The sequence below is a fragment of the Brienomyrus brachyistius genome, chromosome 1 (genome assembly GCF_023856365.1).
Source record: "Brienomyrus brachyistius isolate T26 chromosome 1, BBRACH_0.4, whole genome shotgun sequence".
Lineage (NCBI taxonomy): Eukaryota > Metazoa > Chordata > Actinopteri > Osteoglossiformes > Mormyridae > Brienomyrus > Brienomyrus brachyistius.
Genome location: NC_064533.1, coordinates 28218427 through 28270126, shown reverse-complemented (window position 1 = coordinate 28270126; position 51700 = coordinate 28218427). Strand labels below are relative to the sequence as shown.

General features: G+C 41.4%; 1 protein-coding gene and 1 pseudogene across 1 annotated transcript; both read right to left on the bottom strand.

Moving 5' to 3' along the window:
• LOC125750206 (G-protein coupled receptor family C group 5 member B-like) overlaps positions 1 to 63 on the bottom strand; it is a 7063-nt pseudogene extending 7000 nt beyond the window's left edge.
• Positions 64 to 20238: 20175 nt separating this feature from the next.
• LOC125748709 (brain acid soluble protein 1 homolog) lies at positions 20239 to 51018 on the bottom strand. The gene is made up of 2 exons (XM_049025207.1): positions 50818 to 51018; positions 20239 to 22533 (listed from the first exon to the last, which is right to left on the bottom strand). The coding sequence occupies exon 2, from the start codon at positions 22528 to 22530 to the stop codon at positions 21850 to 21852; it is 681 nt and encodes a 226-aa protein (XP_048881164.1). The 5' UTR covers positions 22531 to 22533; positions 50818 to 51018; the 3' UTR covers positions 20239 to 21849.
• Between the last annotated feature and the right edge of the window lie 682 nt (positions 51019 to 51700).

Genomic DNA, 51700 nt, shown 5'->3' with positions numbered 1-51700 from the left:
CGCAAAGGTGCTCCCGACCAGGGAGATGATTAGGACAATCGGAAATTCAGAAAGGAATACCATCACTAACAAAGAGAGAGAACATAATCATTTTACAGGTTGAAGAAGTACTGCTGTGCAAGACATCACATGTTGGAGTGCATAAGACTATTCTTTTGCGGTTTATGCATATGTTTTTATTTCCACAATTTAGAATTATTATAATAAGTGATCCACTTGAACTGAAGAACTCCTAGCAGATTATTTGAGACCTGTTATATAAATGAAGTTCACATTTGGGCATTACCTTTGTGTGTGTCTCTGCGCCACCAGCTCTTCAAACAAGATGTGCTCATAAATCAGCTGTTTTATATAGCTCTGTGTTGATACGTCATTACTTTTACATTCTAGAACGCGGAACGTTTTAAACGTCATGCTTTCATGTTTGTTTTGAAAAACTCACGTGTTACTTTAAGAAAAAAATCCTCGCATGTATCGGTTTTCATTAAATTATTTATATGTAATTTCTTTGTCAGTGTAGTTACACAGAATCCCAGAATTCACAGCTGAAATGAACAACCTGCGTGAAGTTGACTCCCAATGTTTCGGATTTCAACCAAACTGGTCTCAATTGTGTGTGCTGCGTTTGTGTTGGTCTGTGTTGTTAAGACTGTCATTTGTGCTGCTTTAGTTTCTGTGATGTTAATGTTTGTAAGGTTGCCCACCACCTCCCATTTGCATCTGATTTTGACCAAACCGATCGCAATTGTTTGTGCCATTAAAACTGTTATTTGTGCTGCTTCAGTGCAGATATTACTTATTTACATGGTCACGTGACTCCGCTGTTAAGTTAGCCCCCCATTTGTCTCCGAACCGGTCTCAAGAGTTTGTGCCGTTTAAAAATTGACTATTATTTTTCTGCGTTATACCTCTTACTTTATGCCTTTACATGATCGTCGTATAGTGCTCAGACTCGTGTTTCTCATGTTAACAGGTGGAGCGTTTAATGACTGCAACAAAGCCGGACGTGTAAATGCTAACAGAGGTTCGCGTTTGCTTAGCGAAGGCATATACAGTTATCTTTACTGTTATTTAATGTTTATATTTCATTTGAATTTCAGTATTTGTTAGCTAATATCGCAAGTAAATTCGCATGGAGTTGTGCTTCTTTTAAATGAATGTAATAAGTGGACCAATTGCTCAACGTTAATTTCCATTGATTTGCATAACTTTGTGTAGCCTTAACGGCAAATGTTTAACGGCAAGTTTAAATAAGGAACAAACGGATGTATAGATTTATATTTTATTTCCCTCTATTTAGTTGTCACGTGGGGGTGGCATGGTGGTGCAGTGGTTAGCACTGTTGCCTCACACTGTTGCCTCACACAGGTTCAAGTCTCCACCTGGGTTACATGTGTGTGGAGTTTGCATGTTCTCCCCATATCGTCGTGGGGTTTCCTCCGGGTACTCCGGTTTCCCCCCACAGTCTAAAAACATGCTGAGGCTAATTGGAGTTGCTAAATTGCCCGTAGGAATGCATGTGTGAATGAATGGTGTGTGTGTGCCCTGCGGTGGGCTAGCCCCCCACCCTGGGTTGTTCCTTGCCTCGTGCCCATTGCTTCCGGGATAGGCTCCGGACCCCCCGCGACCCAGTAGGATAAGCGGTTTGGAAAATGGATTAATGGATAGTTGTCACGTGTGCCATTGATGGTGATAATGACTAAGGTGATCCTACTTAAGTCAGTCGGTTAAGTTAAACCCAAAGAACTCTTGTGCTCCTGTCTTACTTTAGGGAGCCACAGCGTTAGTCCAGGAGCATCTACTGGCCGAATGTTCGTTTCTATGATCTGATTCGCCTGACCTGGATGGTGGGTGGTCAATAATGAAAACTGACAATGACACACGCACGTTTTTTTTTTCCTGTCTCACCCAGAATACTGGCGACTTGGAGGAGCGTTTCAGTGGTTGCTGTATTGCCCACAGCTCAGAGTTGCCAACTAGGTACCAGGGCCACAACGGCACGCTAATTCTCTTTTCTTTTCCCTCTCCTTCTTGCTGTTTAACTGTGTTGTGATTGTCTTTATACCCTCATACCTCTTAATTTGCTTGCTCCCACTATTACACAGCTGGAATATCTGATAGTGGGTTGTTAGGGGTTTAGCCTGCTAGGTTAATATTTGTACGGTAGGCTGCAGCCAGATAGTTTTAGAATTTTCATTCCCCACTTTCTTTGATCTTTATTATCATTCTTGCTGCTAATTAATTAATAATTTGGTGTTTACCCTAGGTTTACAGCTTTCTTTTTCGGGGGGGGGGGGGGCGGTCGGACACCGACAGGATTCACGGTGTTCATGTGTTTCTTTTAATGACAGTTGTCATAAGAACACAGACATTTTTGTCTGCTTTTTAGGTGGTTGATGCATGCTCGCTGTCCGCTGGTGGGAGTGCGCTAACCTGTGAGGGGTTGTGGGAGGTGCCCCCCCCCCTAATGTAATGGTAGGGGAAACACTGTAACATATACTTATATTTCATTATACCCCTAGTGTATTGACAGCTTATTTCACACACAGCATTATATCTAAAACTTCTGCATTTTAAATTGGTGTGCATTGGTAAGCTACACTACAGGACCAGCTTTGCACTCACCACTCGTACACATTTTACATTTTGCACAGTTACATTCTGGGAGATACACTTGTGCACTTGCCCCAAGGCAAGTGTTGTATTTCCACAGTGGAGACACCGTGCAACTAAATTTAGAATTATCTCATTTACTATTTCCACACTTATTAATATTATTGTTAGTAGTATAACAAAAACGAATACTAGGTAGTGTCCTATTCACACCTCGGTGTTTACGGACAAAGAGTGCAAATGGGGGTAATAAGGGTAAAGAGGAGGTCAATATGAGCTAACGTCTAGTGATGTTAATTAGTTTCATAATTAGTTTATATTCTGTAACTCTAACTCTCTGTGTAATTCTAATTGAGGGAGATGAACTGATGTGAAGAAACACTTTTTCATTCAAGTGATGTTTACAAATACGGCACATAACCATCCAGATACTTTAACCGTGTTTGGGTCAGTAACGACCCAGAATTTTTTATTAAACGAATGACCAGCCTCGGTCAGGGTTGTCAAATTGCACACATCTAGCGAGAGACTGCCTTAAACTAAAATTAGCTTCATCAAAAGTGTTGGGGAAAATTGCAAACACACAATGAACCAGTTAAGCGCCTGCAAAACTGCAGACACCGATCCGTCTGTCCAGCTCTCGAGCTCCTCTACCCTCACTCGTGAACGAGACCCTGAGATATTTGCACAGTACTCCACTTGAGGAAGTACCTCCTCCCAGACATGAAGAGTGCAATCCACCCATTTCCGACTGTGACCCATGGTCTCGGGCTTGGAGGTGCTAATTCTCCTTCTCGGCATTTCGCACACGGTTCTGAACCCCTCTAGAGCACACTGGAGGCCCTCAGCAGATGAATCCGCAAAAAGCTGCGACGTACTCCTGAGGCCACCAAACTGGACACCCTCAACACCCTGGCTGCAACTAGAAATCTTGTCTATAAGTATTATAAATAAGACCAGTAACAAAGGGCAGCCCTGGCAGAGCCTAACACGCATTGGGAACTCGTCCAACTTATTATCGGCAATGCGGACCAAGTTTCTTCTCCATTCATATAGGGACCGAATCGCCCGCAGTAGTGGGCCCCAAATCCCATACTCCCGAAGCACCCCCATCAGAGCACCTCAGGGGAACCCAGTCATAAGCCTTATCGAAGTCCACAAAACAGATTTTGACTGGATAAGCAAACTTCCAGGCCCCTCGGGCCCCGTACCCTCAGATGTGCCGAAGGCGGTGTGTGTAGAGGTCCTCAAAATATTCCTTCCACCTCTGGATGATGTCGCTAAGTGAGGTTCACAGCCTCCCCTCCCCACTGTAAACGATAGGAAACAGGAGCTGCTTCCCCTTCCTGATATTCCGGATGAATTGCCTAGAACCTTTTTGAAGCCACCTAAAAGTTATTTTCCATCGTCTCACCAAATTCCTCCCACGTCCGACTTTTTGCTTCTGCAACTGCCCAAGCTGCGTTCCGCCTGGCTTGCCAGTACCTGTCAGCTGCCTCCGGAGACCCCCAGGCTAATAATTCCCGGTAGGCCTCCTTCAGCTTGACAATCCCACCACCAGGTGCGGGGGTTACCGCCACGACTGGCACCAACCACCCTGCAGCCACAGCACCGTACGGCTGCTTCCACAATGGAGGTCCGGAACAGTGTCAATTCAGACTCAATGTCCCCAACTTCCCCCGGTATGCAGATGGAGTGCCAGACGTTCCTGGCAGACCCTCACTATGCACTTGCCCCCCCCAGGTCAGACCGGCTTCCTCCCCCGCTACCTGAGCCAACTCACTACCAGGTGGTGATCAGTTGGCAGCTCTGCCCCACTCTTCACCCGAGAGTCCAAGACAGAAGGCCACAGATCAGCTGATACGATTGTAAAATCAATCATCGACCAGCAGCCCCAGGCATGTTTTTCATAACCTTACAATTTTATATAATTCTTTATATCTTTCATCATTACTTTTTTAATTCGAAACATTTTATGAATGCGCTAATCCCACCGGAGCTACACTATTCTTGTTTGGGACGGTAACTAGTAAATATGAGGTTAGCCAAATATAGTATTAATTTTAATCAGGGGGGTGTTCCACGAAGTAGGATTAAGGGAAAGTCTTATTTCGACAAGTCTGGCTCATTTAAGTAGGAGTTCCATTCCAACAACGTGTCTTAAGTGAATCCCCACTGAACTACCATGGTAACTTAGGTGAGTGAACAAGTCTGCTCCAGACCAGGTTAACTGCCTGGCTTAGTTAAGCGTTGTCTCAAAAAACGTCTGACGTGTGGGAACAGATTCCCAAAAGATCGTTTCGTCAGATGAAATTCCGCACTCTGACTACTCATGTCATGTAATAAATATGATAAAGCCTATAAAAATCATGTCTCAGCATTCCAATTAGTTCCAAAATACAGTGATTCCTGCGGTTCACGAACACATTGGCCTATGAACAATGTGGTTTGGTGAAAAAAATGCATTGGTTCACATACAAAATTTGGTCAACGAGCAGATTCCTTCATATTTCTTTTTTTATGCTAGTGTAGCACCGGCGGGTATTATTGTTGTTATTGTTAATGGTTGCATTTCCCTATTGTCAAATGTATGTTTGTCGTGTGTGTACCCGGTCCGATCCTCATGTGTATTTAGCATATGTCTTCCACTGTGTGTGCATCTTGCAATTCTGCATCTGACAACCTTGCGTTGCCCATCTGTGTATTTGGTTCACTGCTCATTGGGTGCATGTTTTTACTGTAAAAACCAGGAAATTAACAAAAATTATTTGGTAAGCTTGTGAACAGATTAATCGAATTTCAATGGCTTTTTATGGGAAAAGATTGTCTTGGTCCGCGTACAAATTAGTTCGTGACCACTTTCCTGGAACGGATTATGTTCGTGAACCGCAGGCACCACTGTAATTCAAATAAGTGTACCCATATTACAAAGGTCAAACGTGAAATGCAATGACTGAAACTGAAAAAACAAAATCTGTTAAAATAATATGAACTGGAATATTTTTTTAGTTACAGTCTACTTTAAAAAATAGTAAAAAGCAAAGACAGCATTTCACATGGATACAATTGGAAGTATTTTATGGAGGTCAAATAATACAGAATAACATTATACAGTAAGAATGACACATGAACTTAAGCCAGAAGGTTCCCTGTTGGCTATGGGGATTGAACCAGGAACTTTTGCGGTGTAAACCACTCTACTACAATGCCACTGTGTTAGGCACTTGTAACATTTACATAACTTGCACATTTAGTCTGTCTGAAATTCTTTGTCAAGCCAACACAGTATTCTTGGCCACAGTATTGCTTTTTTTAGTGATTACATCTTTGTATTCTTCATACTGTTCCATCAGCAGCATTTGTTCTGCAGCAGAAAAAGAAACACCACTCGCTTTTTTACACGCTTTCAGACTCATTTGATCGATCTATCATTCATCCATTCATTTGGGCTTCATAAATACCTTGGGTGTGTGCACTAAGTGAGACTATGCAAGTCTGTCTTGTATGAGCCTCGATTAGTTAAAGCTGAACTGCATAAGTGAAACGACATTAGGCTAAGTTTATAGATGGCGATAGTTTGTCTGACGTTTTCAGGAAAGTCTGGCTTTCTTTAGCCACTTTCATGGAATACCCCCCAGGTGTATTAGCATGGTAGCAATTCAGTTAATTATAATAATGAACATGTAATCAAACGAGAAACAGGATCGGGCAGAGGTAACTAGTAAATATTAAACAAATTTACTGTCAATATTATTTGTAAAGAATATCCCTTTTTTTGTTTTACAGATAAGCAGGTAACAATCGTGGTTCTTGTTAAGAAGCACGATCATTTGCACTTTTTCAGGTGACAGCAGGCTACATCGCTCATTAATTAGCTCCGGCCAGTCAGTGCAGTGGCCCAGCCCCCCCCATCAGACTTGTATGTGGGCCATACAACAAGCTTGCAATGAGCGCAGGCTTCAGATAATGGAAACTAGCTGCAACTGCATGCCAGCCAGAACTGCCACAAACAACAGTCTGCTTACTTGTTACTACTCAAATCTACACCAATAGCAATCACAAATAAGTTGTAGGTCATTTTAACCATTCGCCACTTGCATATAGTCTCTCGGAAGATATTGTAATTGAACTGCAAATTCCACAAAAATGCTTATAACAAGATGTACAAACGAGGTGAAACTTTACATTATGTACATTTACAATTGACTAATTACAGATTTTTTTACTTACATTTTTATTCATTTGTATTTACTAGTTTAAAATATTAATATAAATTAAGTATAAATATAATATCTTACAACCAAATCAGCAACACCTTTTGGTTTTCCAGATTTCTTCACGGGCGAATTTTAATATTTCAATGTTTACAGTTGCACTTCACACTCAATAGCTGTCTTGCCTACAGTCACTGGAGATGATTAGACACAGTGCAATTATGAATAAATACGTATAAATACATAATCTGATAATTAAATGATGTGCACTGTACTGTGTCCGTTCAAAGCACAAATGGGTAAAATTAATGGACTAATAATAAAACTAAATAGCTGTCACTCACTTCCAGTCATTGGGAGTGAATGGACACAGTGTAATTATTAATAAAAACATCAGGTTTGGTCCCACTGGGTACCAAAAATAATGACTACAGCGTGTTGCCCACATGACAGTTTCAGGTGGGCACACAAAAGTTTGTGGCAGTGGGCATGAATAAGTAAGTGGTGAGCATGTGGAAGTGTGAGACTTTTAATTTGTGGCACAGATCCCATAAGGGGCTCCATACTGTAGATTTATGCTGTCAATTTGTTTTAACTCTATATGTGCCTGGACATTATTTTTTAACCCAAATGTTTAACAGTGACCAACTTTAACTTCTATACAAACATGCGCCCATCACAACCAACAAACAAATCAGGTAATTCTGAAAGTCCCTAAAACAAACTGGCAGTCTCAAAATTCTAGATATTCCAGAACAAGACACAGTCTATTGTGGCTCAATGGTTCCGGTAACCTGCACAGCCTCTGTGCTACCAGTGACCAGTGACTCCTCAGCCCTGCAGTCCCCCTCTGATGACCACAAAAGGGAGAAGGCTGGGAGATATCCGAAAAACCAGAATACATCAGCAATATGTAGTCTTCCATATGGAGGAGTAGGGTCAGCTGATGTGATGGGATGGGACAGGGTGGGGTGGGAGGCTTGTCCTTGCCATCCAATTATGTTGGGCCAAAAACAAAAAGCTGAAGCAGAAGTGATGGTATGTTCGGTGCTTGGCTGAGCTGTCGGTTGTGTGTGGAGGCTGGAGTTGGTAAGCCGTGGCTTTTATTGAAATAATGTGATATTTAAATGTCTCGTTTTTAATCAGTAAACAGAGTGGCTAATGGTTTATTCAGATGTATTAGTGTTGACCAGATGAATAATAATAATAATGATGCATTTTATTTATATAGCACTTTTCAAGATCTCAAAGATGCTTACATGGAATAGAGTAAATAAAAGAAAATGACAAATCATATTATGGGTAGGGAAGGTTATACATGTATGGTTGAGCAAACAAGGTTTTTAGTTTGATTTTGAATCCTGAGACCGAGATCAACTGAGGAATAGCAGTAAGGAGGGAGATCCAAAGTTGGGGAGCTAAACGGGAAAATGCGCAGTCACCATAGCCATGGAGTTTGGAGGGGGGGATGAGGAGAGAGCAAGAAGAGGAGGATCTAAGACTGTAGGGAGCCCGGTAGGGGAGAAACAGTTCAGAAAGGTATGATGGGGTTTGGTTATTATGAGCTTTAAATATCAGGAGAAGTACTTTAAAGTGGAAAAAAGTCCCTTTTGTAGAGAGCCAGGGAAGGCTCTATAGTATGGGCGTGATGTTCTGGTAAGAGAGTGTGTGGGTGAGGAGGCGGACAGCAGAGATCTGAACTGTTTGGAGTTTATGGAGAGATTTACCAGTAATAGGTGAGTTGCAGTAGTCAAGAAGGCTAGAGATAAAAGCGTGAATGTGGTTGGCCACATTCGTTGTGTAACTTGAGGCCTCTGAATTGATTATTTAATTTTAAACAAAATTTGTTATTTCTAAATGCAGTATGCTGTTACCACAGCCTGTAGCACTGGCGCAAGCAGGGGTGGCGATGTCATGCTCGACGCTATACAGTCGGCTTATTCACAGCTGGCGAGTGAGATTACAGACAGACTGGGCACTATTGCTGGTCAGCCCTAATAGAGAATATCCCTTTTTTTAATTTATAGGTAAGCAGGTAACGATTCAGACTGTTGGTTCTTTTTTACATGTAATGACCAGTATAATAACCATGTTTCATACACAAGTTTTGGTTATTAATTAATTATGCAACTGCGTTTAAGTAGCTCGTGTACACACAGCTAAACCTGAATTACTTTATTGTTGTTAAAGAAAAGTGAATACATTTCATTTTGCGTTTTGTCAAAGGAAGCTGGGTTGTTTATATTATGTCCATGTATACTGCTGCGAAACCAAAGAGCGTAAGCATGCACCGGTGAACTGTAACGCCAGTCCCAGTAATAAAGAAAAGCCCATTTTACAGCAACTCCATTCAGTTAAACGTTGTGGCTCCAAAATCTGGGTCTGCATGGGTGCAATGTGAACAGCTTATTTTCTCAATAAAAACATACTATCCTTATCCTCTTGTGACTCATTGTTCCATATTGTAATGCAATGTGACTTACAATGCTGTATTCAAACCTGCCTTGAGTGAATTTAAAATGATTGGCTGCATTTTGTAAGATTACTAGATTTGAATGTGGACAGATGGAGGGATGGATGGATGGACAATCGGTACCATAGGACATTATGATTAATGTTGATGAAGCTTTGTTCCATTAGTGTAATAGGCTACATGCACAGAGCGGTGCTGACGTAGTTCCAGTAAAAGTTTAGCCGGCTAAATCATTTCCATACCCTTTTGTTTGCTGCGTTTAGCTCGTATTTTCACTGTTACCAGCATGTCTCTAAAGAAAACGTTTAAATTTCAGCGAACCAATAGCACAACATCTGAACACTGTTGAGTGCCTTTGTGTCAGGCATCCAGTAAGTACTTATTTGAAACTGTAATGTTACATACTATTGTTGGGGACTGCTGGAATTTCAAGCAATACTCATTAAAATTAAGTATTTATCAATTCACAGAAACTTAACTTAATGAACAGGTACCTGGTGCATGGATGCTCAGGTCTGATGATATGTCTCATAAAGCTAGAACCAGCCTGCACTGAACCTACAGCTTAACTCTTCCTTACACTCAACTTATGAGGCTTTTGGCTTTTCTTCATCGATCTGTAGCACTCAGCCCTCACTGTTCCCTCTCTGCTCTCTGAATCCTTGTTAGAAACTGACATTGAAATTAGGGAATTTGAGATGCTGGTTAATTGACAGATTGTGAGGGACCAAGCAGTAAGGCGACAAACACAGGAACTTTAATTAAAGAAATAGGGCTTTATTGACACCCCAAATGCAAACAATAACTCAAAACCTTAATAACTGGGCCCTTAAAAGAGGTCAACAAAACATAACATTACAAAGCAAAACAGTAACTGAAGCCAACTGACCTTTTTCAATAAGGAAACGAGGGAACATATATAGCGGTTTGGCCAAACCAATTCACACATAAAAGGGATAAACCAAATAAGCACTACATACAACTAAACAAAGCAAAACAGAGCTAAACCCCAATTCCTCCTCTTGCCAAGGCAGCACATGGTTCGCGCCTACTCCAGGGGTTGTCCTTTGAGGCACCTCCGCCCTCAGCCACACCTTTATGCTGAAAAGACCATCTCCCACAACCAAAATAATTACAAACCAAAAGATTAAACAATTCACTACACACAACCCTACAATATCAAAATATATACACACATATACTACACCTAGCATTTCACAATAGTAGCATCACACTCTTATTATCAGGCACAAAACAGCAGAGCAGGAATCTTAGAAGCAGCAGCATAGCAGGTTTTTGTAGGTCAAGCCCCTCCCACTTAATAAGGAAGAGGCGGAGCAAAGTCCCAAGCACCCCTAGCTGGATCCGATGAGGCACTCATACACAAAAACCCCAACGTGTGCGTTTATGTAACACATTCCAACCTACATTTTTGTTCTTGTATGCATATATGTCTCAGAGGAGAGCAAGATGGGATGTGTAAAAACAAAACAATCACTATATACCTGTCCTGATGCAAATTACAAATAAAGTCTCTTGTCAAAAAGAGTGTTTGCACTGTGTGTACTCTTTGCCCTTTGTTTGGCACTGAATCTTTGCTCATTTATCCACTATGTTCTCGCTGCTGTGTGCACCAGAATTTCCCCCTGGGATCAATAAAATCCATCTTAATCTTAAGAGGCATGACCACACTTTAACCCAAATGCATTGCATATACCATAAACCTGTTGGCTCTGCCCCATTTTGCGTACTTGCCTTCAACACATAACCACATCCTCTATGGGCAGGATCAATTTAGACGCCGAACAGCAGCAGAGCTCTGCTGGAAATCCACGGGTTGCTATGGCAATGAAACGCAGTAATCAAGCTCAGAGCAAGCCCAGATATATGTGCAGTAGCTTATGCTGGCTGCTGAAATAGACTTCAGACAAAAAAAAAAACGTAATTAAATCTGACTATTCTTATCCAGACAAAAAACTTCTATTTTCACATTGGCAGCTGAAAGAAAAGGAAAATGGGCTTCAAAACTGGAGGGAAGATACAGGGCAGGGAAATGGATTTTCACCTGAAATGTTAACAGAATATTTTGTTTACAAATTATTATACTACTAAAAATATTCACAGAATTGCATAGATGGGTAGTGCAAGAGAGTCTGACAGTACACAACACAAAGAGGAATGGAGAGGCTGCTGCTATCAGTGTCATGAGGCATTTTGCAGCATCATCTCCCAGCATTTCTCTCAGGGGAAATGCCAAAAGCAGGAGACACAACTTATTTCATTCCTGCAAAACAGCAAAGTCTACTGCAGCATATTTTCAAAATGTCAAGCCAGCCTACATGTGGACTTGCAGGAAGGTCCACACCCCAACCCCTCCAGTGTGAAAGAGGACACAAGCGAGGGAGAATGTTTTTGCTATCTGAGCGAGTCGTGTTGGCTTTTGTTTATACAGTAAATTTAATTGTAAGAATTCCAGATAGGGGTGTACCCCAGCTGTATAGGATAGGCTTCACGCTCCCCACAAGCCAGTTGTAAGGTGCATAGATGGATATATTCCCATCAGTCTGATGGTGTAAGCTCTTGCATTAATGATTATAATCTGGCATTCAATAGTTAATTTACTTCCTCATGTTTTAAAACAATGATTTTCATCGTTGTACCACTGAAACTTTATTCAGTGTGTTCAGTTGAGTATGACTGTTGGAGAAAGCGCCAGGCTTTCCACCCCAACTCTGCACACACTATGAATTACGAGACAACACACTTTAAAGTTTTACTTGCGCAAGGGTAACCACACTCTCTGCAGAATGAGCTACAAAGGGTGGTTCCCCTTATCTCCTTTATTTATAGTCAGTGGGAGGCGCAGAGGTCTCGCAAAATAGGGGGGTGAGAGCAAGAAGAAAAAGTTCTGGTTTTGAATGCTATTATTAATATAATCTAAAGTCTTAACTTTGTATACACAGGTTAGTTACACAATCATATGAGGTTAGAGGAAAACAAAATAATGCATATACATGGTTACACTCATTGCTGATTATACGGAAATGATAACAAATGATTAATAACAGTTTCTTCAACCTAACAATGACGTCTGCCAAAAAAAATGTACAGAGCTCGTGCAGCAAATTTGACCAGTAACAAGCAAAACAAAATCACGCTGAAGCTCTTTACCCAAAGATTTCTCAGCACTGAGTATCCTTGGGAATATACCCAGGGGGCTTTACTTATCCTGTTAGAGAAAGCCGGACATCATTACCCGAGATCGTGAAATCCATTCCCTGGCTGCCACCCCATTCAAAACCTCCTCCCCCTACATATTCTGTAACTGCACAGTTTTGAATGACTGCAAGCAAACCAGCTACTGCCAGGAGCTAGTTCCCCAAACTCACCACCCCAGGAATCATCTCTATGCTGTTGTCCTTTATGCTGTTATCCTGCTCTTGGATCTGATAGCAACAGCATTTATAACTGAAAATGATCAGATCTTGTTTTTGTCACTAGCCAGGCTGTGTGAAAGACAAAGTGCTTTTAGTGGCATGTTGTCCTTTCCTCTTAGAACAGACTGTCCTTGTAAGATTCTCTCCACACCATGCAGTCCCATGACTGTTAGTGTTATTTTCTCCATGTTAACCCTCTTAAGAGCCTGTAATTAGCTCCCGTTGCTTCTCACATCACAGCTTCATGACTGATACCACTCTATGTACCCTGGATGTTCTTCATATTTCACTTTCTGCTGACTGGATAGTTGTCTTATTAGCTCTGTTTGCAGGATGTTGTGTAGCCCTTGCTGTTATACCCCTCCCACTTGTACCTGCACATTCACTGGCAGCTCCGTCTAGCTGCACTTATACCAAGGTAGGCTCCCTGACTGCTGTATGTTTATAATGTGTTGCGTACTTCTGATGTACATCCCTCTGAGAAAAGCATCCGCTAAAAAGATGTAAATAGTAGGTGTGGAGGTGAGAGGCAGTCCCTGCTTCGTGCTGCATGGATCCTGGTGGAGAGAATGCTCTTATGAAAGAGGGGGCCTGCATAGTCACTGCTTCTCAGTTGTGGTGGGGGAGGTTGGTAGGTCACTAGTAATATGGACCCCAGCCATCCCGGCCAAACACCAGTCCTGCCATCAGGCAAATTGTACTGAAGCATCGGCTCACAAACGAACAGACTCCATAACTGCTTCTATCCTCAGGCAGTAAGGCCACTCAAAAGCTGATCAGGCTCTCAGTATGGAGAATTTGCACATTTTTTTACTTTATTCTTTTTTACTATTTTATGTATTTCTTTTATTATCCTTAACCTTACTTGTTACCTTAGTAACGTATGTCGTGCTGCTATGCATTGATACATAAACTGTGTTTTGATTTGATTTCTTCTTTAGATTCAGTCGCTCCTCTTTGATTTACACTCCCAAAACTCTTCTGGTCCTTCAGAGATGGTCTGGTTCATAATTGCTTCATATATAATTAGAGCATCATCTTCCATTCATATCTGTTCTTTTAAGCCTGTTCATTCTCCGCCCCAACATAATTCTTCAGCTTACAGCTCAGCAACATTGTCAGAGAAGGGTGATTAATTTAAAACTCCAAACATGAAAATACTCAGAGAAATGGGAGGTCGTTTTATGTTTCATGTTTATTTTGTAGTTATTTCAGGCAGAGCTGGCCAGGAGTGCAGAGGTTTCCTTTGAAATTATTGTTTATCTGGCAACTTCATTCAAAGGATAGCTAAACTTGGTAAAGCTCTATACTTCCAGCGATGTTGAATATTAATATTTAGACTTTTTTTTTTTTTTTGGGGGGGGGGGGGGGAGTGCTTGAGCTGTTTGTACTTGCTCTGCCAGTTATGCAAAGCATTTGTCATTATACTGCATAAACAGAGGCTTTGATGATTTATTTCAGAATTTAAATTGCCAAACTTGCTGACCTTAGAAAGATGATGATGAAGTAAACAATATGTTTAAAGCTGTTCAGATTCATGGAATCTGTGTACATCCAGTTAATACTGGTGGCAGGACAGATGACATTTCTGGGTAGGGAACACCCTGGGATGGGGTGCCAGTCCACTGTAAGTCGCAGTGAATTAGAGACCCTTGAAACTGTGTGTCTTACTCTGGCGGAGGAAATCAGAGTATCCTGGGGAAAGTCAAGCAGATGCAAAGAGGACATGCAAACTGCACACAAACGCATGGCCAGAACTGGGGTGGAAATCATACCCCTAACATTACTACCCACTGAACCCCCCCTTGCCTTTGAATGTTGCACTGCATGTACTGACTGATATGAGCAGTAAACCAATTATCTTCACGAATATCTCATTCTTTGTCCATAACTGTATAATTTGTATTCTCCGCCCCAACGGCATGTGCTCGGATTCATTATCTGATTTTACTTCTCTGATTGAGTTTATCAGTTTAACTACAGGAACATCGAGAGAATAACTATTGATTACGATTTCAGGAAAACATGCAGGCTCTTAATGACCAGCATTCTGAGTCTATATTTTTAAAAAGTCTGAGGAAGATTTGGTAATGGTGTGAGACAATCTGTCTCAGTCATTTTAATATAAGGCAGTTATATCTAATCTTTTTAGCCAATAGCAGAACCACAGTATTTTGTTATTCAATATGACCAACACAATTTTCATTGGATTAGATTATATATTTCATTAGATTGACCTTATTGACCCCAGGGGGGAATTTCTGTGCATATAACAGCAAGGAACATAGAACACAGACAAACATACATTCAGTGCGCAAGAGCAAAAGTACAAAGACAGTACAGGTAATGCAGACAAGTAAACATAGTGCAAACAAATTAAAAAGTACAAATGAAAGTCCGAAACAGCATTTTATGGAATGCTGAGTAAATAAATACTTGTTAAGAAAAAGTAAAACAATAATAAAAATTGACTAGCTGATGTCCAATTAAAACTGGTACAGACTTTCACTGTGCCAAAGATGGGATGCTGTCCTGACAGGTTATGGCTAACGGGTGGAGGTGGCATTTCAGGAGGAGCTGTTGTAGTGCCTGATGGCAGTAGGTCTGAAGGATCCCACACAAGCTCTTTTTTAGCACACTAAGGTGGAATGAGCTGGGGGCTAAAGGTCCTCCGAGATAATGCCCCCTGGAGTAGATGGGCGGAATTGTTCATAACGCTGCATAATTTTGCCAACATTCTCTTCTGGAATACTGCCTCCAGTAGAAGTACAGTAGAAAATAACAGTGCCAAATATATCCATGCAGCACAGGATCCCAGTGAGCCTATTGGTGGGGTTCCACCCAACTTGAAAATCAACATGAAGGCCCAGCATGGAAGTTCCTAAAATATCTTGACCATGTACATTGACAGGGTGAGCCAGCTCTGGAGTCCCTCACATGCAGAGCTCAATGAGAGGCGCAGGAAGCTTCATACAGGAGAGAAGTTATTCAGTCATGTTACAGAGATAACACTGGTCAACGGTCATTTTGATACTGGAAGTCTGTCACCTGTACCTTGTAAAATTCGACATGCTGATTCTAAATCTGAAAACCGTTTTTGTCTATCACGTCACGTTTTTAAGTTATGCGCCGGTTTGTGTTTATACCATTTTCGTCGTTAACGCTGTCGTGAAGCGTCGGTACTTTACTGTGTGTGTAATATTATATTCCATTTTTGGACATCTCATTGATTAAATATACTACTAATACTACTGGTTTACAAATGTACGTGATTGTGCTTACTTTTTACCTTTGCTTACGTTTTGATAGACAATATGAATAGGCGAGGTTGTGTGAACCATCCCGATAACTTCTGTTATGTCTGCGGACAATTTACTGCGCAAGATCAGCGAAAGAATATGTCCAGCAGATTTAGAAGTGCATACTACCCTTACTTTGGCTGCAAAGTTGGCGATCAGAATAAAGCATGGGCACCTCATGTATGCTACACTGTCTGCTATTCCGGTTTAACACAGTGGCTGAATGGCAAACGACAGAAAATGCCATTCGCTGTGCCAATGGTGTGGCGTGAACCAACATACCATCACTCAGACTGTTATGTTTGTATGGCAAACATTGCTGGATTTACAAAGAAGAATAAATCAAGGATTGTGCGCTGGTGGAGAACATGTAGACAGCATATCAGGCAATGGGTGCCAGAATGTCACTGAAGATGCACTTCCTGCATCCGCACCTCGACTTCTTTCCATCCAATCTTGGCGATGTAAGCGATGAGCATGGGGAAAGATTTCTTCAAGATATGAAGACAATGGAAAGCAGATATCAGGGAAAGTTCAATCCCAGTATGATGGGAGACTACTGTTGGTTCTTGCAAAGAGAGACTAATGCACAGTACAAGCATAAAAGCAAGTGTCTCAAACATTTCGAACATGCTGACATCACTTTTTGTGAGTTAAGAGAGCTATAAATGTATGCTGTAGCATCTGTCTGTATGCGTGTTCATGACTGTTTTCACAGTAACCCCTTAACACAAGTTTGGTATGACATAGTTCATACTCGTAATATTGTGCCGATATGGCAATTTGTCTAAAACATCAGCAATGTGTATCTCTGCAATCTGACGTACTAGCTGAATTTCAATTACAAATCTGAAATCAGCGTCAAAAAATTAACTAGGAACAATTAAGCTCTCAGTAGCAAAAAAAAAAATTTTTTTCTTGTAGACCAGTGTAATTGGTGTTTGCCTGTGATGTCATTTGTCTTTTTGCCTCAAAATGCAGCTCTCTGGTCCCATTGTGGCCTGTCAACAAGGGTCTGTGCTATACCAGCTGAGGTGTCCTCAACAGAACTTAGTGGAGTGTGGCTGACAGACAGAGTATCTGTTGATTCCCCTAAGGAGAAGACTGAAGTGTCAATCAGATGGCCATGCTCAGAACATCTCCAGTGTGACCATAATTGATGTGAATGATGACGTTGGGACCAGTGTTGCCTGGAGACACATGGTTTTGGAATTGTAAGTGATCACATGCTTCATCATAAGCTATTGCTGGTAAGATACCTGTGCCTCAAATTACACCCAAGGGGATGTATTATAGCATGCCATTGGATGAGAAAGGAAAGACTTGTGATTTGTGGCTAAATAGGGACATAAAGCACCTCTAAAGAAGTAAAATTTCTTGTATAGACAAATAAAGTATTTTTGCAGAACATGGTCCAAAGTCATGTTTTGCTCGCTGTGAAAAAAAGATCAGGAAATTATTGGTACAGAAGGTGAAAGCATCAGTGTACAGTGTTGCTATGGAAACCTTCACGGTCAGAAGAAATGGTGCAATATCAGGGACTCCTGGGAGTTTGGATGTCATGCTAGTGATGACAGAAACAATAACGTGTTCAAAGTGACAGTGAGGGGATTTGCCTTCGTAGGACACAGGCTGGTACTGGTGGGAGGTTTCAGACTCGCAGATCCCAATTCAGATTATTGTCAGTCAGCTGACATCAACAACAAGCAATGACACTGTTAGCACAGGTAGAGAGTTCATTTAAGTATAATAAGATGCCTTCACATGTTATTTTATACAATAAGAAAACGGTTATTAAAATATGTAGCCCAGCAAATCAACCTATCCCAGTATCTCCTGCATTAATCAATGGAATATGTTTTTTTCCCTGTTGAAAAATGTTGGCATTGTGATGCTTCTACAGAATTCCATGTTCCTGTTAGCATTTCTGTCACTGCAGGAGATTCATATCAAAAACAAGTGATTACCATGTTTTTCATAAATTATTCATTCACACCCAACATGTGTTCAGATAGAGCTGAACAAGTTGACTGCCATTTTGCTCACAAATATGGAAATGGGCAATATCAGTCTGAAGAACTGTTGCGTTGTTTCTGGACATAGCTTATTATTGACATTATTGAATTAGATAATTTCTATAATTAAATACTGTATTATTGCAAACTCCTTTAGACTGACAATATGTAAAACATAATTGTTTAATTGTAATATCAATTCATTTTTAGCATTTGTTTCCTCTTGCTCTAATACAGTAGTTATATTGCACAGTGATCAAATTGATAGAAGCACTTTCTATTAATTTTTTTTCCATATTTTGTAAAATGTTTATTTCCAGTGCGATGAACATTCTGAAATTCATTTCCTTTGTGTATGTGACAGTTTATTATAATAAAGTTACCGACACTGCATCCACCGTATAAGAATGCACATGGCATTATCTTCTGACCTATTCATCTACAGGAATTCTAAATATGGGAATGATATGTACAGTATGATCCATATAAGGGTAAAATCACTAGCTTCAGATGTGGTCCTTCCTAATCTTTACCCGGATCACATTTAAGGAACATCTGACAGGTTTGTACAATCAAAGCCCAGGCTACTCTGAAGCAAAGGAGAGGAGATCCAGTCAAAGAGATGAAGCTGGAGCATAATAAACCGCATTATTCATCTGGAAACTGCACCAGTTCAGTAATTCTGTTCAATTATCTAACTCATGTACTTCATTACTGAAAATAAATGTATGAAATGTAAGATGGAAACAGATGATGTTGTGTTGTGCATTTATTAAATTTCGTATTTGTGCAGTTGTACGTGTTTACATCGCAATATTTATTTTCTGCCTGGTTCCCTGGGGTGACTAGAGTTGAATTGGCTGAGTCAGAATGATTGTGAAATACGTGTGGCACAGCCTCCAATGTTCTCGAATCACCGGAGCTCATGCCACAACAATGGGCTGGGGGAGGGAACCGGTACCGACACAGCAGCAGAAACACACATACATGGGCCAGGATAGTAACAGAATCCACATCTTCAGGCACATGGGGGTAAAATGCCACCACTGAGTCACTACTGCTACTCGTTCCTTTATTTTAGAGACAGGAGTGTCGATAAGCAGTAGTCGAGTCTGAGCTTGAATGGCTACGTGGGCGAAGGCACCCAGGAGTCACTTCACCCTGACTGCAAGCAGCACTGGCCAGTTGATGTCCTTTGTGTATAAAAAGGTATAGATTCATAAGGCATCCGAACCAGCTCTCCTCAGTTCCTGTTAGTATCCTGTGATGAGCGCCAGCTGTCAGTGAGATCAGTGCCCCACAGCTGCATTTCTACCTTTGCACGTATATGACAAATGGGATGGCTGAGCTCATCCCCGGGATGATTCCAGTTCATGTGTCTTATCTTTATTAGAAAAGAGGACAGAGGTTTCCATAGTAAGAGGGCCTGCAGACAGCCCAGCTTCAACGACACGCCACTTAAACAGCTACTTTCCAAAGGCAGTAATGCTGACCGACCAGACCTGAGTTCATTACCATAATATCTGCACGAATCTGCACCTCTGCCCACATTCTCTCTGCATATTCTTGGGCTCCTTGCATATTTTGCTGCTGCTATATCCTGATGCACATAATCATGACAATCTATACCGAATGTATAATTTTTATATATTAATTTGTATTTATTTGGGAACTTGGTTTTAGGCAGTAGTTAAACTTGCACATCTAGTTGCACGTTTTACAAATAATGATTTAGTGGCTCTATACTGTACTGTTGATCATACCTTTAAATCTATTTTAAGTTATTTCTGCTTATTATTTTATTACGTATGTAGTTTATTACTACCCACTGAACCCCCCCACTTTTGAATGTTGCACTGCATGTACTGATTAATTCCATGTGAATTAATATACCAGTGCTGCCAAGACAAATTCCTAGCAAATGCAGGTGTACCTGGCCAATGAAGTGAATTCTGAATCTGACGTCCTTTGGTTATTGTTCTTACGGTTTTTCTTACATTCCTAACAGACAGAACTTGGAACATTGTAACCCTGAGTTCTGCATGCATTGACTTATTTCGTAAAACAAATTCATAGAATATGTTTGATGTGTATTTTAGTTCTGCAATTAGGACATTTTTATAGATAAAACATCCAGTAGTTTAATTTGCTTTCACCACCTTAAACAATAAAGACAATATTACATGATTGTTTTAATCTTTTATGCATTACTTACATTTTATTACCTTTCCACAATTTATGCAAGTACATATAATTTTAATGCATCCGTATAACAATTAACTTTTTTTGTATTAATGCTGGACGTTGTAGTGTCAGTGATACACATTTAGTTACCCAGAAGTGAAAACACAAAAAAATGTACAACATTAAAAGAGAAGCGACAAAAAAACAAGGCGTTTGTTCCTTGCGGCCAAGTTTATTTTATTTTTTTTTCAGGAGTCATGAGGCAAGAAATTAGTTTTATAGTAATTTATATTCCTTAATGGGCCTGAATAAATTGGCAGAACTTGGGAGGCCCATCATTAGGAATCGCTGTTAGTTACTGAAGTTTAGCAATCACAATCAAGTTTTAGTTAGATAAACGAATACATAATACATTTTGTTATAACAGTATAATTAATGAAGTTAATGCAGACCAACACTGTCCCGTAGCTTTTTTTTTGTTTGTTTTTAAATATGTGACATTTATTTCTTTTTTTTTTATGAATTCCTGGTTTACACCTCTGGGAAACGGCATATAGATGAATAGCAACTGTACAACTGAACAACAAATGCAAACTTTTATCCATTTTCACTTGACTAAAAGACAGGACTACAAGGGCACCCGACCATAGACGTGCATTTTATTCTTCGCAAGAGAGAAAGAGGGATAGAGAGAGAAACCCAACAAGGTAAACACATTTACAGACATAAGAACGTTTTTGGGGGGGGGGGGGGGGGGGGTAGCGTGAAAGGGCTTCGATCTGTGGTTTTTAACCATGGTTCCTGTGGCCTGCAGCGGGTGCATATTTAACAATGTGCCCAACTGCCTCAGCGCTTCATTAAACCAAGCGTTGCTCCTATTGAGCCCTCTCTCTTGCCGTACTGAGGTTGTTAGCGGTTTGAAGAGAGCTGGGAAATCCTGCTGTGCCCCATCAAGACTGAGAACCAATGGTTTGGACCAATGGATTAAAGCAGAGAAGCCAGATTGTAAATAATAATAATAATAATAAAAAGTACAAATAAAAATGGCGGATGAATGGCACTGATGAGTTAAAAACACCTCGGCTCTGCTCCTGTTTGAGAAAATCGGTGGACAGCAGATGACCAAACAAACCCATGTAGCATGTACATGTGTAAAGCAACAGCAGGAGTAGTAACAAGAGAACGGAACAAGCTACCGCATATAGCGCAGAGCGAGAGCACAGTTCCACTGTGTCAGCACCAAATCAACAGGTAGATTAGAAAACACAGCACCCTGGAGAAGAAAGGCATAGGAACAGGTTTGGGGAAGGATAAAAAAAAAAAAAAGCGGATTCCTCCCTTTCTGTATCTTTTTACTGAAAGAAACAGCAATGGTATAAGCATCGCAGGACAAGCGTCATAAGCTAGCTACATCCTGATTGGTTTGGAAAGGAGACTGGGGTACAGGGGACTGGGGTAGGGGAGACCGTGGTGAGGGCAGGGGGATAGGGAGGGGGGAATGGTAGGACCGATACTTGTATCAAAGTTCCAGCAAAAAAATACAAATGACTATAATGTGGGTTGGCTATTTTCTTATATTTTCCCCAATTACTTTGTTTGGAAAGTCATTGTGCATTAATCTTTAACTGCTACGGTTTGATCCTTGAGGGCGGCGGATGCTTCTGTGCTGTTGGCCTCCAGGGCTGCACTCTCGGGGGCCGCTGTTGAATTTGGCACTGCCTCTTTCACTGGAGCTTCCTTCGGAGAAGTAGCCGCCACGGTCGGTGCTGCCGGTTCTGTGGCCTTGGCATCCGGGGAGGTGGCGGAGGCCTCGGGTTTGGCTTCCGGTGCCGCGGGGCTCTCCGCTTTTCCGCCGGCTGGTTCCGCCTTGGATTCCGAAAGTGCAGCAGCTTGGGGCTTCACCTCAGGCTCCTTAGTGGGGGGGTCAGGGCTGCTGGCGGCAGCAGGTGGTGCCTTGTCTTCCTGGTTGCCGGTAGCTGGTTTGTCCTCCTGCTTAGAGGGCTCTTTGCTAGTGGTCACCTCAGCCTTGGGCTCACCGTTGACCGTGGGCTTGGCCTGGTCTTCCTTCCTTCCTTGGGCATCATCCTCCTTATTCCCTGTCTGGTTAGCCGCTGGCTGGGCCTCCTTCTGCGCCTTGTCATTGGCCACGTCGGTGGTGGCAGCCGCAGGGGTCTCGCCTTTGTTCTCTTCCTGGGCTGCTCCCTCCTCCGCAGAAGACCCTTCCACCTTCTTGTCCTTGGCCTTGTCGTCGCTCACATTGGAAGCCTTCTTTTTTTTGCTTAGCTTGCCACCCATTTTCTGTTAAGAAGGAAAAAATGAACAGCATATATAAACAAAGGAGTTCGACAAGCAGTGAAAATCACATTATATATTACTACTATTAGAACTGCTACTACTACAGTAGCTCCTACTCATACTGCTACTACTGTAAATAGCTCCATTGGCACTGCTATTGGGTGGTTCATTTTCAATTACAATTTTTTTTTTTTAACAACCACTTTTTTTAGGATTTTCTGTTTTATTCCCCTGTTTAAACAATTTATGAACGCGATGCCATAATAGAACAAATAGGATCATTTGACAAAATAAAGATGTATTTGCAATACTGTAACACCCATCCCCTTCTCATGGTATAGTGCCTTGGGGCAGGAAAGCTCACAGACATCAGTTAAGTTGAAAGCTAAGTGATCCTATCAGGGTCACCCAAGGCTAGAGTTGCTACACATCCTGTATTTTATGGCAGCGTTTCTCAAACTATGGGCCACAGGTTCCTGCCGGTCCACGGAGTCTCACTTCTGCACCAATCAAAATTCAGTCAGATCAGGTCAGGTATAAAAATAATAATAATAATACTAATATCTCTCTGTAGTAATAATGTCTATCTATCTATGCGGATACGCATCCAGGGGGTTGGGGGGGTCGGTTATGCCTGGTCATGACTGGTCCCCAGGACAAATAAGTTTGAGAAACGCTGTTTTATGGGATTGTCCCTCAATGACAAATAAAATGCTATGTCCTGTTTCAAACCAATTTAGCATTTTTTTGTATGCAGACCAACTTAAAATTTAATCTGTAAGATTAAAAAAAAAATCTTACTGCTTTTTCATCTGAGACCCCAGTGCGGAGCGCGGGGGGGGGTGTCTTATTTCTTCACATTGAAAATGGCAACCCTGCCCCAAGGCACACAGCTCTCAGCTAAGGGGTCAACTAACTACATTAGGCTGTGGGTGATCACAGTGGTGAAAGTGGCAATGACAGTATTTCAGACTGCAGAGAAGGAGGCAAGACTAAAATAAATAACAATATATGCTGGAGAAGAAAACCCGATGCTGCAAAGGAAGGATCGATGCTCCAGTACATATTAGTGATATTGCAACAATGTAAATTAATTCTAAATGTATTAAACTGACTAAAAGAACATATAGTATCTGTGTACACTTTAAATGAAATGATCAGCCTCCCCAAATGCCATTATACTCCAGAATCAAGTAGCAAGCCTGTCAGGGTAAATCCCCAAGACTATCACTGGACCTCCACAAACAGAACAATTTCAGGATCATAATGGGATTATAATGTATAGGAAAACAGGTCATTATTACCAGTACAATGGCAATATCAATTTTATTCCACTACACATCAAACAATTTTCTCAGGACACAGCAGGACCTGCTGTCAAATTAATAGTTATTTATAGTTACAAACATCTTCCAAATTTAACGGTGAAGCAAAATATAATCCCTGTAACGGACGATAGCAGTACAAGCGGTTTACTGTCACCAGCATCTACTGATATTAACAATAACACTGTTGAGGCAGATGCAGCTTTTTCCTGAGAAAGTTTTCTCTGATGAGATGTATTGGTGTTTTAGTGGAATAATGGAAAGAAAAGGAGAAGGAGAAAAAAGAGAGAGCAGATCATAAAAACAGGAACAAGTACGTGAAAAGTACAGACATGGGCATGATGTGGGAAAAAGACCAAAAGCGATGGGGAATGACAGAGATTATATAAGACAGACGTCTGCGCCGATATATTTTCAGCCTAATTCTTGAACAGACGTCTGCACTGAGTTGTGCTCCAGCTTAGAGCCGAAAAGCTTGGATGGAGAAATACGAACGGAGTTGCAACAAGACAATTTTTGATTTTTCTGAGGAGACAAGGACCAATAGCAAAGCAAAGAGAGTCATAATGAATAGACCCTTCGAGATGCAAGACACGGGGGCTTCAGCTGAGGAAGATCAGTTGTTGCCACGCTGATGAAGAGCAGAATAATGTGATAACAGTGCGTTCCGGAGTCACAGACACCCTAAAGTACAGTAATGTGAGCTAGAAGTGACGGAAAATTAACTTTATTTTTCTTACATTTATTTTGTGACTGGGGCGGCATGGTGGTGCAGTGGTTAGCACTGTTGCCTCACACCTCTGGGATCCGGGTTCGAGTCTCCGCCTGGGTTACATGTGTGTGGAGTTTGCATGTTCTCCCCAAATCGTCGTGGGGTTTCCTCCGGGTACTCCGGTTTCCCCCCACAGTCCAAAAACATGCTGAGGCTAATTGAACTTGCTAAATTGCCCGTAGGTGTGCATGTGTGACTGAATGGTATGTGAGTGTGCCCTGCGATGGGCTGGCCCCCCATCCTGGGTTGTTCCCTGCCTCGTGCCCATTGCTTCCGGGATAGGCTCCGGACCCCCGCGACCCAGTAGGATAAGTGGTTTGGAAAATGGATGGATGTATTTGTGACACCACTTACTATGTTAAAGATGTTGTGATTGCTTTGAAAAAAATATATATGTATATAAATATAAATGTGAATATCCAACCATGAGATTCAACTATAACTCAAGCTCCTGAAGTAAAATGTCCTGGTATTTGATCCGCCAATGATGTCATGCATTTTAAGAAGGTTCCCCAGGCTTTTGGAAGAAAAACAGCCCCATAATATTGCAAATCCACCTCCGTCCTTCACAGTAGGGATTACGGCCTTTTATGTGTGATCATTCCTCTTTCAGAGGCAGATCCATCCTTGGTATTTGAGTCATCTGACCATAGATCATGCTTCATTCAAAATTCCAGTGACATTTAATAAACTCTTCCGTTCCTTGGGATGATTCCATAGGCTTTCTGACAAGCCTTTCAAGCTTGTTGGTATAAAGATGGTATATAACTCTCATTTCAGAGGCTTGATGCCCCCAGGTTGTAATCGCCTGCAGTTCTCCAGAACATTCTCCCTCTTGAATCATCCTCTTCACTGCAAATGGAGCCAAAGTACACTTGCATCATCTTCCGTGCAGTTTCACAACAACACCAATTGTTTTACATTTCTTAATTATACTGGAGATTGGTGTTTTCAAGCATGAAGCTATTTTTATAGTAATTTCATTAAATTTGGGAGTTCAGCGTGTACCTCATCTCACACTTATACCCCTTAAGACTCGTGTGCTTAAAAAGGAAACTTGGTACAATGAAATATTTCTTATCTTTTGTTTATAACAATTCCTCGGGGTGCTAACATTTGTGACTTCTGTGTTATTTAGAATTTAAAAATTAAAGTAACTAAGAAGTTTTCTTTAAATAATTATAACTCAATCTCAAGCTAGATTTCCCTCATATTTTGACTTTAAGATACAGCTGATGAACAATAGGACCTTATTTCATCACCCTTTTAAGTTCATATGTTTTAAATGTGAAAAATTCTGGGGGAGCACTATGTTAAGCAAGGCTGGGAAGGATTTCAGGAAGATGAGGATGGCTAACAAACCTGCAAGATACTCGGTAGGGGGTGAAAGAACAGGCATGTCATTTATGTATGACAGTGGGGTGGGCTTTAACAAACACAATTACACAGAAAAACCAAATAAAATACAAAATGGGTATGAAAGAAAGCTGATTAGGCATCAGGGTCTGTGTGTCTCTACGATTTGGGGCATGAATGTGATACAGCAGAACATTTGATATTATTATTAGCAATGCTGAACTGTGCAGAAGCCTTAGGCAGGCAGATGTTTCAGGGTACTTCCATCCATCCATCCATCCATCCATTTTCCAAACTGCTTATCCTACTGGGTTGCGGGGGGTCCGGAGCCTATCCCGGAAGCAATGGGCACGAGGCAGGAAACAACCCAGGATGGGGGGCCAGCCCATCGCAGGGCACACTCACACACCAGTCACTCACACATGCACACCTACGGGCAATTTAGCAACTCCAATTAGCCTCAGCATGTTTTTGGACTGTGGGGGGAAACCGGAGTACCCGGAGGAAACCCCACGACGACATGGGGAGAACATGCAAACTCCACACGCATGTGATCCAGGCAGAGACTCGAACCTGGGTCCCAGAGGTGTGAGGCAACTTTCAGGGTACTTATGTGGGTAAAAAGTATGTATTTGCTCAGAACAAAAAAATTACAATTAACATTAGAATATACTGCATGGGAGCGGACAGTAACACAATTAAAAATAAAATATTCTTCTGTTCTCCAAAAAGTTACTGATATCCAGTTGGATGGCTAGATGAACTAGCCACTTCATTTCCCAAACCTCTCCTCAGAGGCACCCCAGCCATTCCATGTATTTCTTAAATTTCACCACCAGCTCAATTATATAATTAATTCATGAGTTAAGTAACTAAATGCTTGTTACTGGGCTGCTGCAAATACTGGGGTGACGTTAGGAGAGGTTTTGAAATGGCTAAGCTGACACACTTTGACAGACATAATGTCATTGTTTTACACCGACATGCAGATAATTTAGAGATAATTTCTTTGATAGCCTTTGATAGTCTTTTGCACAGTACTGTAATTTTTAAATGAAAATGAGTTCATTTCTTAATTCCCCGCTCCCATTTTACGTGCTGCTACTAAAAAAACAAATAACTGCATTCAGAGAAAATGTCCGGATAACAAATGATACTGTGGGGCAGATGTGTTTCCAAGTCATTACCGATATGGAAATCTAGGTATTCTTCCCTCCCATGTCCATAGGGAGGGAACTGAAAACAAGAATAGCACTTTTAGACTTCTAGAACATCTAATCTCTGTCATGCTATCAACTGAGCTAATGTACCCAGATCTGGTGACATGGCATAGATACAATAGCAGGTTGGATCTATCTTTAGGGTAGATCAACAACTTTCATTCCTTCCCGTAAAAGCTTTTCTGCCTTTTATCACACATCCCCTCGGAACCAGAAAAACTGGCACAGTTGAAGTCTCAGCCATTATATTTTTGAATACTGGAAGAATTCGGGGAATCGAGCAGCTTTCGTCAAATGAAAACACGATGAGAGCTGATTGGTGGTTGTCATGCACACAACTGCTGGTGCAGTTAACTCGAATAAGAGACAGTAAAAATTTTATCTGGTATAGCGAGCTTGGTGCGAGACTGACATCTACATGAGAGACACTGTCGAGGCAATTTGTACAAATGCATAGGAATCTTGCTCTACTTTTGAGACACAAACAGGTGAGGAGTGAAGCTTGGAGTCAGAGCTCAGGTTCAGCCATTTATCTGACATCTGTCCCTGGAGCAGTTTACAAAGGGGGATGGCTGGAGGTCATGCTTGGAGGCTCAGCGGCAATGCAACCACTAGCCGAGCCTGGGATTCAAACTGGCAACCTTCCAATCACAGAGGCTTAATCCAATGAGCATCCTCCCATCATCCTCCCAAGAGCTGTGGGTTGTGGTTATTAGCTGACTCTTTCAGGGTGAGCTTGATTACCACCTTTGAATATAAAAAGAACAATAACTGGCAGGAGATGAGAGCATGTAACAGAATTTGCGCGTATCGCCCCCTCCTAAGGACCTGCCTCGGGTGTTAGCAGGTGCATTTCTCGCTCAGCTTTAGTGGTAGCTGTTTGTGAGGAAACCAAGCCGCTTGATGGCAGCAGAAAGTGCTGACGAGATGCTTCCCAGAGCAGAAACGGCAAGGGAGGAGGCCATTATTTTAAGGCTGACCAGCTCAGAAAAGTTAGGAAGAAGCAGGAAAGTTTAACGACGTTGTCATCAAATATAACTAAATAAATAAACAAGCAAATAAATAAAATGACACTTTCCGGAATTATTTTTATCCCAGTATACATATACTGTTCTAAAGATGTCAGGTTTGATATCACCAAAAACACCTATAAGTTAAAATCTCAAAATATATATGTACAATACATACAACATAACTGTAAAAATGACCGTAAAGTTGTACTAATTTTGCATGTATGTCTTTGAATTCATTTTTAAAAGCATCACATAACAGTATGGACATATTTTTAGCTAGAGACAGCCTGAGAGTGTGGTGGGTATTTATTATTCCGGTCGTTTTATAACCTGTCTGCCAAACAGAAACCCACAGACATGTGGCATACAAGCCAGCATAGCTTTATAGATACTGGTGCCATCTGCTCCCTCACTGGCCGAACGAAGGAGAACGGCCACATTTCATACCTTTTGATATTGACACTCACTTTTATTTCATATAGATTTAACACCGTTTATGTATGGATCGCACTTTGATAGCTTATTCTAATTTTGGACTCCATTTTCATAAGAAATACGCTAACAGTATTGTTTTTGTAAATGATCCTTTGCCATATTTTTTTCTTTTTGAAGTGCCATAGGTAAGATATTTTCAAACGAACATAATTACTGAACAAAAACTGAAATTTCAGCAGAATTAATGCTGGATTAACATTCAGAATTTCCCCCGGGTTTAGATTACTTTACACAGGGCACCTATGGAGGATGTTCCTCTGTCCCTATTTAAAGAACAGAGTTTTGTTTTCAACCCTAGTAAACTCGACCCTATGCCAAGTCTCACGCTCCCATTCCCTCACGTGCGTTTTTCCAGTGCTGCTGCTGAAATGTCAGCTGTCTGCTTAGCACTCAATGCCGCCCTTGTGAAACCATCCCCACTCCAGACTCCAAGCAAGGGCCCTGCACCCCCCCCGATCCATTCGCCATGCAGCTATGCTTACCCACCCACCTGGATTAAATACCACCACATGTAATAAAATACACATTCCGCGCATGATCTGTTTCGCTTGCTTCACTCAGGTAAACGACTCAGGTCACTCATCACAAAAACAACACACTTCAAGAACAGCTTCTTCCCCAGTGCTATGAGACTCCTGAAGATTTCTCCCGGCTTGAAATCAAACAACGATGCAACATTTGCACCAACCCAGACCCCTGATGATCCATTTGCACGTTATAATGACGTATTACATGTGATGTGTGTTATGCACAATATGTATGGAAGTGTGTGGTTCGTATTGTATCCGTGTCAGTTTTCAGCATCTAAACCTACCCTACTGTAAATACTGTATTTATCTCATATTTATCCTCTCTGTTGTGTATCTTGTCTCTTGTATTTATTTTCTCTCGGTTTAGGCCCTAGTTGGTCAGTGTTTATTGTCACTGTGTCCCCAACAGTAGCAAGCTGTGTCAACACTAATTCCCACCAGCTTTGGCAGTAAAGTTTCTGACATTCAATGTATCCATTCATCCATCTATCCATCTTCTAACCACCTATACTAGTCAGGGTTATATAGGGGGCCTGGAGTCTATCCCAGGCAGCACTGTGATAAATGAAAAATTTGTCATTTGCAGTACAGGTGCACTGGAATTCTTCTCTTTGCTTCCCCCACCTTGTGGCACAGGATCAGCCAGCATATGCCAACCCGGAGCTGGGGATTAAGGGCATGTGACTGTACCGCCAAGGCTGGAGCTTCAACTGGTGATCTTCCAACCCCCAGGCACAGACTTAGCTCACTGAACCATTCAGCCCCCCCCCGCACACACACACACACACACACACACACACCCTGCTTTTGGAATTTGAACGTTGAGCCCCCTAACAGTAGGCAGTGTTGTCTGCTCGACCAATGACTTAGTGCCCATTCTTACAATAAGACAAGAGATTCTGAGAAAACAAGTGGGAAAAATGTATAGACCCCCTTCATCTCCAGCTGGACGTCACGTCCTGGATGGGATTCCAGTCCATCACACACATACTCAGTCACACTCTCTGGGCAGTTTAGAGACGCCAAGCTGCCTGTCTTTGCACTGTGAGATGAGAGAGAAGAAGCCGTACAGACCCCAGATGATATGGTGAGATCTCCATACACACTCGCACAGAGCAGAAGCACCTTACCACCCATAATCCCTTTATCTTAAATTCTATTAGCGTTCTGTGCTGCTTTAAATACAGCACTTTTCCCTACTGGTCTGTTCCACAGCTGCTGCTCCATTTCCCCTGGCCTCCTGTCTGCCGGAGGGGGCACCCGTGTGATGCTGTGCAGAGATTCCCCTCTCGTTTGGCCTCCTTAGGGCTGCCCGCTCCCATAACCTGCATATGATTGGCTGGGAACTGAAACGCCGGCCGCCCCTTCGCAGTGGCCCTCAGCATGCAGGCACCTCAGGTTTAGCTTTGCGCCCTCAGGCCAGGAAACAAAATGGATTCTGGGAGATAATTTTGTTCCAAACATAGGCAGGCTACAGATAAAGGAAAGGTAACTTTCAAATTCATGTTATAAGGTAGCTTGTACAGGAGGGACAGGTATATTCCACTATAGCTTCTTTAACTTATAACTACAAAGAAAGCTGGCTTATCTCTGTTGACATCTGGCATTATTACATTCATACTTTTAACTCTCATAACTACTGAACTGTTGAATCCGTCTGTGAAAATGCTGCTTTTGTTAAATGTACCTCAGGCTCTTTGAGGTGACCTTGCTACCCTGTAATTGGCCCATCTGGCTATCAAACTCCATTGCAGAATGACTTACAGTAACAAGTGTCTTGTGACTTCTAGGGTCATAGTTTAGGTATGTTTTCCTTCCTTCCCTTTTAGTTTGGCAGCCTTGTTACTAGTCTCAGAAACACCCCAATTCTATTCTTGTAGCATTTCACTCGTCCTCATACTCGGTTTAACAGTGTTTTTCAAGAATTTCACTGCAACTCTCATTCTGTCTACAGCTCTATTAAAGCTAATTAATGATCATTCCTGTTGAAATTAAAACTGGAATGCACATAGACGAGCCAGGAAAATGACTGAAGGCCTCTGCTCTAAAAATCTTAAAAAGCAAACACAACAAATTTGTTTTGGCAAAAAAAAATAAAGAAGTTTTGAGCTACTTAAAAGGCTTCAGATTTCGATGACAGGTGGAATGAGCCTATATACATTGTCCATAGCTGGTGATCGAATGCTGATGGAGTCCCGGTGAGCATAGAGCCAGGCATCTACAGAGGAAGGCCAGGATGGATGGGATGCCAGTCCATCACAGGGAACAAGACAGACAGCACCATGGACGGCATGCCAGTGCATCACAGGGAACAAGACAGACAGCACCATGGACGGGATGCCAGTGCATCACAGGGAACAAGACAGACAGCACCCTGGACGGGATGCCAGTGCATCACAGGGAACAAGACAGACAGCACCATGGACGGGATGCCAGTGCATCACAGGGAACAAGACAGACAGCACCATGGACGGGATGCCAGTGCATCACAGGGAACAAGACAGACAGCACCCTGGACGGGATGCCAGTGCATCACAGGGAACAAGACAGACAGCACCATGGACGGGATGCCAGTGCATCACAGGGAACAAGACAGACAGCACCATGGACGGGATGCCAGTGCATCACAGGGAACAAGACAGACAGCACCCTGGACGGGATGCCAGTGCATCACAGGGAACAAGACAGACAGCACCATGGACGGGATGCCAGTGCATCACAGGGAACAAGACAGACAGCACCCTGGACGGGATGCCAGTGCATCACAGGGAACAAGACAGACAGCACCCTAGACGGGATGCCAGTGCATCACAGGGAACAAGACAGACAGCACCATGGACGGGATGCCAGTGCATCACAGGGAACAAGACAGACAGCACCCTGGACGGGATGCCAGTGAATGACAGGGAACAAGACAGACAGCACCCTGGACGGGATGCCAGTGCATCACAGGGAACAAGACAGACAGCACCCTGGACGGGATGCCAGTGCATGACAGGGAACAAGACAGACAGCACCATGGACGGGATGCCAGTGCATCACAGGGAACAAGACAGACAGCACCATGGATGGGATGCCAGTGCATCACAGGGAACAAGACAGACAGCACCCTGGACGGGATGCCAGTGAATGACAGGGAACAAGACAGACAGCACCATGGACGGGATGCCAGTGCATCACAGGGAACAAGACAGACAGAGAACAAGACTGGAAAAGGACCCTGGAATACTAAAGTTAAAGCTCCATACACTAAGCTATACAGGATGGATGGATGGATGGATGGATGGATGGACGGGTGGGTGAGTGGGTCAGTAGATAGATAGATAAATAGATAGATAGATAGATAGATAGTGAAGATTCTACCAAACAAAAATGAACAAATGAGCTTCTTTGACAACCATTCACTGTAGTTTAACCTCTGACTGTAAAGAACTATTCTTGAGGTCAGGTGCTGTATAAAAAGCAAACAGGAAGCAAGCAGAATGATTGGTACCTATTGTTGACATCTAAAAGCTGAAGAGAAGCTGCCAGACGAGTTTGATGCTATGCTCTGCATTTTTCCTGAGCAGACATACAAATAATGCCACAGAATATACCCTTGTGTCAAAGTGTCTAAACATGACACCAGCTTCTTGCAATGTTTGTGGTGGCTAGATGTTGAAGACACTGACAGTATAGAATGACAGCTCATGTCGCTGGTGCTTTTTGGTGCAAGCATAGCGGTTTTGAAAGCCACTGAGGACAAAATGGGCAACAGACACCATTAGGAAGCACATAGACGTCTGCATGAAATCAGACCCCCAAGAAAAAGCCACTGCACTAGTAAGAAACTTCTGACATTTAGAGGTTGATTATAAATGGACAAGTGTGTCTGTAAGAATTCTAGGTTCAACAATGACAGAAATAAAAGAGTTGGATGTAGAGTGGGAGAATATTTTATTGCATATTCAATTTATTGCATATTTTTTTCCGCGAAGAGAAAAAACACTTGGCTGGAATAGCGCTGAATGTCTTTCATGTTGATGCTCTGGACGCTGTCTGTTTTGTGAACAAAAAAAAGACTCCAATTAAAACAAAATGGAATGCTTTCCATATTTGAACAGTCAATGAGGGCAGTGGCTTGGATAATTAGTCTGCCCGCGATTATGCCAAAGAATACGAGTGGCAGGAGAGATTCATGAAAGAAAAATTGGAAAATTGTAAAGTATGTGGGATTCATTTTGAGGCCACTGTAGTTTCTTTAAGGAAAAAGGCATTATTAACAACTTAACTCTTATTAATGACTAGAGCAAGTACTGTGGGAAAAGTAAAGAGTCACAGAGGCAACACAGGAGGCAAGGCTGGGGTACATCCTGGACAGGATGCCAGGCTATCATAGTCATTTATCTAATTAATGTAATTAATTAATCAGTCAGTTAATTAATTAGTTAAGCAGGTGGTGAAATTGCAGATAAGTGACCTTAAACCTGCATTATGTTTAATGGTGGAATGGAAAATGTCCTGAACTGGGAGTAGTTATGAATTTTTACTTAGACTGAGCAGTAAGTATAGCTTGGGGTGAGAGATGACAATCGAGATTCTTTTCAGTGAATTGATTCTTTTGAATTTGTCCGACTAAATAATTCATTCACTTCCAACACAGTCCCTGTAGATTTTTTTTTTTGCTCCATTGATCAGGTTCATGAGTGGGGGGGGCGGGGGGCAGATGGCAGAGTGGCTGGGGTTCACCATGGACACCTACACACACTCACTGACACACATTACAGAGTCCAACCAAAGGCAGAGGAGCAAGCATTCTCTACAGGCAAGTTACAGGCACCAGTTAGTCTAACTGCATGTCTGCAGACTGTGGAAGAAAAACCGAATACCTGGGGAAACGCACACAACACAGGGAAGACATGCAAACTCCACACACTGAACATGAGCGGGATTCACCCCCAACCCTGGAGGTGAGAGGCAACAGTGCTGCCCACTCAGCCACCGTGCCCCCTTGGTTCTGCTAACATTAATAAATATTTTATTACTTAAACTATATAGGCTATTTAGAAATACTTTATGTATTATTCACTATACAGTATATTTCATGTATTGTTTTATATTATACTTAATGCTGATTAAATTATATTAGCCATACTGAGTTTTTCAGATATATGTACATCGTTTCATCAGAGGGTGACGAAAGAGTGGGTGTTTCGGTAATGAATGGTAACATGCAGCTTCACGAATCTTGTTCGCAAAACTGGACAGTGACACAATGAACCAAAGAACCAGAGTGTTGAGCAAAATGAACGATGACATGCTTTTTGAAGGAACTAAAAGTACAGTGCAAAAAATTATTTTGTATACATAAAATATTCATTCAAAAAGAATGAATCGCTCATGATTGACACAAGTCCAGTTGGCGCACAGTCTCTCCATCGGTCTCTGAATCGGGGACTCCGTTCTCCTTTTGGAGCGAAGTCCAGTTTCCAGGTGTGTGGGGCTGGCTTTAACCTGTGAGTGTTTCATTTCTATGTTTTAATCAGGGTTGCCAGCGTTTCATCACTGGCTTTGCGTTTTCCAGGTGTTGTGTCTTGTTTTAATCTTGTTCTAGTGAGCCTGCATCTTGTCTCGATTTTCATGGTTTTGGTTTGCCCAAGTAATGTATCTATCAATGTGTTCTTGGTTAACAAGATTTCTCCAGCTGGTGAACCATGCAGTCGGCGTCTTGTGTTGTGTTTGCTGTGATTTTCTTGCTTTTTTTGTTCTTGTATTAAAGCCTCTTTTCCTGCTTCCTGTGTCCTGGTTCCTGTGCCCTGGTTCCTGTTCCTGGTTTTCCCAGGGCTCTGCACCTGAGTCTGCTTCTCATAAACCTTGTTGTGTAGCTGCCCATCCAGTCAGCAGCATCAAATCCCACTGGCTACCCATTTCCTGTAGTGTACTGTCCAGTGGTCTCAATGACCCTCAGGAGGATGGCCTGCCATTGAAGACAGACTGTCCAGTTCGGGCTGCTGTATTCTAAAGGCCAATAAATGTATTGGTACATGACCTTGTACATTTTACATTGCTAAACAGATTCGGTTTTCCCAGACTTGGCAGATTCTGGATTGGAGAAGCCGTTAAATGACCCTGACCCTATATTTTGAGCTTTTGGAATGTAAAACTCAGGTTTAATTGTCTGGTTGACTTACGACTGAGATTTTAATAAAGGAATTAAAGTAAATAATTAAATAAATAAGCATTGCCAAGAAGCTAAACAAGTATATAAATCTGCTGTATTTCTGTCCCACAGTTCATGGTAATAGGGCATAGCCCTAGCCTTTATGTTAATAAATATAGATACAATCTATCTATATATAATAGCCCATTCATTAAATTGCATATTAACAATCACTTAAAATAATGGATTTACTTTATACTCTTATTTCATTGCTCCAGTCCCATGTGGATTAAAAGTCTTGGCAGTGAGTCAAGGTAAACTATACGAAAATCTTTCCGAGAGGTTAGATTAGGAGACATTTGCAGTAATTCACATTTTCCACTGACCAGAGATACAATCACATTGCCAGAGCCTCTGGTAACATCCCTGGATGGAGGAAAGCTCACTGCTGTAAGGGGATGTATCTCTGTCACAGTATCAGTAGCAACTATCTACAATGCCCAAAACTATGTTTCTTTAAATAAATAAATAATCCGTAGTGTGCAAAAGTCTTGTGCAGTCAAAAAAGCAAAGTGTAAAGGATTTTGTGTAAAGGTGTTTGTGTAAAAGCGTGATATCACGTCTGTCAGAGGGTGCCAGGTTCTATTGGAATGCATATTTTTTTCGATTCCTAATATGGCTAATGAATTCCTCGCTGGCTTTTAAAAAAACAATTTCATTAAATGATTAAGTTGGCTGGTGGTGAAATGTAACAAATGCATGGAATGAGCTGTCAGGGAAGGTGCCCCTGAGGAGAGGCTTGGGAGTTGAAGCGATGTTCATCTAGCCATTAAGCAAGACATCGGTGAATTTTTGGAGAAACGAAGAATGCACATAGTTACCCTTTATTGTCCATCCGTCCATCCATCCATCCATCCATCCATCCGTCCGTCCGTCCATCCATCCATCCATCCATCCATCATCCATCCATCCATCCATCCATTATCTTCCGCTTATCCGAGGTTGGGTGGCGGGGGCAGCATCTCAGCAGGGAAACCCAGACTTCCCTCTTTGTTGTGTTACTCTTAATTTGCATATGCTCTAATGTTAAATTGTTTTTTTTTCTAAAGAAATATACACTTACTACCCAGATGAATAGACTTTTCTTTGACTGCCTAAGACTTTTGCACGATACTCTACATGAGTGTCCTCAGGACAGAGAAATAAACGTTATTAAGAACAAAATGGACTAAAAATCTTTTTGAGGATGACAGCAAATACTGATTCACTGAGTGACGTTACAGTGTATTGTGCAGAAATCAGTATAATATCTGGTATGTCATTAGGAATCGCTTTACAGGCATCACATTAAAGGAGAAGCTGCACCAGGAAATGGCTTACAGAGCTCAAAAGATGAGAATAAATGCAAATAGCTTCTTTACACAACAGCAGCCTGCTGTAAGTGGGCATTGCTTCTGTTACACTGAGACTGAATGTAGAAGTCAATATATTACTAATACATTACCTTTCATTTCTATTCACAGGGGCATTCTTCAAACATTTTTTTCTCAAATGTTGCCATGGGATATTTTCTTTTCAAAATTAAAATTAATCAAGGCAAAAAATGGTGGTGGTAATTAAGTATTGAAATAAATCATACAGCATGAAGGAAAACTGAAGCTATATGTGAAGCGTATTTAGCTAATATAGGGGGTGCTGCTGGATGACTGTCGCAATCCTACATAGAGGATCTGTGGCAATAGTCACTGTGTGACTACAGAGTGTTAAATTTATTTGGTTCTAGTAATTTCGCAAGATATTATCAGCATTCCTTGCCTATTGAACCGCACTATCAGATACTGTACTCGTCAGAATGATCGGATTGTCTTGATGATCTCTCAGAACTCTGTTGGAAAAGTACGCTTGACTAAGAGTGCTTAATCGTCTACAGAGATTTCCGGGAGGGTCTGACTGCTGTTATTTCACTGGCCAGGATTAAATATGGCGAATGTCCCTGCCAGCTGAATCCCAGTTATCCTGCCACGGAACGGGATTAAGATGTAGGACACATTGCCACGGAAGCATGGCAGGATGAAGCCTATGCTTGCTTCGACTAACCAAAATATCCATGGTTACCGCTAAGATATCCTGAAACTTAAACATATCTCCAGTCTTCGCCAATGTGTGAGAGAAAAGAGCTTGACTTCCTGAGTGTTGTGCTTATCTTTATATGCTGCAGTAAACCCTGACTATTTTGAATGGATTGACTATTATTGAAGACAGCGTTCCCTGAAAAGCAATGTAACTTGTTTCTACTTTGAACAAGGAGACCTGTATTCATTTAGGTGTAAAATTTGTACAACAAACTTAAAGACACATTAAAGGTGTCAAATCATAGACTAACCAAAAACATTTTCTTGAGGGCTAATTATGCAGTATATAGATAAAAGGGACACCTGGCCATTACACATCAGGAACTTTTACAACATCCTATTCTAAATTGATAGGCACCAATATGGATTTTATCCTCCCTTTGCAGCTTTAACAGCTGCCACTCTTCTAGGAAAGCTTTCCAGAAGTTTATGGATTGTGTCTGTGGGAAATTTGCCCCTTTCATGCAGAAGAACGTTTGTGAGGTCAAACATTGATGTTGGACGTGAAGGCCTGGTTTACAATGTCCCACAGGTATTTGATGGGACTGAGGTCAGGGCTCTGTGCAGGCCAGTCAAATTCTTCCACATCACACTCTCCCAACCATGTCTTTGCTTTCCTCAAATTGTTCCCACAAGATGTCTTGGCATGCTGAAGCATTAAGAGTTCCTTTCACTGGAACTAAGGGGCTTACCCCAACCCTTAAAAAACAGCCCCACACCATTATCCCTCCTCCACCAAACTTTACAGTTGGCACAATGCAGTCAGGCAGGTAACGTTCTCCTGGCATCCGCCAAACCCAGAGTCATCCATCAGACCGCCAGACTGAAATGCGTGATTCATCACTCTACAGAACACGTTTCAACTGCTATAGAGTCCTGTGATGCTGTGTTTTACACCACTCCATCCAACATTTCACATTGCACTTGGTGATGTAAGGCTTGCATGCAGCTGCTCGGCCATGGAAGCCCATTCCATGAAGCTCCTGGCACTTGTTTTGTGCTGGGGTTAATGCCAGAGGAAGTTTGGAACTCTGCAGTTATTGAGTCAACAGAGCAATTTTGACATTTACACACTACACACCTCAGCACTTGGTGACCTCGCTACTTTACATGGTTTGCCACTTTGTGGCTGAGTTTCAGCTGCTCCTAAACATCTCCACTTTGCAATAACATCACTTACATTTGACTTTGCAATACTGTGAAATTTCATGAACTGGCTTATTGCAAAGGTGGCATCCTATGACAGTACCAGGCTTGAATTTACTGAGGTCTTCAGAATGACCCATTCTTTCACATCCATCTATCCATGAAACATCACAGGGCACACTCACCATTCTCTTTCTCTCTCTCTCTCTCTCTCTCTCTCACGCACACCTATGACCAATGTGGTAACACCAATCAGCCTCAGCATGTTTTTTGACTGTGGGGGAGAAACTGGAGTACCCGGAGGAAACCCCATGATAACATGAGGAAAACATGCAAACTCCACACAGATGCAGCCATGGACCCTGGTCCCCGAGGTGTGATGCAATACTGCTAACCATCATGCCACCCCGTTCTTTCGCAAATGCTTATAAAGCTGACTGCATGGCTGGGTGCTTGATATTATACACCTGTGGCAATGGGTCTGAATAAGACATCTTAATTCAATGATTAATAGGTGTGTCCCAATGCTTTTGTCCATATAATGTATCCAGTGGGCATTCAAGCTTCCACTGGTTCCATCACAGAAATTTGAGGGAGAACATCATAGGTGGAAAAATGTTCTTAGGACCACACTGAGACAGCTAAAGTTTTATGATAAGTGCTGGAAGAGCTGGAAATGTTGGAGGTAGAAGCTGCCCACCTAGTATTACAACAGCTTCAAAAAAACCAATGGAATAACTGAACAGTTCACGGCTAAAGAAACGCGATTCAGCAAAGAGGAAATTTATAATAGGCCATATTATACTGTCTGCTTTTGACACCCTTTGGGTTCCTGGTTAATGGGCAAGATTATTAAACCCCTCCCTGATTCAAAGGGACATATTTAACACGTCTTAGAAATAAAGATCAGTATTGTGTAAAGGCCAAATCAGCCAAAAAATGCAACATTTTTGCGTACATCAGGTACACCACAGTCCTACCTTGAACAGATGTATGGACAAATGTTCAAATACATTTACAGGGTGGTGGGCTTCTGCTAGACACTATGGGCTTCTCAAGCAAGCTGTTAATTAGGGCTTTGGCTGCAGGAGTCCAGGAATCTGTGGACAGATGGTCGGATTTGTCTTCTGGGCTCTCAGGATATCAATCCCTCCTCATGTAGGGGGCTGGTTTTACAAGCAATGCGGTGACAGCTATGCATTTTTCCCATCATTTGAGAAGGTAGCTGGAAGATTAATGTGGTCAGTGATGAGGCAAGAAAATGTCCCTCCGTAAGGAATATCCTTATTATAATTATTGTATGGTAAAGATTACAACACATTGTACTTTTCATAGCAGACACTTTTATCCAAAGTGACAAATATTTTTTGAGAAAGTAGGTTCAGCCAGAGCAGTTGGGGTGGAGGACCTTACTCAAGAGCACAGTTGTGAAATCACTCTGTCAGTCATGGGATTTGAACCAGTGACCTTCTGATCAGATACAGCATCCTAGCCTACTGAGCACTTGCTAACCCAATCACCCATGGTGCAAACTCAAGCCTCAGTAGATCTTGCTCCAGAAGTGTGTTTTAATGAAAAATACCATTCTCTATATGCTGATGAATATGTACATACTTTCCTGTTTATTTTATTTGGATTCTTTAGATCTTACCTTGTGGGGTGTTTCATTACAGTGTTTCCAAAAAGACCCCAACAGAATAAGTCCTTCCTCAAATGGCCAGTGTTTCACTAAGAACTGAAAAATATCTTAGAGCAACAAGTCATTATGTGTTACTCAATGCATCGGAGTTCTCCTGTAACACATTTACAGTATAAAAAGTAGATGCTTTCTGTTGATTGTATGTTTATTATACTGTATATGAAGTATTACAATGCTAACAAGAAACTACAGAATAGAGTTTCAGCTAATGGCATTAATCCCAATCATGGGTTTAGTTCTATTACGGGCTCAGTAGATGGCGCTGATGCCTCACACCTCCCGAGTTTGGGTTTCTGCCCCAATGAGTATATGTGCATGTGCCCTGCACTGGCCTGGCATCTCACCCAAGGTGTATCTACGCCATGTGCTCTACAGTTCCTGGGACAGGCTCCAGGCCTCTCTGTAACCCTGACCAGGGTAAGGGCTCCAGCATGGATGGGTGGTTGGCAATTCCATATGCTATTGGATAGTGGAGGGGGGGCTCTGCAGGCTAGGACTCTGTGTGTATAGTCAGGAGGTCACCATATCAAATTCCAGTGGATTGCAGAGTGATTTTACTATTGGGCCCCTGAGCAAGGCCCTTAACCACAACTGCTGCAGGGGCCCACTGACCCTGCTTTCTCAATTGTGCGTGGGCTACTGGCCCACAGTGGATGATAGTGCCCATGCATGTGCCCTGTGGTGGCCCACGGCCTTGTGCCCTTTGGTGTCTGGGATACATTCCAGCTCCCCCCACACCCATCACACATAGACAAACACTTAAACACAGCCCTGACTGGAATAAGCTATTGGAAAGCGGATAAATATAGTGGAGTTATGCATCAAAGGTAAATAATACTAATGTCCCTAATAAGGAGGGAGTTACTGCCTGAGAATATAATAAACTTGTACTGACAGGTACTTCTGAGTATTGTTGCCTGTCATTTGATACATTGCCACATCAGTGTCCAGTGCTGTGCTGCTTGCAATGATTTCTGACACAAGTATTCAGTGGATATAAGCAAATTAGTTCAGCCCTTAAGACTCTGAGGTTTGCATGGTGAAGGTGTTATAGATGATTCAGTCTAAGAGACAGTACTGGGAGACCAGTAAACGGGGGTGGAAAACTGGAAAGGAAAACAACCAGTTTACTGGTGCCCAATGCAAATGCTCATATACTGCTTGTAATCAAGAATTAACACCTAACACATTTAACATATCCGTGTATTGTTTGAAGTATTTATATTTTCAAGATTATTTTAGTTTATGCATGGTTTTAATAGGAACATTTCTTAATTAATAAATGTGTATATTTATTACATAAAAATAATAACTAAGAAAATTAATTTTTTTACTATATTATATTCTATATACAAATATATGTATTCAACAGCCTAATAAAAACGAAGTAGCTCCAAACATGCATAATTTCCATCTTGTGCAAATATTATATATAAAATATGCGATTTGAATACATACCTGTATATGCTTGTCACTGATACTTAAATACTTAAAGTATATATTCTTGGTTTAGACATAGTAATGGCAATCTTATGGATAGGATGGTAGTGTAAATATGGATAGTAAGAAAGTAAGTGATAGATTAGTACCATAATGTAAATTAACCAGTGTTAACATTTTTCATCTATATAATGTGCGAAACATTCCAGTAGCAGTATTTACCATGAAATTTATAAATGAGCACGTACTCACATAGACAGCAGAGTATATTTAAATGAAGAATGGACCCAAATACATATATGTCCAGAGATGAATATGCATGGAATTATCACTATGTAAATGAAGGTAAGGTCATCATACTTGCAGTTTGTTCTAAATGTCTTTTGTTTGTTTGTTACCATCACTCTCCTCTGCTTCCTGCTGGTTTCTCGTAACTCGTAAGTCATGGTTTCTCATTATTCATGGAAGTGCAGTGGAAGGAGCCTGACCGGCCACAGCATCAAGATCCGTTGCTGTATATTGATCCTAATTTTTGTGAGATGAACTTTAGAAAACACACCAGAGCAGATACAGCCGAGGAAAAAAATTAAGAGACCACAGCACAATTTTTTGTTTCACTCATTTCTGTTTATGCATCTGTGAATAATATATATATATATATATATTTGCAAACTGCAGTCTAGTTCTTCTCTGTTTCACATTAATGAAGGGCTTCTTCCTTGCTTTATGGAACTTCAGTCCTGCTTCTACGAGCCTGATACACACTGTCCTAGCTGTGCACTTCACACCTGCACTTAATGTTTCCCAATCCTTTTGAAGGTCACTTGATGGCCTCCTCTGATTCATGAGAATCTGTCAGATACGTTAACAGTCATCTCTAGCGTTAGAAAGTTGCTTCCACCCTTTACCTGGCAGGTTTCTGGTCGTTCCCAGTGTCTCCTGCTTCACCTTATTCTTCTGTACTGCTGTCTTAGAAATCGTGAACCTGGAAGCAACCTGCTGCTCAGCACAGCCTTCTGCCTGCAGAATCATGATTAAACTGAGATTTAAAAATGTAGATTTTTTTGAGGCTGTACGCAAAATGACCTGATAAAGAATGACTCTGGGTGTAATGTAGGCAGTACTGCAGGGTGTGTAAAGAGCAGTGTTTCTCAACCTGCTCCTTGGGGACCCCCCCAGACAGTCCACATATTTGCTCCCTAAAAGCTCCCTACCGGTGTAGTGCAGACTGATGCTATACAGTATATCAGAAGCACAACTGCAAAAAGATCCCGACTAATTGCAAATGCTATTTTAAGTCTGCACATCGGTGGACAGAAAGCTACTCAGTAACAAAGCAGACTGGTACACAAACTAGTCGAGTAAAAGCAAAGCAAAAGTAACTGTGAATGTGACTAAAATCTTATGAGAGACATTCAAAATAATTTGCCGAAAGAGGTGTGCAAGTCCCCAAAATAGACTCTTAAACATTCTGAATACAGTAAAACAAAATCTTTCTGTAAAATCTGTATAGATTTTCAGGGTATATGTTTGGGAATGCATGGAGCAGAGGAGCAGGTCTTGTATATGTATGTATATATACTATTTCTTATTTTAGACACTGTTAAGGTTGTATAAATAACATGAGGGTATACGTCTGGGGAGCAGAGAGGAGAGTGAACAGGCCTCCCGATCCGAGAATTCGCTCACTGGGAATGTCGAGACCTCTGACAAAAGTCCATATGCCAGTTCCAAGAGAAACACAGAGGTAAGATGTCAGGAGCCTGTGCATCCAACTCATGGATAAGAAAATAAAGGCAATAACCAAAAGCGCTTCATTACCATTTTAATATCCTCCAGATCTATTTCATGTTTTGCCCTTCCTCCAATTTCTACAATTCAATATTTTAGTAAAGTATCTGCTATGATCAGAAATCAAAGAAACTCAAACACAGATCTGATTTGGTTAACAAATTGTTCTGTCGTGGGCTATTTACACACACATTACCCTCATGTGACACCTTCCCATTTGCCCAGGGTGATAAATAATTCATATTGTAATTTTGAAGCTTAAGGGCAAATCTTAAACGCTCCTCCAGGATTTCAGCTTGTCTGGTTACTTATCCAGTTTATTAATGCCGTTCTTGACCTATGAAAGAAAATAGTCACACTGCAGTAACAGAGAATGATAAGAGAAATGAATTTGCAAAGTGGGAGAGAGAGAAAAAAAAATCCCTTTTCTAGGTCACTGCTCAAATCTCATGCAAATGGCCAAGCTACCCACTGACCACCCTACCCTAACCCCTGGGGAATTACAGATTTCTGGCCTACATGGTATTGTTGGCTGAAAGCTCAAATACTACAGCCCTGACACTCATGAGCTATGAAGTTTTGGCCTCGATGTTTCATACTGTTGCAAGTTTATGGCATTACAGCTAGGTAGTAATCGCTATCTTTCGGATTTCTCCTTTTGGTGTTCCTCGTTAAGGGGTCTGTTTTGCTGTTGCTTCACTGATGCACTATAGTCTTCTTATTAATCCTTGTGAGTTATTGAAACTGATCTTATTTTCATTTCACGTCTGTCTCGGTGTCCCCTGTATGAATCAGAGTTCAAGCAAGTTTGATTTAAGAAATGCAAATGCAACAATCAGCTCTCTCGGTGATTCAGTAAAGTTCACTAATATTGAAATTGGCTTCCAGTTCAGTTGACTGACTGCGGAAATCTGAAATATTTAGTCGAACTTCTGATTGGCATGAACCGTAAATTTCTTTAATGCCTTTAAACTAAAGGACTGATTGGCCGGTAGCAATTTTAACCTGGAATATACTTTTGGCTTGGGGCAGGTAAAGAACATTTTTATATATGAGCAATTTCAATAATATGCTGATGAGAACTTTATCTCCACATGAGATATGTCAAGTGTAGTATTAAAAAACTGACTGAGTTGAACATATTTAGCTATTGTAAGAGCAATTATTATCATATACATTTGCATTCAAAAAAATTAAAATAGTGTCAGGAAAAATAATTTAAAAATTGCTCAGTCATAACATTATGAATATTTATCATGCAGTCAGTCTGTATAGAGCAAGGACAGATATGAATCTCAAAATATGGAGACAAAATTAGAAAGTGTAATTTGACTAGATGCACTCTACAAGAAGATGCAGTAATGCCAGACCTGTTCAGTAGGTGTCTCCACATAACCTCTACCAATGACGCTGACTTACCTCCCATGGTAAAAGAGATGGATGACTTAGAATGTGTGTTGGTATATAATGCACACGGCAGGAACAGGCTCCAAGGAGTACAATACGTTCTGCCTGCTAGCAGTGTACTGCTCTCCATGTCTTCTACTTCATCAAAATAACATGACTAATCTGCAACTCACATGGTTATTATACAGCTATTCTGCTCTCCGTGTTGTACTGAGCTGTTGTCTGCTGACTCGCGGGCATCCTGTCAGCTTTAATGAGTCTGACCATTTTAACCCGACCTCTCTCATTAAAAAGTGTTGCATCCACCAGAGGTGGAGATTTCAGGTCCAGAGAGTACAAATCCAGACCGGGATTTTGTTTCAACTAACCAGTCAAGCATAAAGAGTTACAGTCACAGAGTGCTCAACTGGCCGGTTGAAATAAAATCCTGGTCTGGATTTGTACTCTCTGGACCTGAAATCTCCACCTCTGGCATCCACAGAAATGCCCCCAGCTGGGTGGTTTTGTTCATCTGACCATTGTCTGTAAACTACAAAGACTGTAGTATGTTAAAAAGCAGTTATGCCTGAGATGCTGGAACGATCTGGCACCAACAATCACATCACTTTTAAAATATATGTGTGTGTGCGTATGACACACTTCCCTTTACTCCTGTGCACAAATAAATTCAATTCAATTCATGCTGCAGATTTTAAGTAGAATGTTTCAGAGTGTGATGCTTGCAATTAACTGCCACCATTAACAACACAGGAATAATAGACTTCCTAGTGATAATGAGAGAATTAAATCGCAGTCTGATTAAAGCTTTGGACTATGATCTTGAGCTTTTATTGATCTTTGAAACAGAGCTGGAACATTGAGTCAATCCCCGTCCATGTGTTAGTAAGTCAGACAGCAGCATATTGCTGGTCACCACCACTCACAGATCAATGCACCAGTAAATTAAACTGTAAGTGTTTGTTAAGTAAAAATCTATTTTTTGGACATAGGTGTCATTTGCCCAATAGCTGTCTTTTACTGAACAGAATATATGTATTTGCCGAACTTCTGTGATTATACACTTGTCTTAATACTATTATTTTATTTTATTATTTGGTCAATACACAGACTAATTGTGCAAATCTTTAACTCACTCCTGAAAAAAGTGTCACTGAGTGGGAATCAACAGCAATACGGTATAAATATTAAAAGCAGAGAAGTGATATTTTGTAACTTCAATGTTCCCCATAGCCTTAGAGATTTGTGGCTGTCAAGTTTCATTTCTACGGTTTAGGTGAACTGGTGTCTCTCACTTTCTCTCCTGTCAGCCCAGTCCTCAGAGACCCCCAGACAGTCCAGTTTTTTTGCTCACTCCCAGCTCCCAGTGCATCTAAACCAGGTATTTATTGTTCTTGATCTTTGATTTGTTCTTGATTGTGTGGTTCAGGTTTTCTGGGAGGGAGTAAAATGTGTCCTGTCCTAGTGTCCCCGGGATTGGGTTGAGAAACACCTGTTTGTGCCCTGTGATGGAATGAGACCATCTCAGTTTATGTTATAATGTAACAATAAATCCTGGTATCACTATGTGAAAAATAATGGCCACACTTGCTATTGCGTACGCAATATTGATTAAGTCCGATTACAAACGGTTTCCGTGCCAGTCCAGGGAGGGTGTATGTTTGAACTGTTCCCCAAGGATATTGGCGGCCATTTTTGAGCATGGTCACACTCTTACAGGTATTCTAAAAGCCCACAGCCATGGAGGGTGACCTCACAGACAGAGCGAAACGCTGGCCAGTGCGAGGGGAAGCAATGGCATTTCAGTTTGGCTGCTTTCTGTGTTTCTTTTTCCAGAGAGCTCCACTAGACACGTCAGAGGACAAATGCACATAGTGATCCAATGGGGCTCAAGCTGCCGATTTATTATTTTTTGGCTGGTCAGCTGTCCGGTTACAGAAAGACAGGTTGACATTGAAGGGAAAAGCATTAGAAGGTCCCCGTTCTGCCTCGCCGCATGGAATTATTTTTTATAATTTATATGAATTGCAACAATTATGCTAATAAGTTTGATTAATGCATGTTATTTCCACCACAAAGAACACCCATGAGGTTCTCCAGCTAATGAATGATTCTTGTTATATTGCTTCTATGTGAATTATATTTACAGGAAAATATTTCGTACGTCACCCATTATAAGGATGACGCCTAATTTTCCATTGCATTCCAGATGAGTTTAAAGTACCGTGATTAACTTCTCTTCCCCTTGTCGTCTTCATTGCTTTGCACGCTACTCAACCTTGAAAATATAATTGCGGACACAAAAGAGTCAAGAGGCTTGTTTTTCATTTCACGCTGAGGACAGATTTCTTGTCGGCCCCAAGGATTATATCCATTTATCAATAAATGATGGACTATTAAGTTCACAAGGATTTAAATTCCAAACACTTGTCATATGGACTGGATGACAGGTCTCTTGGGGGACTTCTGTAGATTAACATACTGTTCCAACAAAACCTGAAAATGCGGAAGAAGGTTCCGTTGGAATAGCGTAGTACTGGAGGAATGGATCCTTAATCAGCCCCAAGGCTGAGCTGCTCTATCAGACATTAATCACTGCCAAGCAAACTATTTGTCTGATTAGGGCTTAGCTTTGTAAAACAGCAAACAAAATGGAGGTCAAACAAGGACCCAGGACATAATCCTATTAAAAAGCAGCATTAATGTATTATGTTATACGCCACACATCTAAAGAAAACACACATCTAATCATATGGCGTTCGCTCCCTTTGCTTATACATTTTACTTATTTAGCGGATGCTTCTACCCAAAGTGACAACCATTCATTTTTGTGAATTCACAGTCTGCAATCGGGGGATAGAACCATGAAATCACTCGGCCGAACTTGGGATCTGGACCAGCAACCTTCCGATCACAGGTACAGCATCCCAGGCCAAAGACACCCCTCCCTCTAATAAAGATCGGCAATTAACATGCAGGTTTGTTGTCATAAAGCTATATAGTCAGAGTTTCATTTACACTGTGGACAGCCAAGTAGGTTCTAACTCTGGCATCGATTGATATGACTGAACACATTAACAGAATCTTGGATCTTGTTAGTAGCCTACAGCTGGATTATTGTTTTTCTCCTGCCTCCTGGTCGATCGCTCACTGTTCAGAGTCACTTCGCTGTGCTGTTAATTTCCTGATGGTCCTTGTCTGCATAAAAGGTCATGACCTTTAAAAGTTAACGGCGCTGTGTTAAATGAGCTATGACCAGGAAACCCTCAGGTCAGTCTTTCAGGGAGCCAACAGACAGCTAGCCAGTTACTATGTCCTCATGTACTCTCCTGTAACTCAGACGTACTGGGAGCACTTGTGAGGAAAATCTCTAAAACAACCTTTAGTTAGCTTGAACTCTTCCATCGAGGGAATGTAGATTCTTGGAAAAACATGGCAGGGACCCAAATACTACAAAGAGGCACAATGGGCTTTTCTGTTTGTTTCGAATAATAAATGTCATTCGAGTGGCTTTCTGTCAGCATGTACACTGTGCTATCTGACACTCCACTTCCTCAATAAGAAGCAACAGTGGAGTAGTTTCCATAAAATGAACTACATCCATCACTTTGAGAAGCAAAGATAGTAAGTGATCTCCTTTCCTTCAACAGACTCGTCACAGTTATCTTGACGGTTCTGGAACTACAGTCTAATCCACTTATATCTTCTTGTTTTTCGCTATGCATTATGGAACAGCTAAAATAAGACGGATAAAATCTTGTACCCACTTTTGTCGATTTGCCTGCCTCAGCTTCATTTAGACTGATGCCAAATCAATCTGCCAAACGTCCATTTCAGTAACTAACTGTCCAATGGCATTTGATCATTTTTCCCATTCATCCTTCATTAATTACATCTTTGGATCTGTCTCAGCATAAGATTACAAGAGAAGTCATACTGGGGCACGGAGTGCATTACGCCTAGTTCATACTTGACACTTTCCGCGTGCGCTTTCGGTCTGGGGGGCGGTTGTCCTATGGATGCGGATGGTTGCGATCTCACTGTTCCGCTCCAGACCACCATCGTCGGCGAAACTTCTACCTTTTATTATTACCAGGAACGACAATACGGTTTTATGAAAGGGGGAGTAAGCCTTCTACTTGGGTGTAACACCCTATTTAAACTAATTATATACAACACAGTTATTTGTTTATTTATTATCCTTTCGCAGACATTTTTCCCCAAACAATGCTCAGAGTCTGTGTCCTAATTCGGCATTTAAAAGACTCATCTATGCTGCTGCAGCAGCTTAATGAAATTAAAACGCCGGCTTCCTTACTCACGCTACTAAAAAGGCGGCGGTTTCTTAAAGGGACACGCAAGTACCTAAAACTGCAGTTCCGCCCCACCGATGACCACGCTTTGACTTCACATCCCAGCCAAAGAATTGTAATACGGGAGCTTGTTCGTGCTAGCTTCCTGCAGATTTAAAGCCAAGGTTCTCGCATCTTGGCAACCATATTACTGGGACTTTCGGGAGGCAGGATGGCCGTTAAGCATAACCTCAGATGCGAATCTGAACTGCCGCAGAATTCATTTACTGCATTGTGAAATTAACGTAGTACTCCTCATGTGGTGGACTGCATGACCTAATTTTTACCATTATGCGTTTACAAAATCCGGGTTTTTAGACGATGCGCGTACTTAACATGTAACGTATGCATTGCTCAATGAAAGCGCTGATTGCTTAAAATTGGCTTTCTTATCGAATGATCAAGGGACAATAGAGTACCGTTGCCTCCGTCTGTAATGTAATGAAATACATGACTCTCCCACACCCTTCTCCGACTGCGCATGTGCAGTGGCCGAACAAAGGCTCCGGCACGCTGGCGAGCCCCATTCATTGCCGGTGCGGACGTGCGGTGGGTGGATGGATGGATGTGTAATAACAGGACGAGTGCCAGGTGTGAGCGCTTTTCATCGCTCCAGTATTAAACGTTATATTTTAATTAAGATATTTAAAAATAATAACGACAATAAACCAATGGAAAGACACTTATGATCTCCACGTTATATAATACCTGTTTTAAAATGAATCATGCTTCCTCTCGACCGCTTAATGCACATGGACAGCATAATGTCTACATTATAGATTTCAAACAATGGCATCGTTTTGTCGTTTGCGTTTCCTGTAAAGTTTAAGAATTATTACCATGAATAAATCTGGGAGGAGATTCGAGAGTAATCATATAGGAAAAAAAAACAAATGACTATGTCTAATATTAATTTTTGCTCGATAAGCCCAAAAAAGCAGACCTGAGACATTAATTGATTTTTAAATACACACAATGTCGAAATTCAGCTTTATATCATCTATCCATTTTTCTCTCAGAATATCGTTAATAATAGTTCAGCGCTTCGCCTGAAGGAGAGCTGTGCAGTTATCTCTGAATCTGAATATTTTCTCCATCCACAGTCATCTAAACTAGATATTTCGATGTATTACACGAATTAAAGTCTTGCATTTCTGGACGGAAGTTGAGCTTTTTGATTGTGCGTCCGCATCAATTTTATATCTGCATGTAAGGCTGTGATAACTATTACCATTCTGAATTCCATGTAATTAAATAAATACAAATATACACAAGCATAGTTCTCTTTAGATAATATAATTCTACCTATACACCTGTATGCAAATAAACCTCATTTATGCCATTTTTTGTTATAGCCGTCTATACCAAATAGGGTTATATTGGAAAGTCTAAGAGACCATAATTAAGAAATTAGCTGATTTTGAGCAAAAATTATGAAATAACGTATTAGTAAAAAAATAGCTAGAGACTCACCGTTTTTCGGCAAACGAGATGAAGCGCGATCTGCTTGAATAGCGGTTTGTTAGGTGCTGTATGCGCTCGCCGGTGCTACCAAGGCAGTGCAGTGAGCAGCGCTCCTCGCATCTCCCACCGCCGCACGGAAAGGAGCGCGCATCCCACTCATCGGCGCATATATGGCCGGGACCAAGAGGGCGCTTCACTGCCCTTGATTTTGGCGAGATGCAACCATGCGTTGATTTATGTTTTAGCCGGTCTTTTTAAAGCGCTGTACGAATGCAGCGTCCTTAAGGACTGTCTGAAAGATAAAACGCGGTATGAATATCTGATTAACAACTTAGCTTTTTAAGGATTTGTGCCTTTTGTTCCAATGACTAGGAATGCATTTTTTTTCATATAATAAAGATGGGGATGCATTTTTCTTGACATGGCCGCTGATACAGAACTAACGCATAAAACATCTACTATATAACACGACACAGTGCAGGAAATAATGTTTTTGAGAAGGCCATTTTCTGATTAATGTTTAAAAGTCTTTCTGTATCCACGTTTGAAAAACCAACACATATTTCGCTTGCACCTTTTTGTAACCGTCATTTCACTATATCTGTGATACATTGATTTTGGTGATTAATAGACGTATTTTTTAGTAGAATGCATGCCTGTAAAGTACTATAAGCATGTATAGTTGTAAACTGTACGTCAAATTACGTGATTTCTATCAAGGAAACGTGCCAAACATGTTCAGGTCAGTTACTGCAATGGAATTAATTAAGTGACGGGAAGCTAAAAACGGTAACTGCGGAGAGGTTCGGCTTGGATTTCTCTAATGCAGAATCGGTTGGTCTCACTTTCCACCATTTCATATTGCGTGTAGAGCTACATCCAGAATCATCCA

What these genes read in the sequence shown, in the direction of transcription:
- LOC125748709 (XM_049025207.1), bottom strand. Translation starts at nt 22,530, where the DNA reads ATGGGTGGCAAGCTAAGCAAAAAAAAGAAGGCTTCCAATGTGAGCGAC.